The sequence below is a fragment of the Rhinoraja longicauda genome, chromosome 14 (assembly GCF_053455715.1).
Source record: "Rhinoraja longicauda isolate Sanriku21f chromosome 14, sRhiLon1.1, whole genome shotgun sequence".
NCBI classification, from domain to species: Eukaryota; Metazoa; Chordata; class Chondrichthyes; order Rajiformes; family Arhynchobatidae; genus Rhinoraja; species Rhinoraja longicauda.
Window position 1 is genome coordinate 41,583,871 of NC_135966.1, and position 67,220 is coordinate 41,651,090.

Sequence of the window (67,220 nt, forward strand, 5' to 3'; positions counted from 1 at the left end):
CTGTGATGTGGCATTCTCTATATTTGCCGGTTACCTGCAGTGACCCGAAAAACACAAGCGTCACACAACGTAAGCATGAGTAAACTATAAAGCATCAAATTCAGCTTTCCTTCTTCAGTGGGTTAATTACCAGTGCTCGGTGAAAGAAGGATAGCTTGATTTTATTGATTTTGAAAGCAGTCACACGTACAGCGTATCTCGGTGTGAAGGTCACTCGGATTGTGAGAGTACCTACACAAAATCATTTCATGTAAATTGTAGAAAAGACACTCATTTAATGAAGCACATTTTCCATACATGTAACCTCACCTGAAGAAGGGTCTCGATCTGGAACATCACCCTTTCCTCTCTCCAGAGATGATGCCTGTCCCGCTGAGTTACTCCAGCATTGTGTGTCTGTCTTCAGTGTAAACCAGCATCTGCAGTTCCTTCCTGCCCATTTTGTCTGCTCGATTGCGAAATCTCTTCAAGGTATGCCTACTTTGAAGACGGTCTCCTCCTCTCTCTGACAAGAGTACTGCAAATCTGACGAAGGGTCTCGACCCAAGAGGTCACCCATTCCTTCTCTCCAGCGATTCTGCCTGTCCTGCTGAGTTACTCCAAGTTTTTGTCGCTGGCCAGTCCTAGTTGATCGCATATTATCCAACAATGACATAGCCATCAGTTCCTTCCTACCAATGTCCACCTCTCCCCACCCGACACTCTTGATTTTACTGACATTTTCATGGAGAAAATTTCACAAATACCACCAGTTTCTTGATGCCATGGCCAAATGGCAATATTTCATGGAGTCGCAGAGTGATACAGAAAGAACTTCAATCCAACTCGTCCATGCCGACCAAGATGCCCATCTAAGCTAGTCTTATTTGTCTACGTTTGATCCATATCCCTCTAAACCTCTCCTATCCATGTCTCTGGCCGAATGTCATTTAATTGTTGTTATTGTACCTTCCTCAACCAATTTTTCTGACATCTTGTTCCATATAAGCACCACCCTCCGTATGGTTGACCCTCAGATCCCTCATAAATCTTTTCCCTCTCACCTTAAACCTATGCCCTCTTGTTATTGATTCCACCAGGTTTGGAACAAAACGGTGTCATTCACCTTGTCTATGACTCTCATGAGTCTACATATCTCTATAAGACCACCCCTCAGTTGCCTATGCTCCAGGGAATAAAGTCCTCGCCTGCCAACCTTATAATTCAGGACCTCAAGTCCTGGCATCATTCTTGTAAATCTTCTTTGCTCTCTTTCCAGTTTTATGATCTGCTTCCTCTAGCATGGTAACCAAAACTGTGCATAACACTCCTTGTGCTGCCTCAGCAACATCTTGAACAACTGCAACATAACGTCCCTACTGTTAGAGTCAATATCCTAACTGCTGAAGGCCAACATGCTAAACACTTCCTTCACCACACTGTCTCTATCTGTGACGCCACTTTCAGGGAAATATGTACTTGTAATCCTAGGTCCCTCTTTTCTACAACAGTCCCAGGGTCTACCATTCACCATAAAGGTCCAACCCTGGTTTGGTTTTCCAAAATGCAACACGTTGCACGTATCTAAATTGGACGCCATTTGCCATTCCCAGGTCCACTTGCCCAGCTGATCAAGATCCTGGTGACCTTTTCTCAACACGGTCAATCATATCATCATATCATATATATACAGCCGGAAACAGGCCTTTTCGGCCCTCCAAGTCTGTGCCGCCCAGTGATCCCCGTACATTAACACTATCCTACACCCACTAGGGACAATTTTTACATTTACCCAGCCAATTAACCTACATACCTGTACGTCTTTGGAATCCTGGGTATTTCCTTAACCAATATGATATGTATTTTTCAGGATACATCGCAGAGCACAAATCTGATCTGAGGACTGTGGTTGATATTGCTTCATCCAAGGACCAGTTGACCAATTGTCAAACGCTTGTCTCTGCCCCAGTAGATATCAGCTAAATCAGTTCAGATTGAGAATTAAACTTCTAGTTCCCCTCTCACCTCAAACCTATGCCCTGAAAAAGGAATTAAACTTCTAGTTGAATTCTACTTCCTGCTCTATAGGACTTGATATGACATTGGATGATACTTCCCTCAGGTGTGGCATTAAAATGCTCACGTTATCAGATCAAGAAATGTGTGTATCTCTTACTAGTTAATTGGAGATAAAATATGCGTCACGTTAAATCTTTGACTCCCATGAAGTTAACAATATATTTGAATGTTCCAAAGGACAGTCTTTCCCCCACACATCAACAGCGGTATCAGCTGTTCAAATATTTGCTCAGTCGGTAACTGACACTAGATAGTTTGATTCCAAGGATTTGCATTAGCAACAATTTAAAAACCCAGCTGAAATCTTTGTCTCAGTACTTACCTCCAAAGAGCCTTTGACATTTAACAGAGTGGTTCATTTTTCAGTTTTAAACCTGTTGCCAGCTACCAGTCATTCCTGTATTTTCATTCAGCCCTTACTTTCCAATGATCCATTTAGTTTGTTTTAGATGATAAAATGAATGTTACATTTTCACTCAGAGAATACAATGCATGGCTTCAACGGAAAGAAATGCAGACAACATGCAAAGAATAATAAAATAAACATCGCATAAAGCAACACAAACAACTATAAAGAAGTGACCAGGGCATATGCAGAGGCATAAGGGATAATATTGCCAAGAAACATTAAAAAACATAATAAGGAATCATCGTGCCTGCTTGATAATGAAGTTATCTCATGAAAGTTGCTCATTTGGTACACTTTCACAACAAAACTGAAACATTTAAAAAATATATTATTTTATCTTAGTTCAGTCCTCTCTTCAACTAGGTTCTTCATAGCCCCCCCCCCCCCCCCCCTCGGTCATGGGTGACCTTGGGTGATGCATCCTAGTTGTTGGCTGCTTGCTCCAAACCTCGGCTAGAGCAGCGTCGCTTGTGGCTGAAGAGACCAATGCGGGAGTGACAGTCTCCGTCGCAAAGGTCACATTTGTGTGTGGTATCTGGTCTGTTGAAGTTGCTGCGCTCCTTTCTGCGTGCCCGCTTGTCTGCCGCCGCCTTCATCAGTTTCTCTTCCCCCATTTTGAGATGTTGGTTCAGGGAACCTCTCCACCTCGTGCGGTCAGTTGCAAGGCTCTCCCAGGACTCCACATCGATGTCGAACGCCTTCAAATCTCTCTTGCAGACATCCTTGTAACGTAGCTGGGGACGGCCGATGGTTCTCCTATGACATTCTAAATGGGTTTCAAAATGTAGCACAACTTTGAAAAAAATAGAAGCAGTCTTAAAATATAGCAAAGGATTAGAGAGAATTGTGGTACATCAGAGAAATAGATCTTATATTATATTAGGGACCAGAGTGCAGTCCTTAAAGCCTGAGAATAGAAAGATTTTAGACAAGTGAAACATTTGCTTATGGGACATGTAGTGTTTCAGAGCATACAGAGGAAGTAGGCATATCATGGCAAAGACTAGAGAGTATAGCTTTAAAGTAAGAGGGATAAAGTTTAAAGGAGATGAGCAGAGCAACTTTTTTACATGGGTGCCTTTTAAGTATGTCCTCTTTCACCTTAAAACTTATGCCCTCTAATTTTAGACTTCCCTACCCTGGGAATACCCCACTTTTTAAGAAAGGAGGGAAAGAGAAAACAGGAAATGATAGACCAGTTAGTCTGACATCAGTGGTGGGGAAGATGCTGGAGTCAATTATAAAAGACAAAATTGCGGAGCATTTGGATAGCAGTAACAGGATCGTTCCGAGCCAGCACGGATTTACGAAGGGGAAATCATGCTTGACTAATCTTCTGACTTTCAGAAAGCCTTCGACAAGGTCCCACATAGGAGATTAGTGGGCAAAATTAGAGCACATGGTATTGAGGGTAGGGTACTGACATGGATAGAAAATTGGTTGACAGACAGAAAGCAAAGAGTGGGGATAAATGGTCCCTTTCAGAGTGGCAGGCAGTGACTAGTGGGGTACCGCAAGGCTCGGTGCTGCGGCAGCAGCTATTTACAATATACATTAATGACTTGGATGAAGGGATTAAAACTACCATTAGCAAATTTGCAGATGATACAAAGCTGGGTGCTGTGTGAGCTGTGAGGAAGATGCTATGAGGTTGCAGGGTGACCAGGACAGGTTGTGTGAGTGGGCGGATGCTTGGCAGATGCAGTTTAATGTGGATAAGTGTGAGGTTATCCACTTTGGAGGTAAGAATAGGAAGGCAGATTATTATCTGAATGGTGTCAAGTTAGGAAAAGGGGACGTACAATGAGATCTTGGTGTCTTAGTGCATCAGTCACTGAAAGGAAGCATGCAGGTACAGCAGGCAGTGAAGAAAGCCAATGGAATGTTGGCCTTCATAACACGAGGAGTTGAGTATAGGAGCAAAGAGGTCCTTTTGCAGTTGTATAGAGCCCTAGTGAGACCGCACCTGGAGTACTGTGTGCAGTTTTGGTCTCCAAATTTGAGGAAGGATATTCTTGCTATTGAGGGGTACTAGGTTAATTCCCGGAATGGCGGGACTGTCGTATGTTGAAAGACTGGAGCGGCTAGGCTTGTATACACTGGAATTTAGAAGAATGAGAGGGGATCTTATCGAAACGTATAAGATTATTAAGGGGTTGGACATGTTAGAGGCAGGAAACATGTTCCCAATGTTGGGGGAGTCCAGAACCAGGGGCCACAGTTTAAGAATAAGGGGTAGGCCATTAAGAACGCAGAAGAGGAAAAACTTTTTCAGTCAGAGAGTTGTAAATCTGTGGAATTCACTGCCTCAGAAGGCAGTGGAGGCCAAGTCTCTGAATGCATTCAAGAGAGAGCTAGATAGAGCCCTTAAGGATAGCGGAGTCAGGGGGTACGGGGAGAAGGCAGGAACGGGGTACTGATTGAGAATGATCAGCCATGATCATATTGAATGGTGGTGCTGGCTCGAAGGGCCGAATGGCCTCCTCCTGCACCTATTGTCTATTGTCTAATAAGTGCTGGAGTAGCCCAGTAGGCCTGGCAATATCCCTGGAGGACATGGAGCAATGATGGTTCGGGTTGGGACCCTTCTTCAGTCAGATGCTGCATGACCTGCTGAGTTACTCCCGAACTTTGTGTTTTACCCAAAATTCCAACATCTGCGGTTCCTTGTTTCAGCATGGATAAAGGACTCACTAGTTATGGAATGCAGCATTTTGTTAAATGGGTCATTTTCAAGTTGACAATCTGTAACCAGTTGGATGCCTTAGGGATTAGTGATGGGGAGTCAGCTGGTTTTCAACTCATATTAATGAATGTATTATAGGGAAATTTATTGGGAAATTTGCTCCTGATACAAAAATGCATTGGAGACCAGGCTTTGAGGAGGACATGAAGGATTTACAAAGAGGTGCCATAATCTAGAACAAGGAGGCTAGGCAATAAAGACGTCCCTTTGAGATGGAGATGAACAGGAATTTTTTTCTCTCAAGGGTCAAGAATCTTTGGAATTCTCAGCTCTAGAGGTCTGCTGTGGTGAGTTTAGTCATAGAATCATTGTCATACATTACAGAAGCAGGCCCTTCGGCCCAACTCATCTATGCTGACCAAGATGCCCCAAATGACCTAACCCCATTTTCCTGCCTTTTACCCTATTCCCCTAGAACATTCCTATCCATGTACCTGTGCAAGTGTATTTTAAATGCTGTTGTAATATCTGCCTCAACTACCTCCTCTGGCAGCTCATTCAATATACCTTGAGGGATAAACTGTCCCTCAGGTTTCTATTAGATCTTTATCCTTTCACCTTAAACCTCTGTCCTCTGTTTCTTGATTTCCATACCCTGCATAAAAGACCTAGGATTCACCCTATCAATTACCCTCATGAATTTATTGAATCTACTCAAGGCTCAGATGGGTAGATTTTAAAAAAAGACACAAAGTGCTGGAGTAACTCAGTGGGTCAGGCAGCATCTCTGGATCAATGATCCCAAACCAAAATCGTCATCTGTCCACGTTCCGCAGAGATGGAGCCTGAGCTAGAGTTACTCCAGCACTTTGTGTCTTTTTTTGTAAACCAGTATCTGCAGTTCCTTGTATGAGCAGATGATAATGATTAACCTACTCATTTGAGTAGATGTTTTGTCTCGAGAGGAATCAAGGGAATGGGGAATAAACACAAAGTATAGCTGAGACCCCAGTCAAAGCAGAAACAATTTTCTTGAATGTTGGAGCAGGCTCAAAATGTCATATGAATTATTCCAGCTCCTGTTTCTTATGTTCCTAATTAAACACTTCTGAAAAGTAATCCCTGTTGTAATGTTGGGAAATGCACCAAACATCTCAACACAGAATAACGCTCAGAAGGCAATATGGTCATGCCAACATATTTTTCTATGGTGTTAGTTGAGGGATTAATATTGGCCAGAACATGTGTAGAATCCATCAACTCTTGTCAGTTATATGGTACAGATAAATTGAGAAGATTCAGTTGAATTTGATTTTAGTAGAATTACAACCATGACTTCAGCATATTCTAAAGAAGAATCAGCCAGCAAAAGTCACGGAATCCAGGTTAAATATTAAGCAAAATTATTTTACAATCGATTAACTCTTTCATCGACATGAATTGATGTGGAACATTTTCCAAATTTTGATTTTACAAGCCATACATATATTTATTAAATATGCAAGTTTTTATTATAGAAATAGATCAAACCAACTGTCCTGCATTTTTCTTGCAGATCATTAATGATTTTCATTACTAGAAGGACACAGATGGGGGTCCACATATATTGAGATGGACTGCGGTAATTATCATTTGACTTTAAAACAGTAAACTTGGACAACATAAATATGCAGTTGCCACGTAGACAGATTTTTTCGCCTTATAAAACAAATCCAGATGTTCAAATAATCAGTCAAGGCACAAAAAAACGATTGCTGAAATAAAGGATGAACCTTTGTTAATAAATCAATACTTGCACATGTAACTGATAAATATAACTAACTGGAGTTAATTAAAGGCATCTATGCTTTATCGTAAGCCCATGCCCCAGTTTTAAACCCGGTGGGATAAATCGGGTGCAGACAATGCTGCCGATAGATTGTTCTGGTCTGCATTCCACTCGTAAACTATGCTTTTGATTTTCCACCCAGAACAATTTGAAGGGAAGGGGGAGGGAGAGACTGAGACTGAGACTGAGAGAGAGCGAGCCAACCCACCAGGGATAGCATTCCTTCATTTCCTGCGAGCTTGCTCTAAAGACTGGAACACTTGCACTGCCTCAGACAGCCCGGTGCTCTCTCCCTGCCGTTCAGACGTGTCCTTCTCTGGTATGAGCCTTACCTTGTCGTTTTCCTAATCTATTAAATTAGCTGCAAGTGTGTAAGTATGCAGGCGCGTTGCTAAAGTTAGTGTGCCGCGTGTGTCATTTTTATAACCCTTTTGTTGCTTTGTTCTTTTACTCAGCTTTGCTTTTTGACAATCTATTCTTCTTATTGATGCTCAATTCCTAACTATCGCTCCTGCATTTCACCTTTGCGTTTGCTTTTATAATCTTCGGTTATCTTTAAACGCCTTGTAACTGTTAGCGTTACTTATTACCGCTGTTCCTTTTTTTAAAATCATTTCTAAAGATTTTTTTTCCTAGGAAGGACATAAAATTCCTTGTCCTTTGGTAGACTGGACATTGGGACCACATAGTTTTACAGATCTTTTATGAGTTTCATTGTTTATTTTGCAGCCTTCAAGAATCCCGTTAGGAAGCAGGTGGTTTAATCTATTGGAAAATCTGGGGTTCTTTTTTTTTTGTTGGTTTTTTTTGGGGGGGGGAGGGGGGAAGGAAGTTAAACTCTCAGAAGTGAGTTTTGTTCTGCGACGAATGGAGGGAGAGTCAGTCAGACTGTGCATTCCAGGGCTGGGTCCGAGTAGTGGGGGTGGAATCTGTAAATGAGATTGGGGTTGTGGATGGGGGCAGATCGACGAAGGGTCAATGGTAATCTGTTTCCACGAAGACAAACAAGAGACCGGGGGCGAGGAGAAAGACTCCTTTCCTCCGACAACAAAGAGCCCCTCCCATTGCATCTTTGTAGAGACCGTCGGCTGCGATTAAAACTTCTTTTGATGTGTTTCTAGGCTTTCATTAGTGGCAGCGAACTCAGTCTTCGCAATGGATCACCAGTGTTGCATTTAAAATCTAATATTTTTGTTAACTAAAACACCCTTCTCAAGAGCGCCCACTACAAAGCTGCTCCTTGACAATGTTGAATGACTTTAGATGCGGAAGTTTGAGAGAGATTATTAGGCTTTAAACGCAAGGAAGATTTCTAAAATGTGTCTGCATAGTAGCTTTTAAATCTACGCCTTGTACAATTAAAAACAAGACGTGGTTCGGGTGCATGGAAGCACGGGTTCGCTCTGCACTGATGCGTTTCGTCGGTGCTGGCGGTGGATAGGGGCAGGGACAGGTTGTTGTTGAGCCCAGTGGTTTTGGGGTGCTCTGTGGTTTGCTTGTGAGGCATGAATGTTGCAGCTGGAGGAGTCGCAGCAGGTGGCTGCAAGCTGGGGCTTCTGCAGCTGGAGACCGGGGCTCATCGACGTCACTTAAATGGCATGAAAGGGTTGGGGAAAGATTCGCCTTATTCAGTTCATCGCATCGCCTCTTATAAAGAGGGCCGCGAATCAGTCCAGTCGTTTGCTTCCCCTCGCCCACCCCCTCTCTCCCTCCCTCCCTCCCTCCGCTTTGAAATCCATATTCAATTCCCCTTTGACAGCTAGTAGTGAATATTGAAAAGACACAAAACACTGGGAGACGGTGTATGGGCAATAGATACGAAATGTAATGGGGATGAGCCAACGCCCGGGTCTAAAGCGCATTTGCACTGTCTGGGGATATCTGGAGCAACTTGTGTAGGATGGAACTGCAGATGCTGGATGACACCGAAGATGGGTATAAAATGCTGGAGTAACTCAGCGGGCCAGACAGCATCTCTGGAGAAAAGGAATAGGTGACATTTCGTGTCGAGACCCTTCTTCAGACTCAATCTTCAGTCTCGACCCGAAACGTCACCTATTCCTTTTCTCCAGCGACGCTGCCTGTCCCGCTGGGTTACTCCAGCATTTTGTGTCTATCTGCAGTACCAACTACACTCAACAACTGAATTCGCTTGGATATCACTGTGTCTCTGGGACACACAGCGTAGGGCAGGGGAGGAACACTATACAGTTGTGTGAAGGCTAACTCACTGATTTAGTTGTGCGGTGCGAAAACGCAGGAGATGGGTTTCTGTAAAGGGAGGGGGCTGGGGGGGGGGGGGGGGATAAGCACAAAATCCCGGTCTCAAAATTCGCAAGCTTGCTTTTTGTTGTTGTGCATTTGCTGGTAATTAGAAAATATAATATAAGGAGGTGGGACGAAGAGGCAATCGGGCTGAGCCTTGGGGGGGGGGGGGGTCTATGAGCCACGAATGCGGCATTGCCGACAGCACAACAAAACCGAGCTACTGCGAGAGGCGGTTCGTGGCTTAATTCCTCTCCAATGAGCTCATCCATTTGCTCCTGTTGAGAATGGGAGATCCCAACTCTCTCTCTCTGCAAATGAGGGAATTGCACAAGACGGCGTTTGCAAACTGTGGGCCCTTGCAATGTCCTTGGCAAAACACCAAGTGCTGGAATAACTTGGTGAGCCAGGCAACATCTGGCCGAGGGAAATGACCAGGCACAAGGAACCTTGCATTGGAAGGTGCTGCAGATGCTAGTTTACACCGAAGATAGACACAAAATGCTGGGGTAACTCAGCGGGTCAGACAGCATCTCTGGAGAAAATGAACAGGCGACGTTTCAGGTCGAGACCCTTCTTCAGGCTGGTGTTTTGCTCAAGATTCCACAGCTGCAGTACCTTGTGTCTTGCGGTGTCCTAGTCTCATTGTGTAGAGCGGAACCACCCGCAAATACAGGAGGGGTGGCAAGTTTGGTCCAGAATCCCACAGGGTGAATGGGTTGCTCACTTTGCATTTGTATTAATTTAAGTTTCCCTGTAATTCAGACAGCAGTTTGCTATCAGAGGTTGCAAGAACACCGCTGAATTTAACTTCTGTTCACATTGTGCCCTTGACTTCCGAAAGCAACCAGGTTCATGTTAGCCCTGGGAGGGGAAATCAGCGGGCGAAGAGCGTTTCCTGTACCTTTCCGAAACCCCTTTCACAAGTCAGATGATAGTGTTTACTCAGTCCTTGATCTCAGACACGCTGTAGCCCGAGACTCGCGAATAAAAACATCTGTGTTACTTACATCCGTGGCGAAAGAATTGGACCTGAACGTATTAACTGTTTCTCCCACCTTAAATGCTGCCTGACCTGATGAATGTTTGCAGAGTTTTCTGATTTTTTGTTTCAGATACAGCTGCAGTTCTTAAAAACATTTTCATTTCTTCTCCCAACATTGGGCTCGCTTAATTCTTCAGAAGATTTGTAAATGAATCGACTCTATACAAAATGTCCTATATGCTGGGGTATTTGTTTTGCACCTCTCTGTCTGAGAAAGTACAAGCATGTCAGTCACGGCCAATCCTCACAGACCTCTCCTTGTTAAAAAGCTCTGAACTCAAATAAAGAACGATGTTAGGACGAGGATATCTCTGACCTTCGCTGTAATATTGACAAGAACGTTTATGGTCTTTTCATTGGGATGCAAGGCACCATGCCCACTTTCTTCAGCGTTGTGTCCCTTGGTGTCCCTGGTCTGAGACGCCTCTTTTGCTGTCCTGCACAATTAGTCTGGAAAATATATATTTTACATTTTCAACTGTATTTTGTGTGGAAGTGGGAATTTGGTTTTTGGCATAATTATACCAGGCAAGAGGATGTTCAAAGCATTGCATTATAGTTTTGCAGCTGCCATTGATGCATATAATTATGCTACACACTGTTGATTATTATAACCTTGGGTACAAAACATGTCTTCATTGAGGCCATTGAACACACGAACAAATAAACACATTCATTGTGATTAATGATTTAACATTAGTAGACAGAAATTATCTCTGAAACGTGATATTATTTCCTTTTTATGGGGTGTCATTGTGATTTGTGTTTATGCAAAGTAAGGGCATGTATTAATGCAAAAGTGCCAGAATAACTCAAACTCACCAATACACCTGGTAGATTAAACTTTTGAGGCAAATGTTTATGCTCCATAACTTATATAGTCAGCATGCCAAATATCTCTCTCTAACATCCACAGCAACATCATTAAATGGAGACACAATGAACTGCGGATGCTGGAATCTTGAACAAAACTCTAAGAGCAGGACTAACACAATGGGTCAGGCAGCATCTGTGGAGGGGATGGACGGGCGGCGTTTCGGATCGGAGCGCTTCTTTAATGTTGACTATATTCAACATTAAAATGTTGCGTTAACATGAATATTTAAAAATCCTGGCCATGCAGCTATGTAAACATAGGCATTATCTTAATTTGAATAGTGAAATGATTTTGGGCTTTTCAATTCTTTCAACGCAGTGAAAAAATATTTCTGCCATTTATGCATGACAATAAATCAAATCATTGAGCTTGTTGCCTCTGATGTTCAAATATTTCAAGTAAAATTACAGTACATCTGCTGAGTAAAAATTTGGACATGTTAGTGCATTCTCTTCTGATTCTGCAAGTACAGGCCAGTTCTGTATAGAACTGCTTAAAGCAAACATTTCAGTTTCATTTCTTCTTCAGTCTGAAGAAGGGTCTCGACCCGAAACGTCACCCATTCCTTCTCTCCTGAGATGCTGCCTGACCCGCTGAGTTACTCCAGCATTTGGTGAATAAATACCTTTCAGTTTCATTTGACTTATTGAATGTTTCCTTTTCACTTACAATGTTTTTATTTTCACTCGTGAATTGATCATCCAACGTTGTTGTGAATTCAGCTCACCGTGGATCTCGGTGTTGACTTCAAAGAATACATCACTAAAAGTAGTCGTCAACAGAAAAACTGAGATTCTCTTTAGCACTGTGTGGTGTCAACCTTGTTCATGCTGAAGCAGGTTTCTACAGTGTTGGTGATAGCCATGAATTGGAATTGGTTCCCGCTCCATCTGTGAGGAAAGATCGATAGCTGTCAACGATGGTTCATAAATATATTAATGGGTAATGTAACAAGAGCTGATTGTCAAGTAGCAATAACATCAATGCTAAAGGAATTTCCACTTTTGAGATTCTTGTTCAATAGACAATAGACAATAGACAATAGACAATAGGTGCAGGAGTAGGCCATTCAGCCCTTCGAGCCAGCACCGCCATTCAATGCGATCATGGCTGATCACTATCAATCAGTACCCCATTCCTGCCTTCTCCCCATACCCCCTCACTCCGCTATCCTTAAGAGCTCTATCCAGCTCTCTCTTGAAAGCATCCAACGAACTGGCCTCCACTGCCTTCTGAGGCAGAGAATTCCACACCTTCACCACCCTCTGACTGAAAAAGTTCTTCCTCATCTCCGTTCTAAATGGCCTACCCCTTATTCTCAAACTGTGGCCCCTTGTTCTGGACTCCCCCAACATTGGGAACATGTTATCTGCCTCTAATGTGTCCAATCCCCTAATTATCTTATATGTTTCAATAAGATCCCCCCTCATCCTTCTAAATTCCAGTGTATACAAGCCCAATCGCTCCAGCCTTTCAACATACGACAGTCCCGCCATTCCGGGAATTAATCTAGTGAACCTACGCTGCACGCCCTCCATAGCAAGAATATCCTTCCTCAAATTTGGAGACCAAAACTGCACACAGTACTCCAGGTGCGGTCTCACCAGGGCCCGGTACAACTGTAGAAGGACCTCTTTGCTCCTATACTCAACTCCTCTTGTTACGAAGGCCAACATTCCATTGGCTTTCTTCACTGCCTGCTGAACCTGCATGCTTCCTTTCATTGACTGATGCACTAGGACACCCAGATCTCGTTGAACTCCCCCTCCTCCTAACTTGACACCATTCAGATAATAATCTGCCTTTCTATTCTTACTTCCAAAGTGAATAACCTCACACTTATCTACATTAAACTGCATCTGCCATGTATCCGCCCACTCACACAACCTGTCCAGGTCACCCTGCAGCCTTATTGCATCTTCCTCACAATTCACACTACCCCCCAACTTAGTATCATCTGCAAATTTGCTAATGGTACTTTTAATCCCTTCGTCTAAGTCATTAATGTATATCGTAAATAGCTGGGGTCCCAGCACCGAACCTTGCGGTACCCCACTGGTCACTGCCTGCCATTCCGAAAGGGACCCATTTATCCCCACTCTTTGCTTTCTGTCTGTTAACCAATTTTCTATCCATGTCAGTACCCTACCCCCAATACCATGTGCCCTAATTTTGCCCACTAATCTCCTATGTGGGACCTTGTCGAAGGCTTTCTGAAAGTCGAGGTACACCACATCCACTGACTCTCCCTTGTCAATTTTCCTAGTTACATCCTCAAAAAATTCCAGTAGATTTGTCAAGCATGATTTCCCCTTCGTAAATCCATGCTGACTCGGAACGATCCCGTTACTGCTATCCAAATGCTCAGCAATTTCGTCTTTTATAATTGACTCCAGCATTTTCCCCACCACTGATGTCAGACTAACTGGTCTATAATTACCCGTTTTCTCTCTCCCTCCTTTCTTAAAAAGTGGGATAACATTTGCTATTCTCCAATCCACAGGAACTGATCCTGAATCTATAGAACATTGAAAAATGATCTCCAATGCTTCCACTATTTCTAGAGCCACCTCCTTAAGTACTCTGGGATGCAGACCATCAGGCCCTGGGGATTTATCAGCCTTCAGTCCCATCAGTCTACCCAAAACCATTTCCTGCCTAACGTGGATTTCCTTCAGTTCCTCCATCACCCTAGGTTCTCCAGCCCCTAGAACATTTGGGAGATTGTGTGTATCTTCCTCAGTGAAGACAGATCCAAAGTAACGGTTTAACTCGTCTGCCATTTCTTTGTTCCCCATAATAAATTCCCCTGCTTCTGTCTTCAAGGGACCCACATTTGCCTTGACTATTTTTTTCCTCTTCACGTACCTAAAAAAACTTTTGCTATCCTCCTTTATATTATTGGCTAGTTTACCCTCGTACCTCATCTTTTCTCCTCGTATTGCCTTTTTAGTTAACTTTTGTTGCTCTTTAAAAGAGTCCCAATCCTCTGTCTTCCCACTCTTCTTTGCTATGTTATACTTCCTCTCCTTAATTTTTATGCTGTCCCTGACTTCCCTTGTCAGCCACAGGTGTCTCTTACTCCCCTTAGAGTCTTTCCACCTCTTTGGAATAAATTGATCCTGCAACCTCTGCATTATTCCCAGGAATACCTGCCATTGCTGTTCTACCGTCTTCCCTGCTAGGGCCTCCTTCCAATCAATTTTGGCCAGCTCCCGCCTCATGCCTCTGTAATCCCCTTTGCTATACTGTAATACCGACACTTCCGATTTTCCCTTCTGCCTTTCCATTTGCAGAGTAAAACTTATCATGTTGTGATCACTGCCTCCTAATGGCTCTTTTACCTCTAGTCCCCTTATCAGATCAGGATCATTACACAACACTAAATCCAGAATTGCCTTCTCCCTGGTAGGCTCCAGTACAAGCTGTTCTAAGAATCCATCTCGAAGGCACTCTACAAACTCTCTTTCCTGGGGTCCATTTCCAACCTGATTTTCCCAGTCTACCTGCATGTTGAAATCTCCCATAACCACCGTAGCATTACATTTTTGACACGCCAATTTTATCTCCTGATTTAACTTGCACCCTAAGTCGAGGCTACTGTTTGGGGGCCTATAGATAACTCCCATTAGGGTCTTTTTACCCTTACAATTTCTCATTTCTATCCATACTGATTCAACATCTCCTGATTCTATGTCACCCCTTGCAAGGGAATGAATATCATTCCTTACCATCAGAGCAACCCCACCCCCTCTGCCCACCTGTCTGTCTTTTCTATACGTTGTGTACCCCTGAATATTCAGTTCCCAGCCCTGGTCCTCTTGTAGCCATGTCTCAGTGATCCCTACAACATCATACTTGCCCATGACTAACTGAGCCTCAAGCTCATCCACTTTATTTTTTATACTACGCGCATTTAAGTACAACACTTTAACTTCTGTATTTACCTCCCCTCTCACATCGTTCACAATTGGCCCTGCCCTTAATTTCTTTTCCGCTCTAGAACTTCTGTTCCCATTCTTCCGAGAGTCTTTTGCAATATCAATTTCCAAAGCGTATCTCGAGACACCAATAGTAGATACTGCGAATGCATCAATGAAACCTTAAGTATTACTGATGGTCACAGATTTAAAGTGCTGTAGCTGACAAGTTATAATATGTGGGCAGCAAGAGTCCAAATGGCGGTGTTTGTAATTGCTGCATAGTAATGGTCTCCCATATGAAAAAATATTTTCTTTCGTATCTCCCAAAATATTTTCTTTTATATATCATTATTAATAATTTTATATTATATGGACCACTGAGGAATAGTGTGCCCTTACAGAATACCTTCCACATCATTGGATTTTTGCCAAAGTGCTTCAGAGAACTATACAGGCGTTTGGGTGGGCAAGGGCAGATTAGGGCCAGTCAGTATGGTTTTGTGCGTGGGAGGTCGTGTCTCACAAATCTGATTGATTTGTTTGAAGACGTGACCAAAAAGGTTTGAGGGCGGAGCTGTGGATGTTGTGTACATGGACTTCAGTAAGGCGTTCGACAAGGTTCCGCATGGTAGGCTGCTCTAGAAGGTCAGATCGCATGGGATCCAAGAAGAGATAGCTGAATGGATAGCACATTCGCTCCATGGAAGGAAGCAGAGGGTAATGGTGGAAGGTTGCTTCTCTGACTGGGTCCCTGTGACTAGTGGTGTGCCTCAGGGTTCGGTGCTGGGCCCATTACTGTTTGTCATCTACATCAATGATTTGGATGAGAACATACAGGGCAAGATTATCAAGTTTGCTAATGATACAAACGTTTTGCAGATAGTGAAGATATCGTGGTTGTAAACGATTGCAGCAGGATCTGGATCAATTGGCCAGGTGGGCAGACGAATGGTTGATGGAATTTAAAACAGAGAAGTGTTGTATTTTGGGATGTCAAACAAGGGCAGGACCTACACAGTAAATGGTAGGCCTCTGGGTAGTGTTTTAGAGCAGAGGGATCTAGGAGTACAGGTGCATGGTTCCTTGAAGGTCGAGTCGCAAGGTGGTCAAAAAGGCTTTTGGCACTTTGGCCTTCATCAGTCAGAGTATTGAGTATAGAAGTTGGGAGGTCATGTTGCAGTTGTATAAGATGTTGGTGAGACTGCATTTAGAATATTGTGTTCAGTTCTGGGCACCATGTTATAGGAAAGTGATTGTCAAAGTGCTTGAAAGGGTTCAGAAAAGATTTACGAGGATGTTGCCAGGTTTAGATGATGTGAGCGATAGGAAGAGGTTGAGTAGGCTGGGTCTCTATTCCATGGAGCGCAGGAGGATGAGGGGAGATCTTATAGAGGTATACAAAATCATGAGCGGAATAGATTGGATAGATGCACAGAGTCTTTTGCTCAGAGTAGGGGAATCGAGGACCAGAGGACACAGGTTCAAGGTGAAGGGGAAAAGTTTTAATAGGAATCCGAGGGGTAACTTTGTCACACAAAGTGTAGTGGGCGTATGGAACAAGCTGCCAGAGGAGGTAGTTGAGGCTGGGACTATCCCATCCTTTGAGAAACAGACAGGTACATGGATAGGACAAGTTTGGAGGGATATTGACCAAGCGCAGGCAAGTGGGACTAGTATAGTTGGGACATTGTTGGCTGGTGTGGGCGAGGTGGATCAACAGGCCTGTTTCCACACTCTATCACTCTGATTCTAAAAAAGATTAATGGTCAAATATTGAGGGAAATGCATTTGAACCTTTTCTGCAAGATCTCAAAAAATATATTGATAAACTAAAATATTTTCATCTCTTTGGTTAATGAGCGTTAATTAATTGTTAAACAAAGGGTTTCTCCCCGCTGTAAAGGAAGTTGATGCCTCAAATGGTTAAGTAGAAAAATGGTCCTGCAGTAGCTGCCGAGCTTCTGTGACCAAATCCTGAGCTGTGCTTAGAATTTATAGTTTAGAGATACAGCTCGGAAACGGGCTTTTCAGCCCACCGAGTCTGCAATGACCAGCAATCCCCACACATTAATACCATCCTACACACACTAAGAACAATTTACAATTTTGCCAAGCTAATTAGCCTACGGACTTTGGAATGTGGGAGGAAACAGGAGCTCCCGGAGAAAACTTACATAGGTCACTGGGAGAATGTACAAACTCCATACAGATAGCCCCCGGGTCGCTGGCAGCAACTCTACCGCTGCGCCACCGTCTTGCCCTGTTTGTTATTTGAGGAAAGAATGAGGCTTCATTATTAATTGGCCAGTTCAAGTCACTTAATTGCACATTTTATAAAACCGGCCCTGTAGGATGGAGACTATTGAAATGATATGGTTTAATCTTGACCCAAAATACTGCCAAGAAACTTATAAATCGCCACACTGTGTAACCCATTGTATTATTTTACAACGGATGTAGTGGTGAAGATAATAAGCAGTGTTTTCCACCTCTTTCAGCTCCTTGATATAAGAAGCTCTCTTTAATAAGTTTCACTCAAGTTAAATATCAATCGCCTGTATGAATAATTTGCTCTGAAGGGGAATTGACTTGGAAATATTGACGGCTTGTATCTTCACAGGAGCTGCTTGATTTGCTGAGTACTGCCTGCATCTTCTGTTCCTATTCTATATTTTTAGCGCCTGTGGTATTTTGGTTTTGCCTCAATGTGCGCCGAACATTTTTGTCTATTTTTTAAAATAATTGAGTGTTTGTTGGTAAGAGTTTAATCACAAAAGAAAATAAATAAGTAGAGATATCGATGCGAGTTTGAAGTTCATATAAGTTAAGGAGTTTGGACTCTGAGGGAATTTTATAATAGGATCCAAACAGCTAGGGTTCAGATTGAAGTGACGAGCTCTAAATGTTTGCCTTGAAAGGATTTTCTGAAACCAGTGAAATTGTAGATGTGGCGGAGATTACCACCCTATACAGCAACAGCTGGTGGGGAATTCATTTGATGTACTGGTCTGTAAACTCACTTTGACATTTTGTTATTCCAAGATAAATACACCCAGATCTTGTTTTCGTGACTGCAGTAATCCTGTCAGTGTGGACCATTCTTGCATGTAAAATGCTGAAATAACACTCCCTTGGACAACAGGAGGAGTTTTTCAACTGAAAATAAACATGTCTGATCCAAACCACTGAAACAACTGAAGTGGCTGAGTCTGGAACAACAAATCACATCCATCTGCATTATATGATTTTTCTTAACAAATTAATCACCAAAATTGTATTGATCTCAAGGAAGTCATTGGTCCAGTCCATGAGTCACCTTTGCATCTGAAAATATCAAATATGTCCCATGCTGTGAATGTAATTTATCCCCCTGTCTTGTATGAATCTAGCTCTGCAATTATTAGATAGGCATACAGTATGGAAACGGACCCTTCAGACCAACAGGTAGACACAAAATGCTGGAGTAACTCAGCGGGACATGCAACATCTCTGGAGAGAAGGAACAGTCGAGACCCTTCTTCAGACTTCAACTGCTCCCCTTCAGACCAACATGTCCATGCCGACCATGATTCCTCATCTAAGCTAGTCCCACATGCCCACATTTAGCCCATATCCCTCTAAGCCTTTCCTACCCATGTACCCATCCAAGTGTGTCATAAATGCTGTTAAAGTACCTGCCTTAACTACCGCTTCTAGCAGCTCGTTCCATATACCCACCGACATCTGAGTGAAAAAGTTGTTGCTCAGGTTCTATTAAATCTTACCCCTCTCACCTTAAATCTCTTTCTCAACTAGACCTCTGTCTGCTGGTTCTTGATTCCCTTCTCCTACCCTGGGTAAAAGTCTTTATGCATTCACCATATATATTCCTCTCATGATTTTACACGTCTCGGATGATAAAATATTTCTGATATTTTACATCACAAATTATCTCTACCTTCTTTTGAAATGTGTTAATTTTTACATGTATCGAATTAACCTGTGAAAGCAAAATCTGATAGGAATCAAGTACAAAGAACGTCTTCATCTGATTAATACCAGAATGGCTCAATATGGTCATGAAGGAAACATTGACCTGATGACATTTTGGGCTGCAAGCCATTTTATATGCCTCTGGATATCTTTCATGGTGCCATTGCTGTTAACTGTTTGGACTCTATTTCCCCTTAATACCCCTTATGTCCCAGACTGCTTCTCTTGTATCACAAAACCTGCATTATGAATGTAAAACAAGTAGGCAGACAAAACAGAGCAGAAAATGGCCCCGGAGACACTCTGTGAATCCTGCCCTGAGGCAGTCTCTATTCAAACAGCTGATTCCAGGCTGAAAGCTGTGACCTTGCAATGACCCCCTGAAAAACCTTTAAATCACATAACCCATCAAAGTGCCAGTGCACGGTGAGTTTATCCAACAAGCTGATTTTATTGCATTGTGCCTCCTGGGTTCCATCACTGAGGGGCTTTCCAAATCATTCACTTTGGAATTCACTATGATCACTTTTTAATTTCAAAGGAATATTTTCCAAAACTCTTGCATGGAATGCTTTCTAGGGGGATAAATCTTTTCTCCTTCCTTTTGTTTTGCTGGTGAAATTGTTAGTTATGCTTGTCCCACTTAACATAATGCTAGCATTTTTTAAAAACTTGCCATCAAAGAGCTTGCCGCTGCTGCACAGTGGCAAATTCATATCATAGGAGCAGAATTAGGCCATTCAGCCCATCGATACTACCCTGCCATTCAATCATGGCTGATCTATTTTTCCCTCTCCACCCCATTCTCCTGCCTTCTCCCCATAACCCTTTGACACCCTTACTGATCAAGAATCTTTCAATCTCCACCATCAAAATATCCAATGACTTGGCCTCCACAGCGGTCTTTGGCAATTAATTCTACCGACTCGCCACCCCCTGACTGAAGAAATTCCTCCTTGTCTCCTCTCTAATGGAACGTTGGTTTGTAAGTGGCGACTCTCTCTTTGATTGTGGAAAAGTAAGATAACTTGTTTATCTTTGTAGACACACACAAGTGGCTGGAGTAACTCAGCAGGTCAGGCGGTATCTACGTAGAAAAGGAACAGGTGACATTTTGGATTCAGACACTTCCTCAGACTGAGAGTCGGGGGAAAGGGGAACAAGGGATAAAACACGGTCGGAGAGCAGGAGGAATCACAGAGGGGGTTGCAAAACTCTCATTGGAGAGAGGAGAACGTCTTTAAAGTAAGCACGACATGGTGTGCAATGAAAGACTGCAGCAATATATGTTATCTACATTATTTCATAGCGTTTAAAAGCATTTAATGGACAATGAAGATAATTATTTTGGTGAGAGAGTGTGAACTAAATTTGCTTGCTGTGCGGCTCTGCAAATTTTAATGAGGGAAGTGGCTCAATAATCAGTTGTAGTGCAGTTGGCTGCAGGATAAATGGTGGCTCGACCACTGAGGAATTCTTCAGTTACCCTTCAAATAGTGCAGCTTTACATCAACTTGACAGAACAGGCATGGTCTTAATTCAGCCTTCATCTTAGCGCCAGTTACTCATTACTGCACGAGTCTTCATTCTTTTCCTCCAGTAAGCAGTGCAAATTGAACCTTTGACTTTCTGACTCTGAGGCAAAATTACTTGTTCGCTATCTGAGGTTGTCATCTGCCTTAAACCAGGTATTTGAAGGAAGAGATTAAGATTTAAGAGTTGATTTGAAAGTGACCCTTTGGAAAGATTAGAGCAGAAATTACGTATAGTGCAAAGTGAAGGATTAATGGCAGAGATTTGAATCAGTGTGTGATTTGTCACATAAACTTTAGAGCTTTGGAAAATCTAATCCTCTCCAAATAGAACTATTTCACAAATCTATGAAGAAAGACTATTTCCTCAACTTGCTCTCGAACGCCATCCGAATCTCACTCTCCAAATCATCTTTGGCTATGTGCCACTGGCTCCCTCAACTTCACCAGACAATTCTTTTCCACTCTTCCAGGATATAAATCTAACGATTTCTGAAATTTAGAATCAAACCATAATTAAGCAAGGAAAATATCGAGCTATGGAAACATGCAGGATCCAAATTGTGACACATTTCCTCTTCTATTGCATTGCATAATAACATTTTTTAACTCGCACGCATTGAAACCTGATATCTGTTTTTATTTCTCCTCAGATCTCAAAAACGCCAAAATGAAGGCCTGGATCATTCTTTATCTATGCCTTGCAGGCAAGGCACTGGCTGCTCCTGTAAGTACCTGCCACATAGGACAAGTTCAGAACTGTTGTAATCAGGAACGCAGTACATGGGATGAGATTGTGCAGTGCCAGCAAAGTGCATGTATCTAACAATGTAACCAAAGGTTGCACTTGCCAATTAGCTAAATCATTATCTGTTTTCACTCCAACCGTAAAATCTAAATGTTAGGAGCTCCTTGGGCAATTTAGCAGGGATTCAGAACAACAACCTCTGACTTTGGAACACCACCACATGATAGTTCTAGATAGCTGCACTCAATACACTCTGCAAGGAATTGCAGATGCTGGTTTATACCAATGATAGGTGCAAAATCCTGGAGTAACTCAGTGGGTCAGGCAGCATTTCTGGAGAATGTGGATAGGTGACAATTCGGGTTGAGTCTCAACCCAAAACGTCACCGATCCGTGTTCTCCAGAGATGCTGCCTGGCCCATTGAGTTACTCCAGCACTTTGTGTTCCTTTCGTTTTTCACCAGGAGAAAGGTGAGTAATGCACTTCTTCTTCTAGAACTCTGCAATCCATTAAAGAGCTGGAAAGGCACATTAACTGGCACGTTGAATGCAAACAATGGAGGGGGAGGTTTTGAAAGCCGCAGATTGTAGCTCTGAAGGCAATTGCTTTGTTAAACCTGACAGTGCTCTTTGTAATCTTCCTCGTTTCACAGCAGGAACCTGCGGCTGAAATGGAGGCTGTTGAGGAAATCGAACCAGAGGTAAAGCAATATTTAATGAAATGATGAGCTTGATAGTAAGGAATTCCCCTGAGGAAGGCTAAACATAGCCAGTAAACACTGAATAACTGAAGTATCTCATGAACAAATAACTGTCATTAATCAGTTGCATCGTGATACAGTGTAACCTGTAATAGGTGTTTATAGGATAAGAACCTGATTTACACTACTTAAAGAAAACCAACTAATGCTTTCTTATTGCTTGTTCAAATATAATTTTCTTTAACTTCCCACCAAGTACCTTGCTATGCTTGATCTATCTTAGTAGGTGGGATGTTAATACTAATCTCATGGTTCTGCAGTATTAATTTCAGACATTCAGTAATTAATAAATATCGTAGAAGCTCCCCTCCTTGGTTCTGGGAGAACGCTCCCTGATCAAAACAAAACCTTAAGAAAATCCTCTCAATACAAAAACGAATGTCATTATTTTTGCCATCATTTAACTTTTTTTTTAACTTAAAGAATTTTACATTTAACATTGAACTAATTGGAATATGCATTTTTTAGAGCACTCTGGCCTCTTTTCTCCTTGTGGGGAGCCAGGGAATTTTTCTAAATCACGGTTGATTAATCCCATTTACGAATGTTGAGGTTTCCTTTTAAGCTAGGTTATTCTTTTACAGTTTACTTATTGGAGCTGCATGATTATGTGTTTCAATTTCAAGTAGACAGTATCCAATAAGGTAAAAATGTAAGCACCCGCTGATCGAAGAAGAAGGTTTAATTCAAAGTGAGCAAATGGAAGAAAGAAGGAACTCTCAGATAGGAGTTTGCAAAGGGCTTGATTAATCTTGAACAGTGAACTTCATGAATAGATTTTGACAGCATCCATCCTGTGACTTTCAAGTAGCAAATGCAAAGTTGCTCTTGAGTGAACAACACAGAAAACTATTTATAACGGTTGTATTTTCATTCCCTGTGCTTTCTAAAGTGGTCAAGAAGCTTCATGTTTGTGACTAAACAATTCAACAACAGCCCCCCTCCCCCCGAGTGAATAATGAGCAGGGATTTATTTCATTTCATAAAACAAATGAAATATTCATTTTGTTTATTTTATATAAATATTTATGTATATGTAGCTGGTCTACAGTTTCACAATAACAGTTTTGCACCTTTCCCATCCGTATTTCTGAACTTAAATCTTAGCTAATCATCTATGATCAACATTTAGTGCAAATTTGGGTGGATATTGTGCACTGATTTCATTTTTCTCTGCCAGGAAACATTCTGAAAACTTTCCTCCCTTCTTAAAGTGGGATGAGAAAATCAACTTTATTAACAAGTAGTTTATATTCAAATAGGCATTGCCAGTTGGAGCGAATCCAGTCCAGATATCCACGGGAGATTTTGAAGAAACTGAAGATGATACCAAGAAGGAGATTGAAACTGAAAGTAAGTAGAGTTGTTTCCAATATCCACTCTTTGTGATGTTGCTTGTGTTGTTTCTGAAATTTAATTTTCAAACATTCAGATCTGGTCTCTGCTGGCTAACAAAATATAACTTGACCAGATCACATTGGATTTGAGGCTTGACATTCGGAATATTGGGTAACAATGCACTTGAGTATCACTACACTTTACTATTGACACCGACCCACTTCCAACTCCACCCACCTGTATCTTTCCTTATATTTAAATGCATAGTGCATAACTCTACACATGACTTCTCTAGTTCTTTTATATTATAATTTAGTTTAGTTTAGAGATACAGCGTGGAAACAGGCCCTTCGGCCCACCGGGTCCGCGTCGACCAGCGATCCCCACACATTAACGCTAATTCTTGACACACGAGGGACAATTTACAATTAAACCGAGCCAATTAACCTACAAACCTGTACAGCTTTGGAGTGTGGGAGGAAGCCGGAGATCCCGGGGAAACCCCACGCTAGGTACATGAAGAACCTGCAAATACCGTACAAACAAGCACCAGTAGAAAGGATCGAACCCGGGTCTCTGGCGCTGTAAGACAGCAATTCTACCACTGCGTTACTGCGCCGCCCACGTTTACATGTAATTTATTTACACACTGTTGTACATGATGGAAAAGGGAGAAGTGGAAGAACGGAGAAGGAATACAATGAAATTAACTCTGAAATCTGCTCAAGGGTCACAAATCACTTTGATTCATCGGAGTAAGACACAACGTGCTGGAGTAACTCAGTGGGTCAGGCAGTATCTCTGGAGAACGTGTATATGTGCCATTTCGGGTTGGGATTCATCTTTTATCAGAGTGCTTATTTAGTGTAATGTGATTTGCTAGATCCATGTGACAACCTCCACTGCAAGCGAGGAAAGGTGTGCGAGCCTGATGAGAACAATGAGCCCATGTGTGTCTGCCAGAATCCAGCAACTTGCCCACCCAGCTCGGTTGAATTTGAGAAGGTCAGTTTCAAACTATTCCCAACAGAGCAATGTTGTAGTCACTGAGAAAGTTGTCAAAGGGGTTCGGCAGGGTGGAACACAATTGATAAGGGAGACTCAAAATAGCCCACATGTCAGAGGGAATTACAAAATGGGACATAACTAAGGCTCTTTGCTGCAGGAGATCGTAAAGGGGCATTGGTGACAAATGACAGAATAATCATTGGCATAACAGATCTTCCATAATGTATCTAACCACTCAAAAGCTAGACATTTTGCTTCTCTTCAGCAACAGTGAAGACATTGATGGTTGTGCAAGTCTGCTCGATGGATAGGTTTAAATAGTCAGCTTACATATTAAAGTCCTTAGTTGAATTGCATACTGTTTCTGTCATTAAATCTACAAGCCTGACAATATTTTGTGAAGTGTATCAGTAGCAACATTTGGGAAGAGTAAACATGTGGACATGAGTGATGATTATTGGAATGACAAAATATAAAACTGCATGATTCGCTTAATAGCCATTAATTATATTTGTGTCTACTGTGCCATTGTCATTTGTACATGGATTCATGAAGAACATGTGAAATAACTTACAGCTAGTAATTGTTCGCCACTTGGTAGACAATAGGTGCAGGAGGAGGCCATTCGGGCCTACGAGCCAGCACCGCCATTCAATGTGATCATGGCTGATCATTGATGAACTGTAACATTTAGACACTGCCACTGATGGTATCTTTTGTATGGGAAAGGAGTGATCATTTTAAATCAACAACCAGTTGGAATGAAGCAAGATCACGTTGGATCATGGTTGTGAATCCTGGTCTATACATTTTTTTACTGCATTGAAATCAAAATGCAAGATTAATATTTGCATCATTTATTTTGCAAGGTTACATTGAGTGTGGATTAGCATTGCTGAAATCATGAAAGCATAAAAAGGGTGTGTTTTGAACCAGAGGGAATTAATTTTATATTCTATTAAAGCCAGTAAAGCCAGTAATATTTTTATATTTCTACTTTTTCCCCAGGTGTGTGGCACTGATAACAGCACCTACGATAGTGCCTGCCAGCTCTTTGCCGCCAAGTGTGCATTGGAAGGCACAAAGAAGGGCCATAAGCTCCACTTGGACTACATTGGACCATGCAAATGTATGTGAAGTGTATACTTTCAGCGAATAAATAGAAGAGGGAGTTAACGATGTGCAGAAAGTGAAACATATTTCTTAGCAGTGTTATTCTTCATTATAACTGTACAAATCTGTCTTTAATACCATCATCTGTTTATTCCATGCTGCATTCACATGGGTAATTACATCTTGCACTTTGCTCTAACTATTGTTCTTGAGTTTGACTAGACTGTATTTATGTATGGTATTATTTCACCTGATTGGATAGCATGCAAAACAAAGCTTTTCACTGTACACGTGACAATAATAAACCTAAACCAAAACAGAAAATGAAGGAGTAGATCGTGCTTAAACTGAGCTGAGAACAATAGCATTCACCAGATGCTCAATTTCACCCACTATACTTTTTTTTAAGCAAGGGGTTAGCTTCATCTTTTAAAGGAACGCTGCTTAGATCAGAAGATGTTTTATTTTCATTAGTTATTGTTAGTACGTACTAAACTTTAAAGCAAGAGCATCTTATATTTTGCAATTGGGATATACAATTGTTGTTAATGGTTTATAACCCCATAAGACATAGGAGCAGAATTAGGCCACTCAGCCCATCGAGTCTACTCCACCATTCAGTCATGACTGATCTATTTTTCCCTCTAAACCAAATTCTCCCGCCTTCTCGCCGTAACCTTTGATGCTCTTCCTAATCAAGAACCTGTCAATCTCCACCTTAACTATATCCAATGTCTTGGCATTTACAGCGCCTGTGTTCAAAGGCTATGTATACAGACATACAGTGAATTGCTTGTGCATGTTAGCCATCAAATAATACCATACATTGGTACAATAAATCCTCATCTGGTACAGCACACAGCGAGTCACCACATTCTGGCGCCATCTTGCAGCTTCCAAGTCTCGGAAACATCCGATCTAGGCCAAAGGAGATCTTTGATTCTTTAATGTCTCGCTTCAAGGCCCAGTGTCGTGGTTGTCCAGGTTTGGGCAGCATTGGGAATGAATTAATCTCAGAGTGAATGCTTTGAAGCAACCTGCCGAGAGAATATTTCTAACATCTCTAAATGAGCACCTTTGTGATTCCTTTGCAGTCATCCAAGTCTGCCAGGACAGTGAACTGACTGAGTTCCCACTGCGCATGCGTGACTGGTTGAAGAATGTCCTGGTTACCCTTTACGAGCGCGACAACGAGGAAAACAATCTCCTGACTGAGAAACAAAAGATGAAGGCAAGAAGCATGCGACCTTTTCAATCCATTAGAACAAGATTGAGCAATAAGACAATGTCAAAATTGATTTTGTTTATTTCCTCTTCGGCCAATTAATCACCAGAAGATTTTATTTTAGTTATTTTGGCTTCTACTCTATATATCTGTCTATTCAAGACAGTAAAATGAAACAAAAATTATGAATATGTAGAAATTAGGAAAGATATTGCTTTACCAAAGAAAGACACAACATGCTGGAGTAACACAGCAGGTCAAAGTAGCATCTCTGGAGAACGTGGATAGGTGATGTTTTGGGTCTGGTCTCTTCTTCAGACTGGGATAGAAACATAGAAAAAAGGTGCAGGAGTAGGCCATTCGGCCCTTCGAGCCAGCACTGCCATTCAATGTGATCATGGCTGATCATCCACAATCAGTACTTGTTCCTGCCTTCTCCCAATATCCCTTGATTCCTGTAGCCCTAAGAGCTCTATCTAACTCTCTTTTGAATGCATCCAGTGAATCGTCCTTCACTGCTTTCTGAGGCGGAGAATTCCACAAATTCACAACTCTCTGGGTGGAAAAGTTTTTCCCCATCTCAGTTCTAAATGGCCTACCCCTTATTCTTAAACTGTGGCCTCTGGTTCTGGATTACCCCAACATCAAGAACAAGTTTCCTGCATCCAGCTTGTCCAATCCCTTCAGAATTTTATATGTTTCTATAAGATCCCCTCTCATCCTAAATTCCAGTGAAATCAAGCCCAGTCGCTCCATTCATTCATCATATGACGGTCCCGCCACCCCGGGAATTAACCTTGTGAACCTATGCTCCACTCCCTCAATAGCAAGAATGTCCTTCCTCAAATTAGGAAACCAAAACTGCACACAATACTCCATGTGTGGTCTCACCAGGGCCCTGTACAACTGCAGAAGGACCTCTTTGTTCTTGTGCTCAAATCCTCTCGTTATGAAGCCCAACATGCCATTAGCTTTCTTCACTGCCTGCTGTAGCTGCATGCTTACTTTCAGTGACTGGTGTACAAGGGCGCCCAGGTCTCGTTGCACTTCCCCTTTTCCTAATCTGACACCATTCAGATAATAATCTGCCTTCTTGTTCTTGCCACCAAAGTGGATAACCTCACATTTATCCACATATTTTCAGTAGGTCAGGCAGCATCTGTGGAGAGAGTAATAGTGTTAACAATCCTGGTCAATGACCTTTCAGCAGAAAGGATGCCACTTGGCCCAACTCGTTTCTATCCGAGTGTGTGTTATTCCTTCAACATGTTCTATTATCCAATTAGGAACAGAATTAGCAATCACTTGCATGTAGAAACATAGAAACATAGAAAATAGGTGCAGGAGGAGGCCATTTGGCCCTTCGAGCCAGCACCGCCATTCATTGTGATCATGGCTGATCATCTACAATCAGTAACCCGTGCCTGCCTTCTCCCCGTATCCCTTGATTCCGCTAGCCCCTGGTGAAGTGTGAGTGAAGTAATTAAAGAACGTTTGAATAGATTTGTTTTAAGGCAAAGCGACTTGATGGAAATAATTGAAGTGAAAGAAAGAATCCATATATAAAATGCAGTTTATGTGCATCAATGAACTTCCAAGAGACCTGACTTCAGACTTTAGAGACAAAGCGTGGAAACAGGCCTTTCGGCCCTCCGAGTCCACACTGAGCAGCGATCATTCCCGTACACTAAAACTATCTTACACACTAGGGATAATTTACAATTTTTACCAAAGCCAATCAACTTACAAAACTGTACGTCTTTGTGTGCGAGTGTGAGAGGAAACTGGAGCACCCGGAGAAATCCCACGAGGTCACGCGGAGAATGCACAAACTCCGTACAGAGAGCACCCACAGTCAGGATTGAACTCGGGTCTCTGGTGCTGTAAGGCGACAACTGTACCAAATGAACCACTGTGTGCCACTGTGCAGGCATTGAATAAAATGACACAGAATGGGGTTGTCATTGAGACTGAAGCCAGTAGAATAAAAAGGGCTTTCATAACCTAGATGGAAATTGGCAAAGTAACAAGGAACAGAGAAATGTTGAAAGGTTGTTTTTCAGTCTGGAGTGAAGCACACAGAGGAGCCCTATTGTGATCTTACTGACGAGTTGTTTTTTTTTAAATAAACTGGGTATGTAGATCACAACTGCCCAGTTTGCAGCTAAAACAAAACACAGAGGACTATAACTACTGTGAACTATGAAGTGAATAATAATAGACAAGATATTGACAGGCTGGTGGATTGGATGATTTGCAGTCCCTACAGATAAATGTAATGTTGAGAAATAGAATGTTACATTTTGGTTGAAAAAGGAGAATATAAATGAGAGGGTGCAATTCTAAAATGGATAGAGCAGATGAAGGTATATATGCATGAAAGTGGTCGGGCAGTATGAAGTAGATGAGATACTGGGCTTTATAAATGAATGCACTGAGTGAAAGGACAAGAATGTCACAATGGAACTTCATAACATTGTTTTATAACATCAGCTTCTCCATGGCTGGTATGTTTCCAGCTCTGGGCACCGCATTTAGGGTTTAGGTTTAATATTGTCACGTGTACAATTTAGGAAAGGTACATATTTTTTAAAAGGCGGCAGTGGCGCGGCAGTAGAGTTGCTGCCTTACAGCCCCAAAGACCCGGGTTCAATCCTGACTACAGGTCTTGGCTGTACAGAGCTTGTACCTTCTCCCTGTGACCCTGTGGGTTTTCTCTGGGTGTTCCGATTTCCTCTCACACTCCAAAGACGTTCAGGTTTGTCGGTTAATTTGTTTGGTTAAATAGTAAATTATCCCTAGTTTATCAGATAGTGGTAGCGTATAGGGTGATATCTGGTCGGCACGGACTCGGTGGGCCGAAGGGCCTGTATCTGCACTGTATGTCTCTCTAAAGTCTAAATATAAGGTTTTAGAGAGGGCACAGATTTATAAAAACTGTTCTCGTGATGAATGATTTTAATTGTGTGGATATCCCAGGAAAGCTGTGGCTGTTCTCATTTGGATGCAGGTGGGTGCAAGTGAATTTGAAAGAGATAATTTAAAAATCGGGAAGGTTATGGGCAGAGTAGATAGAGAGAAACTTCCCCAGTAGAAGTAGGGTCAAGAACTGGAGAACATAAGATGAAAGTGATAGACCACAAGTGAAAGGAGGACAAGTTTTTTTTTCTCTAACACAGCAAGTGGTTCGGTTCTTGAATTCATGGTCGGATGTGGTGATGCAGACAAATTCAGTTGCAGTGTCACTGGATCAGTGAAAGCATTGGATTTGCAGGGTGATGGAGGAAGAATGGGAAAGTAGTAGTGGGATTATTCTTGCACAATGCCAGCGTGGGACAAGAGGAGCCAAACGTGTCCTCTCTCTTTGCTGCACTCACTCTGCAAAAATAATGGTGAAACACAGAAGATACATAAAGAATAAGTATCTCCTTATTTTAGTGGACGGGGCCTTTCCCTGGGTCCAGAATGCCAATTTGAAAGCCTGTGCTGCCTAGAAACCAATGGAATGAGTATTTCACCAACCTTGTTATTATAAGCCCATCTACATGGTATTTTTTTCAACAATGGCTTTGATCTTAAGTTTGATCTTTAGTTTAGTGATATTGCATGGAAACAGGCCCTTTGGGCCCATCAAGTCAATGTCAACCATCAATCACCAGTTCACATTGGTTCTATGTTATCCCACTTTCGCATCCACTCCCTGCACACTAGGGATAATTTACAGAGGCCAATTAACCGACAAACCTGCTCAACTATGGGATGTGGGAGGAAACCGGAGCACCTGAAGGGAACCCATGTGATCACAGGGAGGGTGTGCAAACTCCACACAAACCGCACCGAAGGTCCAGATAGATCCCTGGGTCTCAGGTGCTGTGAGGCAGCAGCTATGCCAAATGTGCTGATGATCTGCCTTCAAACTGAAATGTCAATTACTTCTTTTTCCACAGATGCTGTCTGACCTGCTGAGTTTTACCGCCATTATTATCTGTTCTTATGTCAGATTTCCAGCATCTGCAGATTTTCTTTTTGATTTTCTTCCTGACCACAGAATGTCTGGCCGTTGTGTAGGAAGGAACTGCTGATGCTGGTTTAAAACTGAAGTTAAACCAAAAAGCTGGAGTAACTCAGCGGGGACAGGCAGCATCTCTGGAGAGAAGGAATGGGTCCCGTTTTGGGTCGAGACCCTTCTTCGGACTTCAGACTAGTCTGACTGTTCTTCCCTTCAACAGGTTAGGAAGATGTACGAAAATGAAAAGCGTCTGCAGGATGGAGAGCACTCAGTAGACCTTCTGGCTCATGACTTTGAGAAGAACTACAACATGTTCGTCTTCCCCGTTCACTGGCAATTCGGACAACTTGACCAACACCCAGCTGACAAGTAAGCTTCACCAGAAATACTGGATATCTTTTGGTCAGAGGTTTAATTTCCATGTACCTTACTAAAAATGAAGACTGGGAAAATGGTGCCAAATTGTGAGACACAGAACAGTACAGCACAGGAACAGGCCCTTTGGTGCTCGATATCTTTGCCGAACATGATACCAAGTTAAACTAATCTGGTCTGCCTGCAGGTGATCCATAAGGTCATAAGTGATAGGAGTAGAATTTGTCCATTCGGCCCATCAAGTCTATTATGCCATTCAATGATGGCTGGTCTATATTTCTCTCATAACCCCATTCTCCTGCCTTCTCCCCATAATCACCGACACCTGTACTAATCAAGAATCTATCTATCTCTGCCTTAACAATATCCACTGTCTTGGCCTCCACAGCCCTCTGTGGCAAAAAAAATCCACAGATTCACCACCCTCTGACTAAAGAAATTTCTCCTCATCTCCTTCCCAAAAGGACGTCCTTTATTCACAAAATGCTGGAGTAACTCAGCAGGTCAGGCAGCATCTCGGGAGAGAAGGAATGGGTGACGTTTCGGGTCGAGACCCTTAATTTTGAGGCGATGGCCTCTAGTCCTAGACTCCCCCACTTCACATCCCTTCACTCTCTGCACATCCATGTACCCATCCAAAAGCCTGTTAAACACCACTATCGTCTCTGCTTCCACCAGCACCCCTGGCAGCCCGTTCCAGTCACCCACCACTCTTGTGTGAAAATTAAAACATGGTTGAACATCTCCTTTAAAGTTTACCCTTAGAGGTTTCTTTCTTACATTTGTTAACAAAATATATTAAAAAATGAAGGAATTTTGCTACCTGTTGGTTTTGAATTTCCAGTGGAGGTTTGTTAAGCTGACTGATATTTTTTTTTCCAGTAATTGGACTGATTTTTTTTTTTTTGAGTATGTGCTCAACTCTAAACTGCCTGTAGATGGCATATGCAAATCAAAATTAGTGGGAGCAAATGAGTAGCAAAGTTTATTTTGATATTGTGCATCTTCAGGGATTTCTGTGTCACCACAAAATGTCCCAGATGACTCCATTTAAGATGAATAAATATCATGTAGTAGAAGCAGGAGGAAAGCTTTCTAATGCCCATACCTACCTTTCACGAAAGTCAAGAGTGTTTTATTGTCATATGTCCCGACACGGAACAATAACATTCTTTCTTGCAACAGCACAATAGATATGTGAATATATTACCATGTAAAACCCATAATAGACAACAAAAAAGTTCAGTATATATTGAAAAAACAAATAAATGGACAATAGTAATGCAAAGTCAAAAATAATGTCCCCCAAGTATATACAGTTCAGAGCCTTTTTGGAGGTTGTGGTGTTTAATAGCCTGATGGTTGTTGGGAAGAAGCTTCTCCTAAACCTCGATGTTACCGTTTTTGGGTCCTGTACCTTCTTCCCGGTGGCAGGAGTGTAATGAGAGCGTGGTCAGGGTGGTGTGGGTCTCTGATGCTGGCTGCTTTTCTTTGAGGCAACGACTCTGGTAGATCCCTTCAATGGTGGGGAGGTCGGTACCCATGATGGATTTTTCATAAAAGTATCCAATTACTGTTGATCACAAGATAGACACAAAAAGCTGGAGTAACTCAGTGGGTCAGACAGCATCTCTGGAGAAAAGGAATCGCTGACGTTTCGGTCACAAGGTTACTTTAAGTTGCGGAGCCAAAGTGAAAAGTAGAAAATTGATGTCTAACTTATTTAGTACATTGGCTGCCTTCTAGGTGTGTGTAGAACAGTGAGATTGTGTTGCTAAATGAATCTGCACATAGAAACATTGAAGCATAGAAAATAGGTGCAGGAGGAGGCCATTTGGCCCTTCGAGCCAGCACCGCCATTCATTGTGATCATGGCTGATCATCCACAATCAGTAACCCGTGCCTGCCTTCTCCCCACATCCCTTGATTCCACTAGCCCCATAGAGCGCCTTGTAAATGTGCCTTTGTTTTGACTCCAGGTACCTTTCTCACTCTGAGTTGGCTCCTCTCCGTGCTCCCCTTGTCCCAATGGAGCACTGCACCACTCGTTTCTTCCAGGAATGTGATGCGGACAACGACAAGTACATTGCCCTTGAGGAGTGGGCCATGTGCTTTGGTATCAAAGAGGGTGAGTATCTGCAGACAACAGCTACATACACTGTGTAGGAAGGAACTGCAGACGCTGGTTTAAACCGAAGATAGACACAAAAAGCTGGAGTAACTCAGCGGGTCAGACAGCATCTCTGGAGAAAAGGAATAGGTGACGTTTCGGGTCGGGACACTTCTTCGAAGAAGGGTCTCGACACGAAACGTCACCTATTCCTTTTCTCCAGAGATGCTGTCTGACCCGCTGAGTTACTCCAGCTTTATGTGTCTATCTTCAGCCACATACACTGCCCGTTGTTAGTAGTTAAAGTTGAAGTCAACTTTCACGTTGGCAGCATTTTGATTTTGAAAGGAGATTAAAGCAATTTTTAATGTTGATAAACAGTTCATAATGTTGAGGCAGTTATTTACAAAAATTACTGAAGAATATTTCAGGCAATCCATTAAGGATAGTAAATGTATAAAGGAAACTGGCCAATCAAGCTAATAATATAAACAGGCTTGGGTGGGAGCTACTTATCAGGAGGGCAGTGTTTACATGTGAAAATGTATCACTAATGCTAATTATAATTCCAATCATATTGATATTGATATTCCTATTTCTACTGCATTTTGCACCTGTATGGTGGTTTTGAAGGAGGAATAAGTGCTAAACTGTATAGTAAAATAGATCTATGTAAAAATGCCAACTACAGTTTCACTCCATCAAGGAATGAATCTTACTGAAGATCTGTCTGAATGATCGCAATGTAACTGAAATTAGGAATTAACTGCAGAGTAACATAAAAACTAAAACGGAATCACGTTTCCCTAATGTCTTTTATGAGCCTAATCATCCCAAAGACAGCCAATTATTCATTTCTCTAGTGAAATTACTGCCGTACTGTAAGGGACACGGAAGGCAATTTGCAAGCTGCAAGAACCTTGAACACCTTTGCATTGCAATATGATAACTGAAAATCAAAAATTTACATGTTCAGAATCTGAAATAAAAATGAAATGCTGGAGACTCAGTAGCTCAACCAGCATCTGTGGAAAGAGAGGCAGCGTTAACATTAATGGTTGAAAAATCTTTGTCAGAACTGAGAAGGAGAAAATCTAAATTGCTACTGCATTAAATTACATGAAGGGATGGATAGGATTAAGGAAATAACCCTGAGGTGAAGCTATGATGATATGCTGTTTATGCAAACATCTGTTTGACAGATTATTGATGGTGTTATTGATCTGTCAATTGGATAGTTTTGTAAACCATGTATTGGTAATCTTGGCCTCACCCTAACAATGCCATTCCCTTTGTCCTATCCATCACTCCCCTACCCTCTCTGCAACTTAAAACTAATTTGATTTCTCATTTTTCCCGTTCTGATGGAGAATCTGTGAGCTGAAGAATTTTACTCACTTTTCCTACGCAGTCACTGTCGTATGGCTGATTTATGATTTTTGTGTTAGGACATAATGTTAAGCAGGTGTAGTGGATAACCTTCCTGCTTTAAAAAAAAATAAAAGGCCAGTTTTGGTCAGACTGGCACAGCAGGTATAAAGCCTTGTGCATAGCCTGTACGTCTCAACAAGCTGAACACATTCCATTTTGCACAGAACACTTCCTTTCTGGAGTGATGCCTTCATAAACTACAACCTTCTGACCCAACCCAGACCCCTACTGTTTATTACCTGTCAGGCTTCCTCTTGGAGACTAATATGTCCAATTTCACACATCATTTTAAAGTATTATTGGCAAATTCTTCTATGTTTGCTCAGCTATCAATTAGCACCCAGATAATTTTGTTAAGTAAAGCTGCTTGAAGCAGACCCTTCATAAGGCCATAAGGAACAGGAGTAGAATTAGGCCATTCGGCCCATCAAGTCTACTCTGCCATCCAAACATGGCTGATCTATCTCACCCTCCTAGCACCATTCTCCTACCTTCTCCCCATAACCTCTGACACCTGCACTAATCAAGAATCCATCGATCTCTGCCTTAAAAAATATCCACTGACTTGGCCTCCAGCATTTTGTGGCAAAGAATTCCACAGATTCACCACCCTCTGACAGAATTGCACAGATATACGCATTCACAGTTCTACGTTATCCCGCTTTTGCTTCCACACACTGGGGGGCTATTTACAGAGGCCAGTTAATATAAACCTGCACATCCTTAGGATGTGGGTGGAAGCCAGAGTAGCCAGAGGGAATCCACACAGTCACAGGGAGAACATGCAAACTCCCCACAGACAGTACCCGAGGTCAGGATCGAACCCGGCTGTCTGGCACTGTGCAGCAGCAGCACCACTGTGCCGCACTTATCTTTATTGAATATTACATTTTTTTGCATTTATCATAAATTAATATTAGTTTTATGTTGTATTTTTCATAAATGTAACATATTAGTAAAATATTATTGAATTCTAATTTTCACATGATGTTTCTTCTTTCTTGCAGAGGATATTGATGGCAACCTTCTGATATAATCTGTGTTTCTTTGCCTATTGCTGTCCATTGCTACCTTTTGGTAGTGGTGCTAACTAGAGACTGACTACATTAATGGTGCTACTCTTACTTATTCTCTACCACTGTAACACAATGCAGATGCTTTCAATAACACTTGTTGGCAACAAAAGACATACATCTTCTTTCACGTATTGAAATTTCAATGTTTTTTTTGTTTTTGCTGTGTTTTTAATTGTCCTTGTCAATTAAAGGTGTAACTTGCATGTGTTAACAGTATTGTCTGGATCATTGCCCATGTAAAATGAAACCCATGTATTAAGGCCCAGAACCCTGGTGGTTCATAGCTTCTCTCTTTTATGTACAGGTAGACAGTGATTGCTGTGGTTTAATGGCTGGGTGTGAGGGAACTACTTTCAGTATGCTGTCAAAAGTGGATATGGATTTGTGTTAAGGCAGGAGTGCTAATATGTGCTTTGCATCTGTAAGGGTTTGCAAAGGGAAAATAAGGGCATCTTGGATGTTAATCAGAAAGTGTACAATGTGGAAAAGGAAGATGGGATTGTACAAGTTGATGGAAGTCTACCTCGAAGTCCCTTTACGCTATCCACTAACACAGGATAAGCACACTTTCCATATTTCTTTCTAATAAAAAAAAATTAAAAACAAATAAGTTCATGCATGCAGTTGCGATGTTGAAGGTGTCTTTATTCATGGCAAATAATTTTCCTAATTTTGTAACATGGTATTTTGTGCCTGGTCACTGAGCTAATCATTTTCCTGTTATGTGCTTCATAACTGTTCACCGTACAATGGAATAAAACAACATGATAATGCCACAATATATTGCATACTCCTGCTTCTTCACGCACTTTGCGTAGTGCAATGCAGCCACCAATTACACAGCAATCTTCCTTTGTTTTATAAGGATGCACAATGCAACTCAGTGCAATAACAAGTGTGTGTGATTTGTGAAAGTACAATCATTCCAGAAAAATAATGTGTCAACATTCTTGGATAAGTAGTTCATAAATTCCCAGAATGGTGGGACTGTCGTACGTTGAAAGACTGGAGTGACTGGGCTTGCATACTCTGAAATTTAGAAGGATGAGAGGGGATCTTATTGAAACATAAGATTATTAAGGGATTGGACATGCTAGAGGCAGGAAACATGTTCCCAATGTTGGGGGAGTCCCGAACCAGGGGCCACAGTTTAAGAATAAGGGGTAGGTCATTTAGAACGGAGATGAGGAAGAACTTTTTCACTCAGAGTTGTGAAGCTGTGGAATTCTCTGCCTCGGAAGGCAGTGGAGGCCAATTCTCTGGATGCTTTCAAGAGAGAGTTAGATAGAGCTCTTAATGATAGCGGAGTCAGGGGATATGGGGAGAAGGCAGGAACGGGGTACTGATTGTGCATGATCACGGTAAATGGCGGTGCTGGCTCGAAGGGTCGAATGGCCTACTCCTGCACTTATTGTCTATTGTCTAAATTCAGTTTTGGGAACTGGATGTTCCTGCCAAGGGCAGTCTTTATTGCTTATCCCTAATTACCCTTCAGATGATGGTGGGCTGCTGCTTTCAGCCCTGGCAGTGCATCTGATGAAGCTACTACTTTTGGGTCAGAGGTACCAAGATTTCAATTCAGCAACAATGAAAGATGGTTTTGTATTTCAAGTCAATATGATGTGGGACCAAGGGAAGCTGATGAGTACTTGTATGTTGTGGTTGTGATTTGGTAGTTAAATTAAGAGTTTTATGATCTGCAGACTTGAGTTCATATCCCACAATGGCAGATGTGGAATTTAATTCCAATTTAGTAACTGAACAATGGTCTTTCACAAAATCACCAATTCTACTTAGTAATGATGACCATTAAAACTATTGGTGTAGGAAAATAACTGCAGATGCTGGTTCAAATTGAAGGTAGACACAAAATGCTGGAGTAACTCAGCGGGTCAGGCAGCATCATTAAAACTATTGGGGTTGTTGTAAAATTTGATCTGGTTCACTTATGTCCTTAAGTCTACACGTGACATCAGACACACCCCATGAGATTAATTCTTAAATATCTCCTGAAATGGCCCTCTTGCATTCTCTGAAGTAGCCGTCTACCATTACTATAAAGATCAAACAGAGAAGGTAGTAAATTTTCTGCATAATGCAAACAAGATCATAATGTTTGCCTGCTATAACCTGTCCATTCATGCAGATTAATTTCACCATTGAAAATGGCACAAATTGCATCCCACACAGTTTTGATTTTGGTTTATTATTGTCACGTGAAAAAATGTGTGTTATCTCAAATTATACTATACGCAAATACAACCAAGTCAAACTATACAAGCCATACTATACATGATCACTATACATGATCACTATACATGATCACTATACATGATCACTATACATGATCACTATACATGATCACTATACATGATCACTATACATGATCACTATACATGATCACTATACATGATCACTATACATGATCACTATACATGATCACTATACATGATCACTATACATGATCACTATACATGATCACTATACATGATCACTATACATGATCACTATACATGATCACTATACATGATCACTATACATGATCACTATACAAGCCATACTATACATGATCACTATACATGATCACTATACATGATCACTATACAAGCCATACTATACATGATCACTATACATGATCACTATACATGATCACTATACAAGCCATACTATACATGATTACTATACATGATCACTATACATGATCACTATACAAGCCATACTATACATGATTACTATACATGATCACTATACATGATCACTATACAAGCCATACTATACATGATTACTATACATGATCACTATACATGATCACTATACATGATCACTATACATGATCACTATACATGATCACTATACATGATCACTATACATGATCACTATACATGATCACTATACATGATCACTATACATGGATACAATCAATGCAAAGAGAACAATAACTAGTGTAGGAAGGAACTGCAGAGGCTGGTTTAAACCGAAGATAGGCACAAAATGCTGGAGTAACTCAACGGAAGACTGAAGAAGGGTCTTGATCCAAAACATCGCCCATTCTTTCTCTCCAGAGATGCTGCCTGTCTTGCTGAGTTACTCCAGCATTTTGTGTCTATCTTTGAGAAAAATAACAAGTCAGGATACAGTGTTGCAGTTGCAGAGAAGGTGCAGATTATTTTAAAAAAGTACAAGGGCAGCAATGAGGCAGGTTGGAAGATTGGGTTTACACCCTTAGTATATGAGAGGTCAGTTCGGTAGTCTGATACCCGGAGAGAAGAAGATGTTCCTGAATTTGGTGGTGCATGCTTTCAAGCTTTGGTATTACCTGCTGGAGGGGAGAGGAGGCAATGACCAGGATGAAAGTGGCCCTTGATTATGTTGGCTGCTTTCCCGAGGCACCGAGGCTGGGGAGGCTGGTTTGAGTGATGGACTGGGCAGCATCCACAACTCTGCAATTTCCAACTATCTTGGGCAGAACAGTTACTAAACCAACTTGTGATGCATGAATATCAAACAGATCTGGTGCAATGCAACAAACAGGTTGACAATTGAAACCCATGCTTGCACACCATTAGCCACATACACATTGTTATAAACAAGTACTGTGTGCTAAACGTAGCATATAATACTGAAATTATCCAAGCATTATAAACCACATCAAACAGTGGGAACACGTGCTGCAATATTCCATATTCAATGTGTCTGATCAAGGATAAATTTCTGATTAAATGCTGTTTGATACCTTCACCTTCCACCCACTCTGACAAAAAATTGTGGGTCAACTGTAATTAATGCAGGATAATTTCACAGTCATGGAAACTTGTAACACAACATGGAGTCATTTGCCACCTGTGCTCGTGTGGGTGAAAATCCTGCAATTCCTATCTGACATTTGGTTACAAAATGAATTTGTGAAGGCTTGCAATTACAGTAACACGATCCAGTCAACAGTTGATGCAGATGAATGATGCTGATGTAATCTAGTATGAATGTCTCTGTGCCAATAATGAATGCTTTTACTATCTCATACCAAGTTTCTGCATGCACACCTTCACTCCCACATTAGGGGGAAGACAACAAAATCCTTTGCAAATTTTTGCCACGGTTCTGGTTTTGGTTCTAAAGCCAAGAATTATGTTTCTGTGGAACAGAATCCTCCCATTCTATAGGTGCAGCCATCTGTAGAAGCCTGGACAATATAGCATGGAAAATAAATCATCTTCAGTGCAATAGTTTGAATTACTATCTCTCTGGAGGCAGAGTTGGCATACCACGGCTGCTAACACATCCTAAGGGTCCATTTGCAATGTTCCATTTTTTTAACAAATGATTCAAACCCTCTTTTGCCTTCTCTTTGGTAATACTTCATATTTCCGCAAAGACTAATTTTCAAATAAACCTCAAGGAAATCACTTCCCAGCTAACATTCCTTGGACCATGACCCCACCGACAAGCACCAGACCTTAATCATCAACACCATCACTGCCCTCACAATTTCCGACGCTCTGCCCTCTAATGCCTCCAACCTTATCGTTCCCCAGCCCCGCACGGCCCGATTTTACCTTCAACCTAAAACCCATAAACAGAACTGTCCCAGCAGACCCATTGTTTCTGCCTGCTCATGTCCCACCGAACTTATTTCCACCTACCTCGACTCCATCCTATCCCCCCGGTCAAATCCCTCCCCACCTACGTCCAAGACACCTCACATGCTCTTCGTCTCCTCGATAACTTCCGGTTTCCAGGCCCCCACTCCCTCATCTTTACCATGGATGTCCAGTCACTCTACACTTCCATCCCCACAAGGATGGTCTTGAAGCCCTCCATTTCTTCCTCGACTGTAGAACCAGCCAATCCCCATCTACTAACACTCTCCTCCGCCTAGCAGAACTGATTCTTACCCTTAATAACTTCTCCTTTGACTCCTCCCACTTCCTCCAAACCAGAGGCGTAGCTATGGGCACTCGCATGGGCCCTAGCTATGCCTGCCTCTTTGTCGGGTACGTCGAACAATCCCTGTTCCGGACGTACACCGGCCCCATCCCCGAACTCTACCTCCGCTACATCAACGACCGCATTGGTGCTACCTCTTGTACCCATGCAGAACTCACTGACTTCATACACTTCACTACCAATTACCATCCTGCTCTTAAATATACTTGGACTATCTGACATCCTACCGTTTCTGGACCTCCCCATCTCCATCACAGGAGACAGACTAGTGACTGATATCTACTATAAACCCACTGACTCGCACAGCTATTTGGACTACACTTCTTCCCACCCTGTCTCCTGCAAAAAGTCTATCCCCTACTCCCAATTCCTCCGTCTACGCTGCATCTGCGCCCTGGATGAGGGCACTAGGGCATCAGAGATGTCCTCATTCTTCAGGAAACGGAGCTTCCCCTCTTCCATTATAGATGAGGCTCTCACTAGGACCTCTTCTATATCCTGCAGCCCTGCTCTTGCTCCCCCTCCCCCCATTCGTAACAGGACAGAATCCCCCTCGTTCTCACCTTCCATCCCATCAGCCAGCGTATCCAACAAATCATCCGCCAACATTTCCATCACCTACAACGGGACCCCACCACTGGCCCCATCTTCCCATCCTCTCCCCTTTCTGCGTTCCGCAGAAACCGTTCCCTCCGTAACTCCCTGGTCCACTCGTCCCTTCCTACCCAAACCACCCCATCCCCGGGCACTTTCCCCTGCAAACACACGAGATGCAACACCTGTCCCTTTACCTCCCCCCTCAACTCCATCCAAGGACCCAAACAGTCTTTCCAGGTGAATCAGAGGTTCACCGGCACCTCCTCCAACCTCATCTATTGGTATGTAGGTTAATTGGCTGGGTAAATGTAAAAATTGTCCCTAGTGGGTGTAGGATAGTGTTAATGTATGGGGATCGCTGGGCGGCACGGACTTGGTGGGCCGAAAAGGCCTGTTTCCGGCTGTATATATATGATATGATATTGCTTCCGCTGCTCTAGATGTCAACTTATTTACATCGGCGAAACCAAACGCAGGCTCGGCGATCGTTTCGCTCAACACCTTCGCTCAGGCCGCCTTAACCAATCTGATCTCCCGGTGGCTGAGCACTTCAACTCCCCCACCCACTCCCAGTCTGACCTTTCTGTCATGGGCCTCCTCCAGTGCCATAGTGAGGCCCACCGGAAATTGGAGGAACAGCACCTCGTATTTCGCCTGGGCAGCTTGCAGCCCAGTGGTATGAACATTGACTTCTCCAACATTAGATAGTTCCTCTGTCCCTCTCTTCCCCTCCCCCTTCCCAGATCTCCCTCCATCTTCCTGTCTCCACCTATATCCTTCTTTTGTCCCCACCCCCCTGACATCAGTCTGAAGAAGGGTCTCGACCCGAAACGTCGCCCATTCTTTCTTTCCTGAGATGCTGCCTGACCTGCTGAGTTACTCCAGCATTTTGTGAATAAATACTTTCGATTTGTACCAGCATCTGCAGTTATTTTCTTACACTCCCAGCTAACATACATTTTTAGAATAGAAAATTATAACTTCTTTGTTGCCGGTGGTGTTCACCTATTGACGATCTTACCAACTCATAGTGAACTGAAATCTATTGCACACATCAATCCCATCCATGGTTTTATTAAACTTACACAGGCTGTCCCGAGTTGTTGAGAACTGTCTGCATATTGAGTTTCCATTTATTGGAAATGTCCCTTTTCTATAAACACAAGGAATTGCAGATTTACACTGAAGATAGGCACAAAATGCTGGAGTAACTCAGGGGAACGGGCAGCATCTCTGGAGAGAAAGAATGGATGACGTTTCAGGTCGAGACCCTTCTTCAGACTGAGAGACAGGGGAGAGGGAGACAAGAGAGATAGAAGGGTAAGGTGTGAAAACGACAGATCAAAGCACTTTCCCCTCAGCTAACAATGAACCATTCTACATTTCCTTGACCATCGTCTGCTTTGATCTGTCATTTCACACCTTACCCATCCATATCGCTAGTGTGGAGTAATCAGACTCTGAAGAAGGCTCCCAACCACAAATGTCACCTATCCATGTTCTCCAGAGATGCTGCTTGACCTGCTGAGTTACTCTAGTGCTTTGTATAGTTTTCTGTTTTGTATAGTAATCCATATTGTATCGCAGTTCATATAATTACTACAGTTCTTTAATTTAATTGAATAATCACCTGAACAGTAGCCATAATTAAACTAATGGAACATATACAGTATCCAGTCATCAATGAACACAATGAAATCTTTTACTCACATTACTTGCTTGAAAATTTGTTTTATAAATGTATGGGAGCATTGGTGGACAGTCACATTTCTATAAAGCAGGTCATTCATAACCTGGGGTGCCATTGTATAAGGCAATCCATGTTAATTCCACTGGATAGACACAAAATGCTGGAGTAACTCAGCGGGACAGGCAGCATCTCTGGAGAGAAGGAATGGGTGACATTTTGGGTCGAGACCCTTCTTGAGTCTGAAGAAGGGTCTCGACCCAAAAGGCCACCCATTCCTTCTCTCCAGTGATGATGCCTGTCCCGCTGGGCTACTCCAGCATTTTGTGTCTATCTTCGGAGTAAACCAGCACCTGCATTCCCTTCCTACACATTAATTCCTCAGGAGCAAGTTGAGGATTGTGGAATTCTTTGTCACATAAATCAGATGAACACTGCACTGTTACTGGCAGCTGGGAGAATATGCAGCCGCGGTACATTTGGAAGTGTTGCTAACGGCAGCTATTGCTGGTATTTCTTTGCTTGGCCTCAGGCGAATGACTCACCAGTGTCTGCTTATGTCTGAAGCTCATTATTAGAGCTGGAAAATTCCACTCACTCATTTGTAACTGACATCTTACTTTGCAACGTGGATATATTAACGCCACTTCAATTTGTTATCGTCATATCATAATATAAACAGTGTGGGGGCTTATTCGATGCCTTTGTTTAGTGGAAGTCTCTGACCCTGAATCTGTCCTCACTTCACCCAGTGGGGAGATTTGAATTAAACCTGCCTGCCAAAAATTAGAAAGTTCAATGTTCTACTTAGATCCCATGAAGGTGGTGGGACTCCAGCATTGAGATCTGCACTCCCCCCCCCCCCCCCCCCCCCAAACTCCCCTTCCCCCCATATGTTAAGCAGTGGCAAGCATGCTCAGCTAAGCTGGTGAGGGTTTGTTTACAGCACCAGCTTGCATTTATAAATCCTTTAACACAAACGGATATCTCAAGACATTCGCAGGAATGTAATCAGACAAAGCTACAAAAATGAAAGTGCTGGAGGACAGACACAAAATGCTGGAGTAACTCAGCGGGTCACGCAGTATCACCGGAGAGCATGGTTAGGTGATGTTTTGGGTGGGGACCCTTTTCAGACTGATTGTGGGGGGGCTGGAAGCAAGAAAAAATCGGGGGCCAGGAACAGATAACTTCAGGAAAGGAGGTTCCCTGATGGGCCGATTATTGGCTGTAGACGGTGTGATCCCTAAATTTAGTTTAGTTTAGTTTAGTGATACGGTGCAGAAACAGGCCCTTCGGCCCACCGAGTCAGCACCGACCAGCGATCCCTGCACATTAACACCACACTACACACACGAGGGACAATTTACACATACACCAAGCCAATTTACCTACAAACCTGTACGTCTTTGGAGTGTGGGAGGAAACCAAAGATCTCAGAGAAAACCCATGCGATCACAGGGAGAACGTACAAACTCCGTACAGACAGCACCCATTGTCAGAATCAAAGCCGATCTCTGGCACTGTAAGGCAGCAACTCTACCACTGCACCACTGTGCTGCTCTTAACTGAAGGCGCCCAGCTAATGTGTTTTGCCCCAGAATGTAGGTGAGTGGTGGAATATGGGGGAGTTACGGCAATGTGAGAATTTAAAAAATAGCATTGATAAAGCATCAGTGTAAATGGGTCAGATGCAGATTTATTATCATATATACCATATGATATGGTATATCATATCATTACATTTATGGTAATTACATTTATTGTTCAGATGAAGCTCATAGAATATATAGTATACATGATAATGATAGATATGACAATAAATACAATGATGCAGATGTATTCAAGAGAGTGCTGGATATAGCAGGAGAATGATCAACCATGATCACATTGAATGGTGGTGCTGGCTCAAAGGGCCGAATGGCCTACTCCTGCACCTATTGTCCATTGTCTATTGTCTATAGCTCTTAGAGCAAATGGAATCAAGGCATATGAAGGAGAAAGTAGGGATGGGATACTGATTCTGGATGATCAGCCATGAGAAGAAGAAGCCAACACATAACACTGGTGATGAGGATTGACACCTGCAGTGAGATTCTGCATTACTGGAGTGAGATTGCCGAATCAGCCACCTGGAGAATAGGCTGCACTACGCCGGGAATGTTGCCTCTGGTCTCTTACTTGAACTAGGCAAAATATAAAATGACATAGGACTTATGGAATCATAACGTGACAAACCTAATGCAACGCAATACCACACAGCTGCTGAGATATGACCTGGTGTAAAGGCAGAATTGGCATGATGCAGATGAACTACAAGGCTGCCTTTGTCAATGCTGCTGGGTTAGTCATTTTATACGTTCGTCCAATGTTTTCCTTGCAAGTTATTCTCAGCTGACAGCACTATATTTTTCCATTTTACATCTGTCACTAATTCCTGGAAAAATACATTTTCTCGGATTAAAGTTCAAGGTTCCTGTAAATGAAATTAGTCCGTGACAATTGCAAATTAATTAACATCTTATGATGCTTTCCAACAGTCTTCTGGGACCTTTCTCTGGAATTACTATTCCATGCCTCTATGGCACGTTGCCATTAGCGAGCTTGTCCATCTGTTTAATCTGTTCGTCATCTCTCATTCCCTCCTGGTAGTTCCAATTTGGCTTCCTAGCTTATGGCCGACTTGGTGGTACACCTAGTAGACCTGCTTCCTCACCATACCGATGACCACAAATTCAATCTATGTGGAGTTTGCATGTCCTCCCTGTGACCATATGTGTTGCCTCCAGTTGCTCCTGTTTCCTCATGCATCCCAAAGACAAGTGGGTTGGTAGGTTACTTGGGCCAAGATAAACTGCCCCTATGTACAGGTGAGTGCTAGAATCAGATGGGTGCCCCCCCGTGTTGTGAAATCGATGGGTATATGGGAATAAAATGGGATGGGTAAGATTAGTGTAAAGAAAGATGCTTGATGTTTGAGGTCAGTGATATTTCTCTATCACTCTATAATAATGGGCATTGGGATCTTTTCCTTTGTTAAAGTTAGTTTATAAATATATAATTGCATCTAATTGGTTTTTTAAAAAAACTTTGGGAGCGCATCATTGAAACAGACCAGCTATCCTATCTCTGTACATTTTTGTGGCACTCATGGATAACCTGAAGGTCCTTCAGATCTTCCTTGAATAAAAACCCAACCAGTTCCTTTCCATCATCCACCACTTTCACTGGATATCTCACAGAAGGGGCCCCAACCTGAAATGTTGTCTGTTCATTTCCCTCCATAGATGTTGCCTGACCCACTGAGTTCTTTCCAGCACTTTGTTTTTTTTCTCTCTCTTTGAACTCACTCATTTCCGCCAAGTGAAAGGAGTAGCTATGAGAATGACAATGGACTCTCTTTTACAAAACCTTTTGGGTGCTACTTCCTGCACTTGTTTAGAACTCAAAATTGTCATTACCCTTGCTGCCAATTTCCATCCTGTTGCACATGGTCCATCTCTGCGTTTTCCCTACACTTTCTCCACTTCCTTGTGTCCATGTCAGGAGATAGGTTTACGATGCTTTCCATTGCAAACACGTAGAATCACATTGCTATCAACTGGAACTCCTCTCATTCTTCCTGCAGACTACATTTCATTCTGCAACTTACTCCTATAGTTCTCAGTTGACTCCCTGCACAGGGATCCCCTCAGTCTCGTTCCCCTTGCTCCCTCTTACATGCCCATCAGTTGATTTGTATAAGAAAATAACTGCAGATGCTGGTACAAATCGAAGGTATTTATTCACAAAATGCTGGAGTAACTCAGCAGGTCAGGCAGCATCTCAGAAGAGAAGGAATGGGCGATGTTTCGGGTCGAGACCCTTCTTCAGACTGATTTGATTTGTTATACCACTTGCCACAGTAAGGGGTAATTTACAAAGTCAACTAACTTACTGGCACATCTTTGGTATTGGAAGGAAACCAGAACACCCAGAGGAAATCCAGGCAATCACAGAGAAAACATGCAAAACTTTGCACAGGCAGCACACAAGGTCAGGCTTGAACCTGGGCTTCTGGTGCAATGATGCAGCAGTGTTATTAACCACTGCATCACCATGTCAAATGAACATTTAAACAAATGCTCACTATAACATCTATCCTTTTCTCGTGTGCAGTCATCCATCTTCTTTTTGCAAGTATCTAAGAGTTTTGCAATAAATATATAAAATGCCGGGAACACATGGAAAGTCAGACGGCATCTGTAGAAAGAGAAAGTTAATGTTTTATGTCGGAAGGAACTGCAGATGCTGGTTTAAAACAAAGATAGACACAAATTGCTGGAATAACTCAGCGGGACAGGTAGCATCTCTGGAGAGAAGGAATGGGTGACGTTTCGGGTCAAGGCCTTTCTTCAGACTGATGCTGAACTCTCATTGGAGAGAGGAGGGGAGCTTCTTCAAAGTAGACATTACTTGAGAAGATTTCGCAGTGGAGCAGACAAAATATGTAGGAAAGAACTGCAAATGACTGGTTTAAACCAAAGATAGACATAAAATCCTGGAGTAACTCAGCGGGACAGGCAGCATCTCTGGAGAGAAGGAATGGGTGACGTTTTAGGTCGAGACCCTTCTTCAGACTGATTTAATGTTTTAGCTTGAGGACCCTTTGCCAGCATTTTCTCTTTCTATTTCAAACTTCCATCTTCTAAAGGTTTTTGAATTTCAATTAATGTTTAATTCACTGCCATTTGTCATCCAGGAATGTCAAGAATGCCAATCCTGAAGATTTTTTGCTATGCTGTACTGTGGCTGTTCCATGTTCTATGTTCTCCAAATGGATACCTATCTGTCACTCTGTTTAGCTTGCACATGTGTCCCGGCCCAAAATGTCACCTATCCATGTTCTCCGGAGATGCCACCTGACCAGCTGAATTACTCCAGCACTTTGTATAATTTTTTTTGTAAACCAGCATCTGCAGTTCCTTGTTTCCATTTTCACCTTGTTGATCCTCAGTGTCTCCCATCTTCTGTATGAAAAGGTGTTGATCAAAACTTACTTTCAAAGTATGTGGCAGGGCTCTGGAGAGCAAGTCCGAACAAGAGACCTAGGAGTACAGTTATATAGTTCCCTGAAAGTGGCGACAGAGGTAGGGAGGCTGGTGAAGATGGCATGTGGCATGCTTGCCATCATCGGTTAGGGCATTGAACACAGGTCGGGGCATCAGGTTAAGATTGTACAAGTCTCTGGCAAGACTGCACTTGCTGCATCGTGCACATTTCTAGTCGCCCATCTATAGGAAGGGTGTCAATAAGCTGCAAATAATGTAGAAAAGATTCACATAAATGTTCGCAGGACGAGAGGGCTTGTGTTATAAGGAGAGCTGTATATTCTAGGACCTTTTCCCCTAGAGCACCGGAGGCCGAGGGAGATCTTATAGATGTTTATAAAATAAAAATGGGGCATAGATAAATCTTTTTCCCAGGGAAAGGGAGTCTAAATCTAGAGGACATAGATTCAAAGTGAGAGGGGCAAGATTTAAAAGGAACCTGAAGGATACCTTTTTCACACAGAGTGAGGTGGGCGTACGGAATGTGCTATCAGAAGCTGTAGAGATGGGTACAATTACGATGTTTAAAAGATACTAGACCAAGTGAACCTGTTGGGCCCAAACCTCTCCTGCTTTGGTGCAACCCCCTCTCTGCCCCTCTTTCCCCTCATCTCTTCCCCCCCTTCCTTCTCCCTCCCCCCTTCCCTCCCCACCCCCTCCCCTTCCCTTCCCCTCCCCCCATTCCATCCCCCTCAACCCCCCCCCCTTATCCTCCCTCCTCCCTCCCTCTCCCCCCTCCCTCTCTCCCTAGGAGATAGATTTAAACTTTAAAATGTGAATAACTTAAAAAATATAACACCGATTTCAATGAAACTTCTTCCATTAGCACCAAAGGGACGACGGTGAGTAAGGCGGGCCTAAAATTGTCACGCTATCGTGTACCGTTTTGGCTGTAGTTCAGGAACAAACAAACAAACAAACAAGAGTTTTAGTATATAGATTTGGACAGGTTCATGGATAAAAAAGGTTTAGAGGGATGTGGGGCAAAGACAGGCAAATGGGACTGGCTTGGATCGACATCTTGGTCGGCATGGAAGAGTTGGGCCAAAGGGCCTGTTTTCATTGCTGAACAGCTCTATGCTCCATGACCATCATATTTTTTTCCTTTCGAAAATTATTTTTGTTCTAACTCATCCCACATGGATTCCAAATGAAATTCCACTTTTCATAGTTAAGTTACACCCAGGATCACATATATGCTCACACTACCCACAGTTTTCATTGACAAGTCTGACAAAAGAGCTTTGACCTGAAACACTAACTCCATTTCTCTTTATACAGATGCTCCTTGACCTGTTAAATGCTTCTCAGTCTGAAGAAGGGTCTCAACCTGAAAGGTCACCTTATGGCGAGTCCGAGACTTGTAGTTGTAGATGAAGTTTATTGCAACCGCAATACACGAATACAGAATCAAAACAACAAGTCGCAGGACAACCAATATAAACTTACTGTCTTCCTTGAAGACTCAAACGAACTAACTCAATCGGGCGCCAAACGCACCCATGACATCGCTGACCAATCAGCGATGTCCTTCCCTGGACCAATCCCCATGGTCGCGTTCCCACGTGACCTCGCTGGCCAATCCGAGGGTTCGACGACCTAGACCATTCTCCATGGTCGCTACATGACCCCCCCCAGAACCCGAGGTGCGGAACCTAGCTGGGAGCCTGATTTCGCGACCACAACGAGTACGGAGAGGGACAGCCTGAACCACAGGAGCCGGAGGTTCCGGACTTGGTGGAACAGCCGGAACGAGAGGTTCTGGAGGAACTACCGGTACGGGGGGCTCCGGAGGAACTGCCGAAACGGGAGGTCCTGAAGGAACTGTCAGAACGGGTGTTTCTGGACTGGGCGGAACTAACGGAGGTCGGCCTCTCCGAGGGGTTTGACCGACCAAAACTGGTTGATCCGGGTCCAAATGGGCAGGTTTGAGCCGGGCCACCGAGACGAGTTCGCTCTTGCCGCCCATGTCTAAGGTGAAAGTAGCCGTTCCCTTACGTAACACCCGGAACGGCCCTTGATAGACCCTCTGCAACAGGGCGCGATGGGCATCCTTACGCAGAAAAACAAACTCACAGTCTTTCAGGGCAGCCGGTTCATGCACCATGGAACACCCATGGCGTGAAGTCGGCACTGGAGCCAGGGAGCCCACCCGTTCCCGGAGAGATGCTAACGCTGATGGGACCGAAGGGAGCAGGGCTGAAGGGTCCGAAAAAAGGTCTCCGGGTACTCGAAGTGTCGAGCCATATACTAGCTCTGCAGACGACGCACCGAGATCTTGCTTAGGAGCAGTCCGGATGCCCAAAAGAACCCAAGGGAGTTGGTCCACCCAGTCCGGGCCTTCAAGCCTTGCACTGAGGGACGCCTTAAGTTGGCGGTGGAACCTCTCTACGAGTCCATTTGCCTGGGGGTGATATGCAGTTGTGGGTTGTAACTTGGACCCGTACAGTTCCGCCAGCGCGGCCCAGAGGGACGAAGTGAACTGTGGCCCTCTGTCAGTGGTAATGACTGCCGGGACCCCAAAACGAGCTACCCAATGGAGGGCCAAAGTCCTAGCACAAGACGCTGACGAAATATCAAACAATGGAAAAGCCTCTGGCCACCGGGTGAACCGATCCACCACCGTGAGGAGGTGGGTGTAGCCCCGGGAGGAAGGCAAAGGTCCGACCAAATCCACGTGGATGTGAAAAAAACGAAAAGGCGGGACCTCGAAATCCTGTACGGGGGGCTGGACGTGGCGCTGGACTTTAGCGGTCTGACAGGCCACGCAGGAACGTGCCCACCCCGCTACCTGTTTCCTCAGGCCATGCCAGACAAACCTCGCTGCTACCAAGGCAGAGGTGGAGCGGATGGACGGGTGCGCCAACCCGTGAATGGCATCGAAAACCCGGCGCTGAAGGGAGGGCGGTACTACCGGCCTGGGGCGAGGAAGAGAAACATCGCACCAGACTTTCGTGCCCTCCGAACCGCAAGCTACCTGGGCCAACTTCAATCCCGAAGTGGTGGACTGGTACGTCGAAACGGTATCCGCCAGGAGCTGTGCCTCCGCAAGCTCCTGGGGATCCACTTCGCAGTCCACCGCCGAAATAGGGGGAAAAGCAGGTCTAGACAGGGCGTCAGCAACGGCATTCAGCTTACCCGCGATATGACGGACACCTGTGGTAAATTCTGAGATAGCCGTGAGGTGCCGCTGCTGGCGGGCCGACCATGGGTCAGACAATTTCAAAAAAGCGAATGTTAATGGCTTGTGGTCCGTAAATGCCACAAATGGGCGGCCCTCGAGGAAATACCTGAAATGACGGACAGCTAAATGGAGAGCTAGAAGCTCTCGGTCAAATGCGCTATATTTCAGCTCGGCCGAATTTAGTTGCCGGCTGAAAAACGCTAAAGGCTGCCAACGGCCACCAACCTGCTGCTCCAGAACTCCACCCACCGCCACGTCAGAGGCGTCGACCGTCAGGGCCGTGGGGGCTGAGGGGCTCGGATGGACCAACATGGTGGCGTCTGCCAAGGCTGCCTTAGCTGCCGTAAAAGCCAACTCTGCGGCCGGGGACCACAACAATTCTACTGGATTACCTGCAAGGCATTGGAAAAGCGGGCGCAGGACTCGCGCCGCTGCCGGAACGAATCTATGGTAGAAATTAACCATGCCAACGAACTCCTGCAGCCCTTTTACTGTGGTGGGCCTGGGGAAAGCCCGAATAGCCTCCACCTTCTCTGGCAAAGGGGCAGCGCCGGCAGAGGTAATTCTGTGCCCTAGAAAATCGAGAGCAGGGAGGCCAAATTGACATTTGGAAGGTTGAATAATGAGCCCGTGGTCTTGGAGCCGCTGGAACACGGTCCGCAAATGGGCCTGGTGTTCCTGCACTGAGGGGCTAGCTACCAGGATGTCGTCTAGATAGATAAACAAAAAGGGTAAACCCCGGCCCACGCGGTCCATCAGTCGCTGGAAAGCCTGTGCCGCGTTCTTTAAACCGAAAGGCATACGCAACCATTCAAACAACCCGAACGGAGTTATAGTTGCAGTTTTTTGTATGTCCTCCGGTCGCACCGGAATCTGATGATATCCTCGCACCAAATCGATTTTGGAAAACACTACCGCACCTTCCAGCCCAGATGAAAAGTCCTGTAGGTGCGGTATGGGGTAGCGATCAGCCGTGGTGACAGCATTGAGACGCCGATAATCTCCACATGGCCTCCACCCCCCAGATGCCTTGGAGACCATGTGTAACGGCGAGGCCCACGGGCTGTCAGACTGACGGACAATTCCCATTTCCTCCATCTTCCTGAACTCCTCCTTTGCCACCACCAGTTTGTCGGGCGGCAGTCTCCTGGCCCGAGCGAAAACGGGAGGGCCTTCGGTGTGGATGTGATGGACCACACCGTGTTTAGCCGAAGGTGCGTCGAAACGTTGAACGAGCAGCTCCGGGAACTCGGCCAGAATCGCAGCATATGAGTCGGGGGCCGCGACGACGGCCTGGACAGTAGGGCTGAGCGAGGAGGCGATTGTCGGAGCGACGGGCTCATCTCCGGCGGAAGGTCGGAGGTCGTTACCGCGGACATCAGGAACCAGTGAAAAAGCCCAGAGAAAATCTGCGCCCAGGATCGCTTGTTTGACGTCAGCTATGATGAATGGCCATTCGTACGTGCGGAGGCCTAAACCCAGGGACATTTTCCGTGTACCGAACGTGCGAATTGGGCTGCCGTTCACCGCGATGAGGGTGGGACCTGTCTTACCCGATCTGGTTTCGAGGTCGGTCGGCGGCACTATGCTGACGATGGCTCCCGTGTCTACCAAAAATTCTGTGTCCGTGAATCGATCATGGACATAGAGGCGCCGGTTCTGGCCAATCGTAACTGCCCCTATGTACGATCGGCCGAGGCATTTCCCGCGAAGGTACAAGGCAAACGGCAGTTGCGGGATTCGTTACCCCATCGTAGGTGATAATAGCACCAGCCGCGCTTGTGCGGATCTTTTTGGCGGGCTTTCGGAGAATTGGCGGGAGACGTGGCGCCATCTTGCCGTCGCTGTGGCGTGGTCGCCGAGGTCGAGACTTTGTTGATGGAATCCCCTGCCTTGTTTTTTCCCGCTATGAGCGCGTCCGCTTTCGCTGCATATGCTTCAGGGTCCTTAAAAGAACAATCCGTAAGCAGCAATCGGACATCCTCGGGGAGTTTTTCGCGGAATGCCTGCTCAAACATCGGGCAATCCGTATGCTCACCGGCTAGCACCATCATTTCGGCCATGAGGACGGAAGGCAGTTTGTCTCCAAGCTCCGGTAGGTGCAGAAGTTTTGCCGCACCACCATGCTTTTTTAACCCGAAGGTCCGCAGTAATACCTTCTTCATGGTTTCATACTTGTCTTCCGCAGGTGAATTTATTATGAACCGCATCACGCGCTTGGTTGTGTCCGGCGATAGCGCGCTGACGAGGTAGAAATACTTCGTGGAATCATCCGACACCTTCTTTATATGGAAATGGGCCTCGGCGTGGATAAACCAAGCTTGCGGTGCGTACGTCCAAAATAACGGAAGATGAACGTCCGCCGCGCTTGACTCCGGTGTGCCCTGCTCAGTCATCGTCAACGAGGCGTCGGGTTTTTCTCAGTCGGTGATCGTCCAGATCACGTTCGGGGTCACCAATATGGCGAGTCCGAGACTTGTAGTTGTAGATGAAGTTTATTGCAACCGCAATACACGAATACAGAATCAAAACAACAAGTCGCAGGACAACCAATATAAACTTACTGTCTTCCTTGAAGACTCAAACGAACTAACTCAATCGGGCGCCAAACGCACCCATGACATCGCTGACCAATCAGCGATGTCCTTCCCTGGACCAATCCCCATGGTCGCGTTCCCACGTGACCTCGCTGGCCAATCCGAGGGTTCGACGACCTAGACCATTCTCCATGGTCGCTACAACCTATCCCTTTTCTCCAGAGATGCTGTCCGACTCGTTGAGTTACTCCAGCATTTTGTGTCTTATCTTCGGTTTAAACCAGCATCTGCGGTTCCTTCCTACACAAATGTTTCCGATCTGCAGTTTAAAAAACAAATTCATCTAAGATGCTTACTCCACCTGCTTTCTGTGAGGTAAGTTCCACACCTTAACCTGTGTCAAGGAATATCTCTTTATTAGATTCATTCACAGCTATTTTAATAGGATTTCAGAACCTCATTTGCAAAATGTCTACTCCCCATGAAGAGTTGTTGGCTGGCTTTAATCAAAGTTATCTACCCATGATATCAGCCCATGGTGAAATGTGCAAACAAGGAACAATATACAATGACTCCATGCTGTTATTATTATACTTAGCAAGCAGCATGAAACTGGTATGATGTTTGTGTTGCAATTAACTGGTATGAGTTAATCGTGAGTATAAAATATAGTAATTTTATGAACTCTTCTAATTAACTTCTTGGATTGTAATGAAGGGATTAAAAAATAGGAATCTCAGCGTAACTCCCAATTTCATCCGCTCCTTAAGTGGCCTACAGCAGTTGTTGGTCGTTGATAATTTAAAGAGAGATTCACCGAGGAGTTGATTGCCACAGGCCACCAGTCACCTACTAATAGCAGAACTTCACTTCCAATGACAAGTGAGCAAAATTTTGGAAGTGGAGTTCAGCATCCTGCTGTTACCTTACAGAGCATGTAACATTCCCAACAGGGGTAAAATTATGGGCATTTATATTTTACGTAGCGCTCTGCAATATCTCAGGATGTCTGAGAGCACTTTGCCACCGAACACGAAGTCTTGCGTGCAGAATCAAGAAGTTAACGAAAGAAATGTCTAAATATTTATCCTTTTTCACGCTGAATAATGATGGCAAACAGTTTATTGAGACAACAAGGAGGCTGAGTGCTTTAAAACGGGGAGCCTGGAATAGGAAAGATTGTGCAATCTTTGGCAGAAATGCCACTAAAAATCACAGCTGCGTTATCTTTCTCTGCCTTGTGTGTCTTTAGATTTGTTGGCTCCAAAATTTCTTTGGTTTATTTTATCTCACTCCTTACTCCTCATACCTCCATTTTAAATATTTTTCTGTTCATCCCACGTCTTTCTAGCTCGCTACAAGAGAGATAAAGTTTGAAGAAACATGGATGGTGGAGATAACAGAAAAAGGCTATGTTTGAGAGTTGGATTCACTAAAGGAACCAATTTTCTGCAGGGTTAATGTTTGTGAGGGGTTGTGTACATGTAGTCATCATCATATATCATATCATATATATACAGCCGGAAACAGGCCTTTTCGGCCCTCCAAGTCCGTGCCGCCCAGTGATCCCCGTACATTAACACTATCCTACACCCACTAGGGACAATTTTTACATTTACCCAGCCAATTAACCTACATACCTGTACGTCTTTGGAGTGTGTGTGGATCAGCTGCCCACTCTGGAGTTGACACTGCTTTATCAATTCCATGTATGTGAAATGCCATAGTAAAGAACGACTACCCAGTAAGCTGCTGATTACTTCAACAGAACCAACAGCTGAGAGCAGAGCTCCCTTGCAGTATCAACAACACCAACCATATCCACGGTAACTCCCTAGTTTTCTGTCTCACAAAACTTTCTGAAGCATGCGTCAATGGTGTTGCACAATTGAGGTAATAAAGTGTACCTCCACTAATGTGTGTAAACATCTCGGACACAACCTGAAGTGAACATACCTCCATCACTGTCTCTCTATTAAGAAACACACTTTGACTCAACTCTGTTCCCTTCAATCACTAATTAGACTTTAGACTTTTAGAGACACAGCGGGGAAACAGGCCCTTCAGCCCACCGGGTCCACGCCAACCAGTGAAAAACCCCGTACACTACCACTATCCTATACACTGGAGACAAATTACAATTTTACCGAGGCCAATTAACCTACAAACCTATACGTCTTTGGAGTGCGTGAGGAAACCGGAGCACCCGGAGAAAACCCATGCGGTCACGGGGAGAATTTACAAACTGCATACAGACAGCACCTGTAGTCAGGATCGAATCCGGGTCTCAGGCGCTGTAAGGCAGCAACTCTACCACCGCCCACAATTATTCACATTGTGTTGATAGATCATGCTATTTCATGACAAATCTTAACACTCACGGGTGGTGGATGGTGGGGAACTTGCTGCCAGATAAAGCAGTTGAGCGTAGTTAACAATATTTATAAGACATTTAGGCAGGTACATGGATAAGAAAGGTATGAGCCAAACACAGGCAGGGGGGATTAGTGCAAATGAGGCACCTTGATTAGCAAGGGCAAATTGAGCCGAAGGGCCTGTTTCCATGCTGTGTCCCTCTATGAACGTACGACTCAAAGATAGTATCACACTGAATAACAGCCCAGTCATTGTATGGCAGGTTTAATTTGGATCTATAACACCTAAATATATATGTACAGAATGTCTATATGTCGAATAAAATAGCATTGTTACAATACATTATTTATAAAGAAGACTTCCATAATTCATGGCAACCATATCATTTATTTACATGATTTAAATGTCAATACTGTACGCAATGGAACAGAAATGATTTTCTTGCCTGGTTTGTTTATTAAAAATTACAGAGACAAATATCAGAGAGGGAAGAAATGCGTCTTGTGCCATTTAATTCTAGAAACACGGTTACACAACTGTACCAATGGCCAGTAATTCAGCAGGCAGCACATTTGGAAAGCAGTATTGAGGACACAAGCCAAGAATATATAATTTTTCCAATAAATATTTCTGTCAGTAATTCCAAAGGAGTGTTTAGACTTTTCATATATTGAAGCCAAAAAATCATTCCGGGTCACTATTTTCCGAGTCAAGAATATTTCAAGTAAAAATTGGTTGGGAATGTAACTCAGTTCTCAGCTTTTCAGTAAAACCCATTATTTTTGCATGATTGACTGATGAGATTTAGTTATGTATGTTTTATGTTTTATTAATGTTAGCACTTAAAAAAAAACATACTTCAAACTTTCCAATTACTTTTCCAGCTCCTGGATTCCAAAAACTATTGAGACCTTTTGATTTTATATCAAATTTGAAACAGAATGGCTGTCAAAGAGGTAGACGCAAAATGCTGGAGTAACTCAGCGGGTCAGGCAGCATCTCGGGAGAGAAGGAATGGGTGACGTTTCAGGTCGAGGCCCTTCTTCAGACTTCATTCCTATGACTATCAAGGAACTGGATTGAACGTTTCGATAGTGCAGGTCCACCACTGATTTTCCGGCATCCTTGGTTCCAGATCCATTCCTGATTAGGGTCATAAAGGAATAGAATTGGAATTAGGGCATTCGGCCCATCAACGATTATACATTTTGCTGAACCAACAGTGGTCACAGCCTCCGAGAAGAGGCCAACGATACTGGAACGGTCCGCCTAGGCAGCCGAGGAGCCAAGATACGGGCCCGCAAAATCGGCCTAGGAAGTCGACTGAGGGAAAGGACCTGCTGGCTCCAGCTGGGCTGCAGTTCCAGAGCACCAGCCACAGGGGGCAAACTTGACCCGTCGATCAGGCTCGGAAGTCCCGATGAGGTAGAGATTGGCTGACTCACCCAGCCTAGGCAGTGCTGCCTCAAAAGGCCGAATGGCCCACTCCTGCACCTATTTTCTATGTATTTATGTATCTTTGTAGATAAGCTACATTTTGGGGGGGGATTTCGTGCATTCTTGTAATTTTGTCCGGATTAAAGGAGGCGGCAGACCACCAGTTGCTGGAAAATCAGTGGTGGACCTGTGTCTTACTGAACAGTTCCAGCTTCCTTGTGGCATTATGGAAACTGTACTTAGGAAAGAATCAAACCCCGGTTCCTTCTCCTCTCCTACCGGCCTTGTTCCTCGCCCGTCATGTACAAGTTCGCTGGCTCCATCCTCCTGGTCTCTGGTGTTCGGGGGACGAGCTGGAGCCCCCTTCAGGCTGGTGGTTCACTGGGGTCAATTAGCAGAGGACCAACTCACAACGTCCTCCAGCAGGCCACGATCCGCCGGGTCTAACGTTCGGACGCGGGGGACCGGCTCGGCAGCAGAGTTTTATGGGATAATGGTGGGACTGGATTAAAAAAGTCACAGGATAGACATCAGTCAATGGTTTCCCAATGATTGTGAGTCTAACTCCAGGCCACTAATGCTGGAAATATTGTGTGTGGATATCTGAAGAGAGCAGGGGGGTTTTGTCATCTCAAGAATCCTTACGTTTGCAACCTTGCATATCACTTTTCTCTCTCTTGGAATTACAGAATATTCTCTCTCTGACAGAAATAGGAATTCTCTTTTGGTCTCCTAATCTGAGGAAGGACATTCGTGCTATTGAGGTAGTGCAGCGTAGGTTCATGAGGTTAATTCCCGGGATGGCCGGACTGTCATATGATGAAAGAATTGAACGACTGGGCTTGCAGTTACTGGAATTTAGAAGGGTGAGAGGGGATCTTATAGAAACATATAAAATTATTAAGGGATTGGATACGCTAGATGCTGGAAACATGTTCCCGATGTTGCGGGAGTCCAGAACCAGTTGCCACAGTTTAGGAATAAGGGATAGGCCATTTAGAACTGAGATGAGGAAAAACCTTATCACCCAGAGAGTTGTGAATTTGTGGAATTCTCTGCCTCAGAGTGCAGTGGAGGCCGATTCACTGGATGCATTCAAAAGAGAGTTAGATAGAGCTCTTCGGGCTAACGGAGTCAAGGGATATGGGGAGAAGGCAGGAATGGCGTACTGATAGTGGATGATCAAACATGATCACATTGAATGGCAGTGCTGCCTCAAAGGGCCGAATGGCCTACTCCTGCACCTATTTTCTATGTATCTATGTATCTTTATAGATAAGCTCTCCAGTACAATCAAGACGCCATCCACAATGGAAATGACAGGCATAAAACACAAAGTGCTGGTGTAACTCAACATTTCAGGCACCGTCTGTGAAAGGAATAGACCGGTTACATTTTGAGTTGGGACACTGATTAGTGTGAAGAAGGGCCCCAACTCAAAATGTCACTTATTCATTCCTTCCACAGATGCTGCCTGACCCATTGAGTTACTCCAGCACTTTGTGTTTTACTTGAGATTCCAGATCACACAAACCAACCTCCCATCCATTGACTCCATTTACACCTCACACTGCCTCGGCACGACCACCAGCATAATCAAGGATGAGTCACACCCCAGCCACTCCCTCTTCTCCCCCTCTCCTATCAGGCAAGAGGTATAGAAGTAAGAAAACGTTCACCTCTAGATATAGGAACAGTTTCTTCCCAGCTGTTATCAGGTAACTGAACCATCCTCCCAACAAGTAGACAGCAGTACTGAGCTACTATCCACCTCATTGGAGACCCTGGGTCTATCTTTGATAGGACTTTACTGGACTTGCACTGAACGTTATTCACGTCACTCCCTTTATCATGTATCTGTGCACTGTGGATGGTTCGATTGTAATCATGTTTTTTTTTTCCTCTGACTGGTTAGCACGTAACAAATGCTTTTCACTGTAACTCAGTACACGTGACAATAAACTAAACTCAAACTCCTGCAGTTCTCGTGTCTCCAAGCATATACGGCAAATTGGTTTCCAAATGTGAATAAGAACAGGACAAAAAAAAATCAAACCCTTGAGGACGAGTAAATCGAAGATTAATGGCAATTATTTTTCGATAATAAGAGAAGATAGGGCCTTGTCTAAAAGGGGTACCCATTCCTCCAGTGTGTGTAGGGTGGTGTTAATGTGCTGGGATCGCTGGTCGGCACAGTCTCGGTGGGCCAAAGGGCCCATTTCTGCACTGTATCGCTGAACTAAACTAAACTAAACAAAATGTCCAGTTATTTTCCAATCCACAAAGACCAGACCCCATTCAGTGACAATTTCCATACTTAGAATTTCTTCTACTATTACAAGTATTTTAACGTCGTGAAGGAGTTTAGAGGTCAATGTATTTGATAGCATTCTCATCTTGCTACACTTGTAGTCCGTGCATGTAGCCCCCAAAATGAAGAATCACATTTCAATATCACAGGCACTGTAGCCCTCTTTGATTCATTATCTCTTGGGGGGAAGGAAGGAAAAAATATATTGTGCCTAAGTTGGAATGACTACATCACTGCACTACAAACCAGCATTTCTCTTTTTATTTTATAATTAAGACGGCATCAAAATTTGGAACCAAACACTGAGAAAATCTAAAAAAAAAGTACTTCAAAATTCATTGATTTATAATGCTGTTTGCACAATATCTTCAAGAGCAGATGGTTTCAATCATACATATAAGTATAACTATCTCAGTAGAAATTCCACAGATGAATACTTCAAAGGATTTATTGAAGCACACTGGAATCCCTGTGGTGAAGGGGGAAAAAAAGAATGTATTTAGTTATGGAACAGGAAGGTTTGATATTTCGTGGTGTTGCTCCTCATCTCCACGGATCCATGTTCGATCCTGTTCACAGGCACTGCCTGAGGGTAGCTTGCAGGATTTCCGTGACCACATGGGTTTCCTTTGGGTTCCCTGGTTTCCTTCAACACGTGCTGGTGGCTAAATTATTTGACTGCTGTCAAATGGTCCCCATTGTGGCAGGAGAATCAGGGGAAATTTACAGGAATGTGTAAGAGAAGAACAAACAAGAAAATACGTAGAGATGTGACCGATAAGACTGCTCTGTGAGACATGTTGAGCCCATTATCCTTCCACTATGTGGTAAGAAGATATTGTAATATGACATTTTAATGAAGGTAATTTGTTTTCCTTAATCGATTTAACAAATACTCATCCCAAATCCTTCAGTAATACTGTACACATTTGACTATTTTTAAATGGCCTTGTGTAAATTGAGACTGTTACCATTTATATCTGTAATTATTCATAAATGTTTAAATTATAGAGACAGAAGGAATTGCAAATGCTGGTTTACAAAACAAGGCATACGATGCTGGAGTAACTCAGCAGGTCAAGCAGCTTCTCTGTTTAACATGTACAGATTATGTTACAGGTCGGGACCTTTCTTCCGGCTGCTTGTGGTTAGGGGGAGATAGCTGGAATAAAGCTGAAGGCAGGACAAAGCCTGGCATGTGATGGGTGGATACAGGCAAGGGATGGTTTTGATATATTTAACATGACCGATGAGTTATTCTTTATTGCAGCACCCGAGATACTGACTTCAGACTTTACTTTAGAGCTTAGAGATACAGCGTGGAAACAGGCCCTTCGGCCCACCGAGTCCGCACCAACCAGCGATCACCCCATACACTAACACTATTCTACACACTTGAGACAATTTACAATTGTCTTTGGAGTGTGGATGGAAACCGGAGCACCCAGAGAAACCCACATGGTCACAGGGAGAATGTACAAACTCCATACAGACAGTGTCTGTAGATAGGATCGAACCCAGGTAAGGTAGCAGGTCTACTGTTGGTAGTCTAACCATACTGGTTAATCTTAAAAGAGAGAAAATACACAGTGATTTGGAAAATGATATTTTCTAACATAGAATCACAATACGTGGCAACACTACTTTCACCTAAACATAAATTAAAGGATAAACTATCTTTTTTAATGTTGTATTACTTAGTTAAGATGTTTTTCAGATGTGAAGGTTTCTGCTCACATGCTGAATAAGGCTTGGTGATTTCCACATGGGGGTGTTAGCTGTTGCATAAACTGTGTTTGCTGTGGTTTCTCCTGTGCTTTTGGATTCACCAACAGTGAATGGTGTTTTGAGTGCTTTGAAGAAAGATGCATTCATGTAATGCTTTGTAAATAATGTGGTGCTGTGGTCACAGAACCTTTTGTAGCTGAACCTTCAAACGTGTGGGTGTTGTACAGAGTTCCTAGCTTGCATCATGGCTTTCATATTTCACAAGAACAGTATTCCCAGGCTGCGATGATGCACATTTGAATTGCAACCATTTCTCTGCATTTGCTTTTGCTCTGTTTTCCTTGACGTAATCACACTCATAAATGTAGAGGGCAACTCCAGAAGAAAAGATCACAAAGGTCCTGTTAAAATGACAGCTCACTCTATATATAGACAATAGACAATAGGTGCAGGAGTAGGCCATTCAGCACTTCGAGCCAGCACCACCATTCAATGTGATCATGGCTGATCATTCTCAATCAGTACCCCGTTCCTGCCTTCTCCCCATACCCCCTGACTCCGCTATCCTTAAGAGCTCTATCTAGCTCTCTCTTGAATGCATTCAGAATGCATATGTTGATTAATGCAGTGTTGCTCATTCCAAACAATAATATTCTTGCTCTCATGGTTTGTCTCCGAGTTATCTTTATTTACTATTTGCATATATATCAGGATGGCTATAATATGTGGGATGACAAGGAAGCACCTTATAGCACAAGACAAGTGCAATCCTGAATTCATCAGTTTGCAGATGGAGCAGTGTATTATGATGCTGCATGATATGTTTTTACTTTTTGTACCTAAATTGCTGACATACACGGTGATTAAACTTGTTATTTTGTTACGTTGCAGCTTCAGTCTTGTCCACTAGTTTTAGACACTGTGCTCATGCTCACATAAACTATATGATGTCCTTCAAAACCTTCTGCATGAACAGAGGCGTTGCAAGTACATTAATTATACCTGCATATGTCATCTCTATAATGTAAAGAGTAGATGCTACGTCAGAAGATTACCACAGTCACCTAAGGTTGCCTAGAAGCCCATGTTGATGCTCTTGAATTTAAGCATTATTTGCAATGAAAACATTTGCAGGACGGTCAAAAGGAGTTGTTCGTTGCATGGAAACATCCAAGCATTTACTCAGAGACAATAGAGTTCATGGATTGTTGATTCATTGGACAGATGCTCCTGTATCATTGATTCACAAGTTGCTAAAATTGTTCTCTTCTATTTGTGGCCAAGTAACTCATACATGTGGTGAATAATTAATGTGTATTCAGGATCATCAAAAGTAGTCAATAATCTCTGCACTGGCTTCAACACGCTGCACAGTTTGATCAGTTCTGCTAGGGATTTGATGAATAACAGACATTAGCAAAGTAGCTCATTTCACACATAGCTTCAAAATGCTGGAGTAACTCAGCGGGACAGGCAGCATCTCTGGGGTTTCAGTCTGGAGAAGGGTCTCGCCCCGAAACGTCACCCATTCCTTCTCTCCAGAGATGCTGCCTGTCCCGCCGAGTTACTCCAGCATTTTGTGTCTATCTTCGATTTAAAACCAGCATCTGCAGTTCCTTCCTCCCACATAGCTCACTCTGTTTCCACTTAGCTGGGCATTCCATTTTGAGTGGGCAGTTGCCACTATAATAATCGTACTGTTTTCAATTCTATTTTTCTCACAGTTCTTCACTGTTGATATTTTAAGATAATTGTTCTGGTGTTTATTTTGATTCTGTTTATAGCAGTATCTTGGGGACCTTCTAAATCAACTACTCTGTCTGTTGAAAGTGACAATGGTGTTCCTCACTCAAGCAGCTGGAACATTTTGATATCCTACTCAAGGATTTCTCTTGAAGTTGCTTCGATATGCAACTTTCAACATTCCATCTTTTGAGCAAGTTTAGAAAAAACATATTTTGGAGCATGCAGAGTTTTTAAATTGTTGCTCGATGCAATGAATCATAGAACATAGAAAGGTACAGCACAGAAACATGATGCCAAGTTAAATTAATCTCTGCCTGCACGTGAACCGTATCACCCCTTTCCCGCATTTGCCTTTGACTACTTTACCAAACTCCTGAACAAAATATACAATCAGTTGTAGTTTTTGTTCTCGTGTCGTTATTAATTGTGGATGATAACATTTTGTAAACATGACATAATTCTTCATCACCAATGGAGGGTGTTTATTCTTTTGCACCTGCGTTCCCAAATCTTGCCATCTGTGCAGAGTCAACAGTGGTAAAATAATTAGTCGGAACACCACCAACTGGAAGTTGCCTTCCGAGCCACACACAATCCTTAGTGTAATTAATATACACAGTATCTCCGTTCCTTCATTGCTGCTTGGTCAAAATCCTGAAACTCTCTCTCTAACAGCATTATGGGCATACCCACACCTCAAGAACCTCAATGCTACACGAGAATTTTGCCCGAACAGTCTGTGACCCATAGCGCTGTGACCCATAGCGCTGTGGCCATAGCGCTGTGGCCCATAGCGCTGTGGCCCATAGCGCTGTGACCCATAGCGCTCTGACCCATAGCGCTGTGACCCATAGCGCTGTGACCCATAGCGCTGTGGCCCATAGCGCTGTAGCCCATAGCGCTGTGGCCCATAGCTCTGTAGCCCATAGCTCTGTAGCCCATAGCGCTGTGACCCATAGCTCTGTAGCCCATAGCGCTGTAGCCCATAGCGCTGTGACCCATAGCGCTGTGGCCCATCGCGCTCTGACCCATAGCACTGTGACCCATAGCTCTGTGGCCCATAGCGCTGTGGCCCATAGCGCTGTGGCCCATAGCTCTGTGGCCCATAGCGCTCTGACCCATAGCGCTGTGGCCCATAGCGCTGTGGCCCATAGCGCTGTGGCCCATAGCGCTGTGGCCCATAGCGCTCTGACCCATAGCGCTGTGGCCCATAGCGCTGTGGCCCATAGCGCTCTGACCCATAGCGCTGTGGTCCATAGCGCTGTGGCCCATAGCGCTGTGGCCCATAGCGCTGTGGCCCATAGCGCTCTGACCCATAGCGCTCTGACCCATAGCGTTGTGGCCCATAGCGTTGTGGCCCATAGCGCTGTGGCCCATAGCTCTGTGGCCCATAGCTCTGTGACCCATAGCTCTGTGGCCCATAGCTCTGTGGCCCATAGCTCTGTGACCCATAGCGCTGTGACCCATAGCGCTGTGGCCCATAGCTCTGTGACCCATAGCTCTGTGGCCCATAGCGCTGTAGCCCATAGCGCTGTGACCCATAGCGCTGTGGCCCATAGCTCTGTGGCCGGTAGCGATTTGTTTAAATTCCCACGTGCTAAGCCGACAACGCTCTGTTTAAATCTTTGCGCGCCAAACCAGCAGCGTTCTGTGTGTTACCTTTACCCCAAGTCTGTATTGCTGTGTGTATTGCTTTATGAGCCAAGTCTGTAGCACTGTGCATATTGCCTTCACCCCAAGTCTGTATTGCTGTGTATTGCTTTATGCACCAGTCTGCAACTGATAGCACTTTGATTCCAAAGGTGGGGGGGGGGGGGGGGGGTGGGGCTTGCTCGGATGGATGCAGTCCCCTGCCAATGGGTGCAGTTTAAATTTGGGAGCAGGGCTGTTGGCCAGGACTAACCAGCAATTATTTCAACACGTGATTTCCTACCTGTTCCCTTGCAACAATTGGCATAGTCGGCAGAATCTGACAAATAGAATAGAAAATGTTTGGTAAAAAGAAATAGCAAACGAGATGGCGCTGGTGCAGGCCAAGCACCCCCGCAACATGCTGCTGCCCTCGGTGTAAGGGAGCCCACAGCAGGCCGTGCTCCACGCAGGACCAAGACCATCGAGTCTTCAAGCTCCTCTACTGCTTTTAACGGGTCACGAGGGAGAAGTTTATTGTTGTAAATTTCACCTGAATGGATCAACACTGGCATCTGCAGGATTTGATCGACTCGTATTGTGATAATCATGCTACATTGAAACTTCAAAGTGGAGCAGTGATGGAATTGCATTATAACACAGATGGCAGCACGCTGTTTCCAGCGTCAACAGACAAAACTGTAACGGGGTGGACACAGTGAGCTCGGAGTGGTCAGTGTGACGGTGTGAACACTGAGCTCGGAGTGGTCAGTGTGACGGTGTGGACACTGAGCTCGGAGTGGTCAGAGTGATGGTGTGGACACTGAGCTCGGAGTGGTCAGTGTGAGTGTGGACACAGTGAGCTCGGAGTGGTCAGTGTGACGGTGTGAACACTGAGCTCGGAGTGGTCAGTGTGACGGTGTGGACACTGAGCTCGGAGTGGTCAGAGTGATGGTGTGAACACTGAGCTCGGAATGGTCAGTGTGACAGTGTGGACACAATGAGCTCGGAGTGGTCAGTATGACGGTGTGGACACTGAGCTCGGAGTGGTCAGTGTAACATCACCAACTTCACTGACCACATCCAGGAAGCCGTGGGGAAGATCCGAAGGGTCTAAGAACAGTACCACGACTACAACCCCTTCCCACCTCCTCACGGCGGTCCCTCCACACTGGGCCCATTGTTCTTCCCACCAACTCACGGCAGTCCCTCCACACTGGGTCCATTGTTCTTCATGCTGGGTCCATTGCTCTTCCCCCTCCTCACTGCAGTCCCTCCACACTGGGTCCATTGTTCTTCACGCTGGGTCCATTGCTCTTCCCACTCCTCATTGCAGTCCCTCCACACCGGGTCCATTGTTCTTCCCACCTCCTCACTGCAGTCCCTCGACGCCGGGTCCATTGTTCTTCCCACCTCCTCACGCCGGTCCCTCCACGCCAGGTCCATTGTTCTTCCCTCTCCACATGGCGGTCCCTCCATGCCGGATCCTCCTTTGTTCCTCCCACTGGCAGCGGCGTTCTCACTCCCACGTAGTCCGTCCTCTTGTCGGTCAGCGCCCTCATCGACGGGCCGCACCAACCCCTCCACTAACACCGCCAGGTCCTCTCTGGACACCTCCTTGGCGCCGACCCAGGCCCCAGGCGTGGGCTCCCACGACCCAGGCACCGTCGGCCGCGGGCTCCGGTCTCGGCTTTCCCGCGGCCTTCCGGGAGGTATTGATATTGCCAAATAAGATTATCTGGTCTTTGTCAGTGTTGTTTCTGGAAATTTGCTGCATCCAAATTGGTTGCCTTGTTTCTGACATTACCAGAAGCAAAGACGATAGGTGGTGGGGCTGGAGAGGTGGGAGGAATGCTTTTACCATGATGATCAAGAGTAGGAATGCATTGTCAGATGGACCCCTGGACATTGAATTGGATCAATTTTTTTGCCATCGTTTATTTAACTAATTACTTTTTGAAGACTGCAATTCAATATCGCCCTTCAAAAAGTAATTGATTAAATAAATGATGGCAGAAAATGTGGAGGAATTTGAGGAAGGGGAGGCTATTAAATGCCGAAAGGTAGTAATGAAACTACTAGGGAAATAAACTTTGTATTTGAGAACCAATGATCCTTAAATAGCTCTGGAAATCAGGAGAATGGGTGAAAAATAGAAAAAAAAG

General features: G+C 43.8%; 1 protein-coding gene across 2 annotated transcripts; it reads left to right on the forward strand.

Annotated features, from left to right (window-relative positions):
* The first annotated feature begins 7,141 nt into the window (after window positions 1-7,141).
* On the forward strand, window positions 7,142-36,399 carry sparc (secreted protein, acidic, cysteine-rich (osteonectin)). Of its 2 annotated transcripts, none has more exons than XM_078411756.1 (10): window positions 7,142-7,300; window positions 21,249-21,322; window positions 21,997-22,044; window positions 23,367-23,457; window positions 24,326-24,447; window positions 25,459-25,579; window positions 26,658-26,794; window positions 31,018-31,166; window positions 33,152-33,300; window positions 35,721-36,399. In XM_078411756.1, the coding sequence occupies exons 2-10, from the start codon at window positions 21,266-21,268 to the stop codon at window positions 35,747-35,749; spliced, it is 903 nt and encodes a 300-aa protein (XP_078267882.1). In that variant the 5' UTR covers window positions 7,142-7,300; window positions 21,249-21,265; the 3' UTR covers window positions 35,750-36,399. The 2 variants fall into 2 exon arrangements, with proteins under 2 accessions (XP_078267882.1, XP_078267883.1); XM_078411757.1 differs by having other exon boundaries at window positions 7,214-7,352.
* Window positions 36,400-67,220: the final 30,821 nt, after the last annotated feature.

Bases quoted from the DNA above. Each gene is read 5' to 3' on its own strand.
- sparc (XM_078411756.1), top strand. From the start codon at position 21,266: ATGAAGGCCTGGATCATTCTTTATCTATGCCTTGCAGGCAAGGCACTG. The intron at 23,458-24,325 runs GTAAGTAGAGTT...GTGATTTGCTAG, and splicing joins GAAGGAGATTGAAACTGAAA to ATCCATGTGACAACCTCCAC. The intron at 26,795-31,017 runs GCAAGAAGCATG...TCCCTTCAACAG, and splicing joins CTGAGAAACAAAAGATGAAG to GTTAGGAAGATGTACGAAAA.